The sequence below is a fragment of the Mirounga leonina genome, unplaced genomic scaffold (assembly GCF_011800145.1).
Source record: "Mirounga leonina isolate KUSES-001 unplaced genomic scaffold, KU_Mleo_1.0 Mir_127, whole genome shotgun sequence".
Taxonomy (NCBI): domain Eukaryota; kingdom Metazoa; phylum Chordata; class Mammalia; order Carnivora; family Phocidae; genus Mirounga; species Mirounga leonina.
Genome location: NW_023270316.1, coordinates 48860910 through 48932998, shown reverse-complemented (window position 1 = coordinate 48932998; position 72089 = coordinate 48860910). Strand labels below are relative to the sequence as shown.

Below are 72089 nucleotides of genomic sequence, written 5' to 3'. Positions count from 1 at the left end.
AGTTTGGCTATTGTGGACATTGCTGCTATAAACATTGGGGTGCACAGACCCCTTCAGATCCCTACATTTGTATCTTTGGGGTAAATACCCACTAGTGCAATTGCTGAGTCATACGGTAGCTCTATTTTCAACTTTTTGAGGAACCTCCATACTGTTTTCCAGAGTGGCGGCACCAGCTTGCATTCCCACCAACAGTGTAGGAGTGTTCCCCTTTCTCCACATCCCCGCCAACATCTGTCGTTTCCTGACTTGTTAATTTTAGCCATTCTGATTGGTGTGAGGTGGTATCTCATCGAGGTTTTGATTTGGATTTCCCTGACGCCAAGCAATGTTGAGCACTTTTTCATGTGTCTGTGACCATTTGGATGTCTTCTTTGGAAAAATGTCTGTTCATGTCTTCTGCCCATTTCTTGATTGGATCATTTGTTCTTTGGGTGTTGAGTTTGATAAGTTCTTTATAGATTTTGGATACTATCCCTTTATCTGATATGTCATTTGCAAATATCTTCTCCCATTCTGTCAGTTGTCTTTTGGTTTTATTGACTGTTCCTTTTGCTGTGCAAAAGCTCCTTGCAATATTTCATTGAGCATTTCTATTTAATACAAATATCTGCAAAGGAAATGTATTAATGAGCTTCCTTAAGTTGCTATAAATAAATGAATCAAAAAGGTTTATTCATCTGTTGTACTTACGTTATGAAAAAATATTTTGGAGCTAAACCCAATTAAATTTTTAGTAGCTTATCACAGAAATTATATGAAACAGAGGCCAGTCTATAATGACTTTGCTAAGGGAGTTCTTAGAATATTCCCAAAAGAGTTCTATTACCTGGATTAGTATCACTGTGTTAAACTGTGGACCAAAGAAATTAATGTATTTTTTTTTAATTTGGGTACTTAGTTGTTCATTAACTCAATTATATTAATGTTTTAATTTTTACTCATTTATAACATACTAATTCCAAGAATATATTTTATTCAGAAGATGCTAAGTGACAAAGCAGGAATACTTAATAATTTCTCTTTAGAAAAGAAAAAAAAAAAAGATTGAGATCAGCCTTTTTTTAAACAGATGTTGCTTGCTCCAATATGTTTCTCAGTTTTGTTCATGCTTACTGTTAACAATCAAGTTATTGCTTTTATTTGTTTATAGTTATAGTTGGCATAAAGCACTATATTTAATTTCTTCGTAAATCAAACTGCCAGAAAACAAATGTGTTCCATCACTGAGATTATGACCTGAGCCGAAATCAAGAATTAGATGCTTAACTGACTGAGCCACCCAGGCGCCCTTATTCTCTTTAATTTTTAACTGTACAATACAGTATTTTTAACTATAGGCATTATGGTGTATAAAAGATCTCTAGAACATATTCATCTTACATAACTGAAACTTTCTACCCATAGAACACATGCTTCCTTCCAAACTGAGGAAGAGCATTCTTCTCTCAGGCATGCTGGGAAGTGATGTTGTTTGGGGAATAGCTAGTTCTTCATAAGAATTGCTGTGAACTCCAGTGAATAAGAATGAGTATCAAAGGAAAATCTGAGGGGCGCCTGGGTGGCTCAGTCCTTCAGTGTCTGCCTTCAGCTCAGGTCATGATCCCAGGGTCCTGGGATCGAGACCTGCATTGGGTTCCCTGCTCTGCTGGAGGCCTGCTTCTCCCTCTCCCACTCCCCTTGCTTGTGTTCCTGCTCTCGCCATCTCTCTCTCTGTCAAATAAATAAATAAAATCTTAAAAAAAAAGGAAAATCTGAATAATTCTAGAAAAGTTTGACATGCATATATCTAGACCATTGTTTCGTAAAGTGAAGAAACAGAGAATAAGGGAAAACCACTGGATAACATGACTTACATTCCCACACAGTAACACATAGACATGATCTGAGTTACTTCTATTTGTTTTCCTGGCATTGTTATTGAATTTTCTATATTTTACCTCTATGTACACATTGCTAGGAAGACACTATTTATTCGGTGCATTGATATAAGAAAAAAAAATGTTACTCTCACTTTTCCCTTTATAATGTTACATAAGTCTGTGGTATATTGGAGTAATAACATAAAAAATTAGTAGAAATGTATCTGATGCTGTGGATAAATTTACAAATGTTCATGTGTTAAAGCAAAATATATTAATATGTGGTCATATTTCACATTTCTAAAGCTGAAAAGGCTGACTCTGCTACCAACCCAAATAACCTCTGTCCTTCACCTTTTCTTTCTTTTTTTCGCCCCCTTTTTTTTTTACGTGGTAATAACACTAAACATGAGATCTTAAAAAAATTTTTTTTTAATTTTATTTTTTTATTTTGACAGAGAGAGAGAGAGACAGTGAGAAAGAGAACACAAGCAGGGGGAGTAGGAGAGGGAGAAGTAGGCTTCCCGCTGAGCAGAGAGCCCAATATTGGGCTCAATCCCAGGACCCTGGGATCATGACCCGAGCCGAAGGCAGACGTTTAGTGACTGAGCCACCCAGGCGCCCCAAGATCTTAACATTTTTTAAAGATTTTATTTATTGGGGTACTTGGGTGGCTCAGTCTGTTAAGCGTCTGCCTTTGGCTCAGGTCATGATCCCCCACATCAGGCTCTCTGTTCAGCGCAGAGCCTGCTTCTCTCTCTCCCTCTCCCTCTGCCTGCCACTCTGACTACTTATGCACTCTCTCTCTCTGAATAAAATAAATTAATTTTATTTTTTTATTTGAGAGAGAGTATGTGCAAGCAGCAGAGGTAGGGAGGGAGGGGCAGGGGAGAGAGAGAGAATCTCAAGCAGATTCTGGCCTGAGCATGGAGACTGATGCGGGGCTCAATCTCATCACTGAGATTATGACCTGAGCCGAAATCAAGAATTAGATGCTTAACTGACTGAGCCACCCAGGCGCCCTTATTCTCTTAAATTTTTAAGTGTACAATACAATATTTTTAACTATAGGCATTATGGTGTATAAAAGATCTCTAGAACATATTCATCTTACATAACTGAAACTTTATACCCATAGAACAATTCTCCATTTCCCCCCTCTCAGCCTCTGAAAACCACCATTTTACGGTCCACTTTTATGAGTTTGACTATTTTACATTATCTCATATAAGTGGAATCATGTAATATTTGTTCTTCTGTGACTGACTTATTTCATTTAGCATTATGTCCTCCAGGTTCATCCATGCTGTTGCATATGGCAGGATTTCTTTCTTTCTTAAGGTGAAATAATATTCTATTATATGTATACACCACATTTTCTCTATACATTCATCTGTTAATATATATTTATTATCCCCATATTTCTACTATGGCTGACAGGTATATGAGAAATACTCAACATCAGTAATCATCAGGGAAATGCAAATCAAAATCACAATGAGATATCACTTCACATCTGTTAATATGTTTACTATCAAAAACAAAAAAAAAGTGTTAATAAAGATGTAGAGAAATTAGAATCCTCGTACATATTGGTGGAAATGTAAAATGGTGCGAACACTATAGACAGAGGCTCCTCAAAAAAATAAAAAAGGAACTAAACATGATCCGGTGATCTCAATTCTGGGTATATATTCCAAAGATTTGAAATTAGTATCTTAAAGAGATATCAGCACTCCTATATTTATTACAAAATTTTATGTTTTTAATGAAATAAAGAGATTAAGAAATTTACCATTGTGGTAGTACTTCACATTAGTGAGTGTGTTTACTCAAAGTCCATACTGACTTGCTTATAATTTAATAATAGACTCTTAAAATTATGGAATTTAAATGGGTACAGCTGCCTTAAATTAGTTAATTTATTTCTACAGTTTTAGTAATGGGTATGTGTCTGTATGGGGGGTGGTATTAAATTAAATTCACATGGTCAGGGATTTGTTTTGAGCATTATTGAGTTTGTTAGATTCAAAGACTTTAATACGTTTATATTTTATGTCATACATGTATCATGAAATGTTATATATTTATGAAATTTCAATTATATATGTATAAAACTTATCCATAAAATATAAATTTAATCAACCTCTTAAACATATTAAATTAAATAATTTTTTTATTTTTTTTATTAACATAATGTATTATTTGTTTCAGGGGTACTAGTCTGTGATTTATCAGTCTTACACAATTCACAGCGCTCACCATAGCACATTACCTCCCCAGTGTCTATCACCCAGCCACCCCATCCCTCCCACCCCCTCCACTCCAGCAACCCTCAGTTTATGTTCTTGAGATTTGTCCCCCCCTCAGATTTGATCTTGTTTCATTTTTACCTCCCTTCCCCTATAATCCTCTGTCTTGTTTCTCAAATTCCTCATATCAGTGAGATCATATGATAATTGTCTTTCTCTGATTGACTTATTTCGCTTAGCATAATACCTTCTAGTTCCATCCACATTGTTGCAATCATCAAGACAGTATGGTACTGGCACAAAAACAGACACATAGATCAATGGAACAGAATAGAGAGCACAGAAATGGACCCTCAACTCTATGGTCAACTAATCTTCGACAAAGCAGGAAAGAATGTCCAATAGAAAAAAGACAGTCTCTTCAACAAATGGTGTTGGGAAAATTGGACAGCCACATGCAGAAGAATGAAACTGGACCATTTCCTATACATTACAATCTTAAAAAAAAAAAAGAAAAGAATTATTTTGAACTTCTAGCTGCACGTTTTTAAGGTGAAGTTCTGAGAATTGCATTAAATCTGTCAATCTAGTTTCACACCAACATTTAACAAGATATTTTTTGCTATATTTATTTAAAATATCAAGTTACTTGGATATTGGTGATTGTGTAGTGAATTTAAGAACTGTGGGACATATAAAAGGAAAATATTTCTTTACGCGATAAATCTATTAAGGCTTTTGAGATTTTCTAATCAGAATAATCACTAAATAATTCCATATGAATGAGAACATCTATTTCAATGAAAAGCAAGAGTAAAATAAAAAATGTAATATAAATATATAAAAATATAAATATGTATTTATAATCTCCCTTGACATATATATGTACCATATATATGTATATATACCATACACCATGTATATATAACATACATAATATTTATGCATACATAAATGTAATACTTATATACCAACTGCTATGTTCTGGATTGTGCTCCTTCAAAATTCATATGTTGAAGTTTTAACCTCCAAAATGACTGTATTCAGAGATAGGGACTTTTGGTAATTAAGATTTAATGAGATCATATGGGTAGGCCCAAATCCAATGCAACTGATATCCTTTTAAGAAAAGGAATAAATCCCAAGGATATGTGCACATGGAGAAAAACCATGTGAGGACATTGTGAGAAGGCAGGTATCTGCAAGCCAAAGAAAGGGGCTTCATGAGAAGTCAAACCTGTCAACACCTTGATCTTAGCCACCCCAATCTGAGGAATTTTGTTGTGGCACACCTACAAACTAATACAAAGACTGTAACAATAATTTCATAAACCACAGTTCATAGTCATAATTTCTTATTCGTTATCAAGTAATAATTATATAATACCTCTCTTGAATATTAACTTGACATAAACTATTAGCCAACATCATTAGTGAAAGATTTCATTTCTGGTTGTAAAAAACTCAATCCAGGGTTATGTCAGAATTTCTCTAATAGAAGCAGCCTCATTTGGTCATATTATGGCCATACTCTGGAGCACATTACCTACATTCAAATACCAGTGTTATTCCTTATTTACCAGATGAGCTTCAACAAGTCACTTAATCTCCCTGTTTCTCAATGAGTGGTTAAATGGTGACCGTAATAATACCTAAGTCATAGGTTATTATAAATACTTATAAGAAGATTCATATAAAGAGCTTAGAACACACTTCCTGGCACTTGAAAATTTCTCACTCAATCTTAACTTGCTCTCCCTCCTCTCACTTTCCACCAACCCACCTTGCTTTGTTTTTTTTTTTTCTGTGTGTGTGTGTGTGTGTGTGTTGGCTTTTTCTACAGCATTTTCCATCATTAAATCCCCAGGCTAAGAAAATGATCATTATTCTTTGAAATATAAAGGTGCATTCTTTTATTTTCCTATCCCCATAAATTTCCATAAAGTTTCTTCCATAGAAATAAAAGCAAGTGGGTTCTTCCAGGGAAGATGGCTGATTAGTAGGACTCTAAGCTCACCTCATCCCACAGATACAACTACATGACACCCACATGAGTGTAAATAACCCGTCCAATGACTTGAACACTGGCAGAACAAACTCTCCACAGCTAAACGTAAAGAGTCCATATCAAAATAGGTAGGAAGGGCAGAGACACAGGAACTAAATGAACCCTTGGGACTATTTGAGGGAGGGAGGGATACTGCAGGGTGAAAAAGGGAGAGGAACAGACTCTCACATTAGGTAGCCCATATAGGGAAGATGAATCCCCATATCATTTGGCTCTGAAAACCAGAGAAGCTGAATTTTGTGAGTTCTTACAGTCAGTAGAGTTTAACATCTGGAAATTTAAAAATCAGCAGTCTCAGGCTCTTGGACAGTTGGGAGGACAAGAAGAAACTGAGTCCTCATACTTAGAGATAGCACAACAAAAAGACAAAGAGACAACCCTGTGGAGATAAGGCATAGAAGCAGCAGTTTGAAAAATGCCTGGGATATACAAAAGAGAGATTTATTTACTAATCTCAGAACACACGCTCAAGGGGCAGGGATCATTGGAAGACTTCTTGAAGAACAAAAGAGCTGGCAGGGGCCATATCCCTTCCCTACCTCTAGCCTAGACACATGGACACCTGTGGGAACAGCATAGTGCCAACACTGGCTATTTAACTTGCTAACAGTGCTCCACCACCATGTTCTCCTATGGACATGCCTGCTCCAGCCAGGCCTCAGCTCCCTCAACAGTCCCTCTCAGACCATGCTAACACAGGTCATCCCACCCTGGGGGTTCTCCTAAATTCCTGCCCACTCCAATACACTCTTGGCTAGAGCCTGTTCAAAGTGGTGCCACAAACCTGGCAGTGTGCAATCAGCCCTGACAGGGAACAACACCACACCAAAGTTATTCATGCCTCAGGGAGAGGAGAAGATAACTACATGTACCAGTCTGACTGTGGCCCCATTCTGGGAGCAGACATCTTGTCTGACTGCAGGCTGTGCCCACTAACAAAAGCTTGTTAGGGAACAACACAAGAGAAGCACCCTGCAGTGCAGTGTTACTGCATCTCTGGCAAATGCCTGCTCCAACTCAACTCAAACCCAAGGTGGCCCTAGGCTGGCCCACTGACAATGCAGGGATCAAACCCTGCCACAATAGGCAAAGCGAGCCATTGCAGATGACTGAACTAAAGGCAAAAGCAGTTCAGCCATAACAGCAGGGCACACCCATGAAGTACCGATTTCTTATGAACAAGGGATATTACACTGCAGGGCACTATAGAATCTCTTCTCCATAAGACCAGTACTTTGAGAGCAGGAGATGTAATTAACTTTCTTAACACATAGAAATGGAAACAAGAGTTAGACAAAATGAGGAGGCAAATAAATATATCCAAATGAAAGAACAAGACAATATTATAGCGAGAAAACTAACCAAAATGGAAGTAAGTAATATGTCTAATAATGGTCATAAAGATATGCAGTGGACTAGGAAAAGAGTGGAGGACCTAAGTGAGACCCTTAACAAAGAGATAGAAAACATAAAAAAGAACCTATTAGAGGTGAACTCAATAACTGAATATAAGAGTACACTAGATGGAATAAATTCTAGACTAGAGGAAGGAAAAGAATGGATCAGTGAACAGGAGAACAGAATAATGGAAAGTAATTGAGCTGAACAAGAGAGAGAGAGAAAAATAATAACAAATAAAAATAGACTTAGGGAACTCAATGACACCATCAAGTATAAAATATTCACATTATAGTGATCCTAGTGGGAGTAGAGAGAGAAAAGGGGGCAGAGAATGTCTTATAAAATAATAGTGGAAAACTTACCGAATCTGGAAAATGAAACAAAAATCCAGATCCAGGAGGCACAGAGAGCCCCCAACAAAATCAACCCAAGGTGGTCTACACCAAGACACATAGTAATTAAAGTGGCAGAAAGTAGCAATAAAGAGAATTTTAAAGCAGCAAAAAAATAAAAAACAAAAATACAAACCACACACATGCAAAAAATACACCAGTTACATACAAGGGAAATCCCTTGAGGCTAGAAGCTTACTTTTTAGCAGAAACTTTGAGGGTCAGAAGGGTATGGCATGATATATTTAAGCTGCTGAAAAGAAAAAGCCTGCCACCAAGAATACTCTATCCAGCAAGGCTATCATTCAGAATAGGGGGAGAGACATTCAGAATAGATTCCCATACAAACAAAAGTTAAAGAAATTCATGACCACTAAACCAGCCCCATAAGAAATGTTACTGGGGACTCTGAGTGGAAAGAAAAGACCATAAGTAGAAATAAGTAAATTAGGAAGCACAAAAGCAGTAACAATAAGTATATCTATAAAAGTCAGTCAGGGGATTCACAAAATAAAAGTATATAAATTATGACACCATATACCTAAAATGTGGGAGGGTAGTAGAGTAAGAATGGGTTCAAAAGTAAGTGACCATCAACTTAATATAGACTGTCATGTGCAGAAGATGTTATATACAAACCTACTGGTAACCACAAATCAAAAACCAGTAATACATAAGTAATACATAAAAAAAAATACAAAAAAAATAGATATGCAAAAGCATCCAAGTATATTACTAAAGAAAGCCAAAAAACCATGAGAAAGAGAGCAAGAAAAGAAAGGAACAGAGAACTACAAAAACAACCATAAAACAAGTAACAAATCAATAATTATTTCGAATGTAAAGGGACTAAATGGTCCAATCAAAAGACATAAGGTTGGGGAGCCTGGGCGGCTCAGTCAGTTAAGCATCTGCCTTCAGCTTAGGTCATGATCCTGGAGTCCCAGGATTGAGCCCCATGTTGGGCTCCCTGCTCAGCGGGGAGTTTGCTTCTCCCTCTGCCCCTCACCCTGCTCGTGCTCTCTCTCTCTCTCTCTCAAATAAATATATAAAATCTTAAAAAAAATTTAAAAAGACATAGGGTGACAGAATGGATAAAAAAGCAAGACCCATCCATATGCTGCCTACAAGACTCATTTCAGATCTAAAAACACATGTATATTGAAAGTGAAGAGATGGGGAAAAATTAGCATGCAAATGGAAAAGAAAAGAAAGTCAGGGTAGCAATATTTATATCAGACAAAATAGACTTTAAAACAAAGACTGTAACAAGAGACAAAGACACTATATAATCATAAAGGAAGGGAACACTCTAACAAGAAGATATAATAATTGTAAATATTTATGCACCTAACATGGGAGCACCCAAATACATAAAGCAGCTATTAACAAACATAAAAGAAGTAATCAATATTAATACAATAATAGTAAGGGACTTTAATATCCACTTACATCAATGGACAGATCATCCAAAGAGAAAATCAACAAGGAAACAGTAGCTTTGAATGACACATTGGAAAAGAAGGATCTAACGGATATAGTCACAACATTCCATCCTAAGTCAGCAGGATACAAATTCTTTTCAAGTGCACATAGAACATTTTCCAGAATAGATCACATGTTAGACCACAAAGCCAGTTTCAAAAAATTCAAAAAGATCAAAGTGATACCTTGTATCTTTCCTGACCACAACACTATGAAATCAACCATAAGAAAAAATCTGGGAAGAACACAAATATATGGAAGTTAAATAACATGCTTCTAAACAATGAATGGATCAACCATGAAATCAAAAGGGAAAGAAAGAAAATACATGGAGAATAATGAAAATGAAAACACAGGGGTCTAAAATCTTTGGGATGCAATAAAAGTTTTTCTAAGAGGGAAGTTTATAGAAATACAGGCTTACCTCAAGAAGCAAGAAAAATCTCAAATAAACAACCATACTTTATACCTAAAGGAACTAGAGAAAGAAGAAAAAACAAAAGCTCAAATTAATATATAGAAGGAAATAATAAAGATTATAGCAGAAATAAATGAAATATAAACTTAAATAAAAAATAGATAAAATAGATCAATGATATCAGTAGGTAGTTCTTTGAAAAGATAAACAAAATTGATAAACCTTTAGGCAGACTTATCAAAGAAAGAAATAGGAGTCAAATAAACAAAATCAGAAATGAAAGAGGAGAAATAACAACCAACACCACAGAAATACATTAGATTATAAGAAAATATTATGAAAAATTATATGCCAACAAATTGGACAACCTAGAAGATACAGATAAATTCCTAGAAATATATAACCTCCCAAACTGAATCAGAAAGAAATAGAAAATTTGAACAGTCAATTATCAGAAAGGAAATTGAATCAGTAATCAAAAAATTCCCAACAGGGGCACCTGGGTGGCTCAGTCAGTTAAACATCTGACTTTAGCTCAAGTCATGATCTCAGGGTCCTGGGATCAAGCCCTGAGTCAGGCTCCACACTCAGTGGGAAGTCTGCTTGTCCCTCTTCTTTTGTCCCTCCCCCCACTTGGGTGTGTGTTCTCTCCCTTTCTCGTGTTCTCTCCCAAATAAATAAATAAAATATTTTTAAAAAATTCCGAACAAACAAAAGTCCAGGACCAGATGGCTTCACAGGCAAATTCTACCAAGCATTTAGAGTTAATGCCTATTCTTTTCAAACTATTCCAGAAAACAGAAGAGGAAGGAAAACTTCCAAATTCATTCTATAAGGTCACAATTGGCCCAATACCAAAGCCAGATACAGACACCACAAAAAAAAAAGTGAACTACAGGCCAATATCTCTGATGAAAATAGATGCAAAAGTCCTCAACAAGATATTGGCAAACGAAATCCAACAATACATTTAAAAAGTCATTCACGACGATCAAGTGGGATTTATTCCTGGGATGCAATGGTGGTTCAATATTCACAAATCAATCAACATGTTACCTCATATCAATAAGAGAAAGGATAAAAACCAGATGATCATTTCGATAGATGTAGAAAAAGCACTTATAAATGTATGGCATCCATTCTGATAAAAAATTCTCAACAAAGTAGGTTTAAAGGGAACGTACCTCAATGTAATAAAGGCCATATATGAAAAACCCACAGCTAATATCACACTCAATGGTGAAAAACTGAGAGCTATTTCCCTAAGATCAGGAACAAGTCAAGAATATCCACTCTTAAACCACTTTTATTCAACATAGTTCCAGAAGTGCTAGTCACAGCAATCAGACAATTAAAAAGAAATAAAAGGTATTCAAATTGGTAAGGAAAAAGTAAAACTTTCACTATTTGCAGATTATATGATACTATATATAGAAAATCCTAAAGACTCCACCAAAAAACTTACAACTCATACATGATTTCAGTAAGGTTGTAAGATAAAAGTCAACATACAGAAATCTGTTGCAGTTCTATACACTAATAATGAAGTATCAGAAAGAGAAATTAAGAAGACAATCCCATTTGTTATTGTACCAAAAATAATAAAATACCTAGGAATTAAATTAACCAAATAGGTGAAATAGCTGTACTTTGAAAACTGTAAAACACTGATGAAGGAATTTGGAAAACAACAACAACAACAAAGAAATGGGAACGTATTCCATGCTCATGGGTTGGAAGAATAAATATTGTTAAAATGTCCATACTCCCAAAAGCAATCTACAGATTTAATGCAATCCCTATCAAAATACCAAAAACATTTTTCACAGAACTAGAATAAATAATCCTAAAATTTATATGGAACCACAAAAGACCTCAAATAGCCAAAGCAATCTTGAAAAAGAAAAACAAAACTGGAAGTATCACAATCCTAGATTTCAAGATACACAACAAAACTGAAGTAATCAAAACATTATGGTACTGGCACAAAAATAGACAAATCAATGGAACAGAATAGAGAGCACAGAAATAAACCCACAATTATATGATCAATTAATATTCTACAAAGGAGGCAAAACTATGTAATGGGAGAAAAGACAGTCACTTCAACAAATGGTGTTGGGAAAACAGTATCATTACATGAAAAAGAATGAAAGTAGACCACTTACTTAAACTATTCACAAAAATAAGGTCAAAATGGATTAAGGACCTAAATGTGAGACTTGAAACCATAAAAATGCTATAAGAGAGAACAGACAGTAATTTCTTTGACATCGGTCATAGCAGCATTTTTCTAGGTATGTCTCCTGAGGCAAGGAAAACAAAAGCAAAGATAAACTATTAGGACAATATCAAAATAAAAAGATTCTGCATAGCAAAGGAAACAACCAACAAAACTAAAAGGCAACTGAACTGATGAATCATTGAACATTATATTAAAAAACGATGTACTACACCTTGGCTAATTGAATTTAAATAAAAAACAAACAAACAAAATTTAAAAAAATAAATAAAAGGCAACCTACAGAATAGGAGAAGATATTTGCAAATGACATATCTGATAAAGGGTTGCATATCTAAAATATATAAAGCATTTACACAACTCAACTCTAAAAAAACAAATAATCCAATTTAAAAATAGGCAGAAGACATGAACAGACATTTCTCCAAAGAAGACATCCAGGTGGCCAACAGACACATGAAAAGATGCTTAATATCACTCATCATCAGGGAAATGCAAGTCAAAACCACAATGAATCACCTCACACCTGTCAGAAGTGCTAGAATCAAAAAGATAAGAAATAACAGTGTTGGTGAGGATGTGGAGAAAAAGTAACCCTCATGCACTGTTGGTGGGAATGCAAACTGGTGCAACTATTGTGGAAAACAGTATGGCCATTCCTCAAAAAATTAAAAATAGAACTACCATATGATCCAGTGATTTCACTACTAAGTATTTACCTAAAGGATATAAAAACACTAATTCAAAAAGATATATGCACCCCTGTTTATTGCAGCATTGTTTATAATACTCAAGATATTTGTTTCCATATCTTGGCTATTGTAAATAGTGTATATATATATATATATATACACACACACATATGTATATACATATATATATATATATATATATATATATATATATATAAAAACATTACTCAGCCATGAAAAAGACATGTTTCCATATCTTGGCTACAGTAATTAATTCTATAATATATAATTACATTACTCAGCAATAAAAAAGAATGAAAACTTGTAACAAATAGATCTAGAGAGTATTATGCTAAGCAAAATAAGTCAGGGAAAGACAAATACCTTATTATTTCACTCATATGTGGAATCTAAGAAACAAAATAAGTAAACAAAAAAATACATAAACCACAAAGCAGACTATTAACTGTAGAGAACAAACTGGTGGTTACCAAAGGGGAGGTGGGTGAAGGGATAGATAACAGGTGAAGGTTTTTTTTTTTTTTTAAAGATTTTATTTATTTATTTGAGACAGAGAGAATGAGAGAGACAGAGAGCACATGAGAGGGGGAAGGGTCAGAGGGAGAAGCAGGCTCCCTGCTGAGCAGGGAGCCCGATGTGGGACTCGATCCTGGGACTCCAGGATCATGACCTGAGCCGAAGGCAGTCGCTTAACCAACTGAGCCACCCAGGCACCCCAGGTGAAGGGTTTTATAAGTACACTTATCTTCATGAGCACTGTGTAATGTATAGAATCACTATATTGTACATGTGAAACTAATATAAGACTGTACATTAATTATACTGGAATTAAAATTGAAACAAAAAAGAAAAAAATAAAAGCAGATGGGAAAATCATTAATAATGTTCTCCCTAATGTTGTACACCTAAACCTACACAAACATTTTTGTCAATTATATCTCAATAAAACTGGAAGAAAAAAAACTAAAAAGCAAACAAACAAAACAAATAATTCAACCTACTATGAATCATTAAAGACATACTGTTTTTGGTGAGGATTGGAAAAAATGATGATGATGATGATGTTGTTTTCTCTAGCCCATTAGTAAGTGAGAAGCAAAGGTTTAAATTTGCCTGTGTTTTTTCTATGATGTAACACAAAACAAATATAAGTAAAGATTCAGTATTTGTCATTTAATATACTTCTTATCTTCTGGAAATACTGCCTCCTCAACCCTTCATTGTAAGACTTAAGCATTATCATTATAAAAATTGCTATTATCTACAAATATTTTCCCCAGAATCACACCCAAGTAGGTATACGTAATATCTTGAGTCATTTTTAACAGTCAATCTAGTGCTATGGATTAATATCCTAAAGAAAACAAAGGTCATGTACTAAATTACAACAGATGAAAACTACATGCACTCAAAAATGATTTTGGCAACACCTATCTGAAAGTTGTTACTGAATTTTGCTACTTAGCAGGATGCTGTCAAATAATTTATTAACAAACAAAAATCAGAGAAGTGAATCAAAAAATCTCAGCATGTCCTTTGGATGGCCAACAATCTGACATCCATGTTAAATTATACTCCAGACAAAGCTGAAGAAGGATGGTGCCATTCACCCCTATATGCGTGAAACTCAGATTTGCTATAGCAGCCTTATCCTATAAGTGTTTTCTCAGTATGCTATAGATAATATTAAGTGGTAAAGCAGTATCAGCTATAAAGACATCATAAATTAGAATTTAGCATTAGTGTTTCTAAGTTTTCAGGTCTATAGAAATTATTTTAAAAAGAAAGTAAAAATTAGGAATTAATGATAAATTCTGTGGTAAACTCTGAAGAGCAAAAGGAAAAGAATGTATGTTCAGTAGACACACTAAAATGCCTTTGGAACAAAGTAACTCATTTTTGTTGTCCCCTAAAAACTTGGATGTAAGCTATTATTATGAAACTTGTACAAATGGCCTTATTTCCTTTTTATAAACAAACAAAAAAAGGTAGACCAAACCAAACTAACAAAACTAAACTAAACTAAAAATGTTATGAAGCACAGCTAGAAGCCAAAATGAATTCAATTAGTGTCTAATGTTAAACACAATATAGCTTTCAATCACATGTAAAGTAGCTTCAGTCCAATAAAATTCAAAGAAAAACTGCTTGATAGAAATAGCACGTTTCAATACTAATATAACACTAGATAGGTACATAGACAATTGTAATTAAATTTTAAAGCTGATAAAAAGTCTTTTTATGTAACTTAAATGTTTTGTTTAGATATGCTTTTGTTTTTTACTATTACCAAGTAGACAATAATGGTTCTTGATTTTTTTTTACCATAAATATGGCAGCTGAAACTAATATCTGTCTTCATATTAAATACAATCATATTCAAATATTCTGAAGGAATTTGCAGACTCCATTTTGTGACTGATTTTCTCTGGCTTTTTTTTTTTTTTTTTTTTTGCTTTTGTATTTGCAGTGATGTAAAGATCTTGATAGCAAAGCATATGGAATTTGAATAAATCAGAATCCCATAGATTGTTAAAACAAAAGAATTTAAAGAAAATAAAACCTCAGCCTAGACAATTAAAACCCTGTCAATTTGTAAAATGATGCTAATGAAATAATAGGGAGGACTACAACATATTTCAAGGCTTGTTTCCCTGTTCTCAATCAGAAATATAGTGAAGGTCCTGTATCCCTCCTTTATCTTACTTTTTTAAAAGATTTTTTTCCACTTTATTCTCATTCTACCATAAATTCATATTAAATGTCCAAATTTGGATAAGTCTACTTTCCAAAGTATTAAGATTTGCGTTTAAACATCATGGAATTTGAAATTATAAATGTGTTTTTCCACCTGGTTTCTCTCTTTATTAGCTTGTATTCTAGGAAAATAAACAAGCATACAAACCTCTGACTCTCAGTTCTGTACTTCTAAGAAAGGATCCAACAAAAAGTGGCAGAGTTGTAAAAAAATGAAACAAAACAACAAGCCAACACAAAACTGGCATTCCATGTTTTTTTTTTTTTTTTCTCCTTCTGGTGCTATTTTGTGATTTAAATTTATATATATATTACTTTATTCCAAAACAGTATTAAAATTAAAACTGGAATGCAAATATTGAAGATAGAAGTTGTCTACAATTCCATTTGCTAATAAAATAAATGCTAACTTTGTCCTTATATTTGGTTATTACCTATTGGCAGTGACTTGAATAAAATTTTATATTTCATATCTTTACCTACCTATATAGGCTGTATAATTCTTTATCTGGGCATAATCCATTAGGAAGAAAAACAAATCCTTAAGTTTTGCTTCTTAAGAAATTGGGTGGGTGTAGTTTCAAACCTTATCCCACATACACTAGGTTTATCCCTATATACTAGGTTTGTTTTGTTGTTGTGTTGTTTTTACACAGATTTTTTAAAAATATGTCTACCTTATATGATTTTCTCTGTAATTACCATGATGTAGTTAATTATTTTTTCCCTGAATTTACTTCTCTTCTTAATCATTCAGAAATAATAAAACTAAAACTCTTCTCCTTGACTTGTGAATTTCCTGATTCTTTGGCCATTGACTGGTTACTTTTCAGAAAGCAGAAGTTATGATCTATCATAACAAATAAAATTGTTACTGCAATTTTAATGGTATGTCTCAATAATCACTTTTGCATACACATGCATATCATTCAAGCTCCATGAGAAAAAAAATTAATACTGAATTTTAATATGAACTAAGATAAACATCTCTATTTTTTAAAATACCAGTTGCAGTGATTTATTTAAAGCTAGAGCACTTTTATATGGGATTTTATTCTTGGTGGTATATTTTATAACAAAGAACTAATCAATGAATAATTAAAACACTATTTTAGGTAGCTGTCAGATAAAGAACAAAGTAGATACAAGGGAGTGTAATTAATTAATATCCTTCAGGCTCCATTATGCTTTATTTTTTATTTGATATGATAAAAACTTAGAACTGTTTTGATTTCAGATAAAGAAAACCAACTTCAGCCCAAGGAGAAAGGCATAATTTATTATGAGGCTATGGAGGAATCTCATTAAAAGAGGGGGAACAAAATATGACATTAGCAAGAACTAGAGTAAAGAAACCGGATGTTCTTCATCCTTTCTCTTTGCCTTTTCTAGGCTTATTTTTTTATGGGTTCAGTCACTGTCTTTGTTAAGTGGATTCATCTTTTCTTAGATCAACATGGAGAAAGCATAACTTTTAACATGATACTTGTGTAGTTTGCTGGGCTTTGATTAACCTCCAGTTCTTGGAGACCCAGCTTCTGAATGGCCAGCAAACATCAAGCACTCTCTCATGGTCTATTTTCCAAACTTGCCTTTGGAAGCTTTTAAAATGGCAGGTCATTGAAAAATTTAGAGATAGGGCTCAGAAATGTAGAATTGGACCTATAATCTTATAAATATCTGGCACACAATAGAGGAAGGAAAATCCATAATTTGAACTTAATACATTATTTACTTTACAGGAACCCAAAATTGTCACTTTAACATAATTTTATGATTACTACATATCATTATTTTATTTATTTAATTTTTTAAATACTTTATTTATTTATTTGACAGAGAGAGACACAGCGAGAGACGGAAGACAAGCAGGGGGAGCAGGAGAGGGAGAAGCAGGCTCCCCGTGGAGCAGGGAGCCTGAGGCAGGGCTCGATCCCAGGACCCTGGGTTTGTGACCTGAGCTGAAGGCAGACGCCTAATGACTGGGCCACCCAGGCACCCCTCATTATTTTAATACATAACCCAACCCATTGATAACATATGTACCAAATGTTAAAAGAGATAACATTTTCACAATTTCATATGATTTAACCAATATTTTGGACAACATTACAATATACATTATCATGTTAGTACATAAATCAATATTAAAATGACTAATATTGCCAGACATTGATAAATAATCAACTCATTCAATGTAAGTTAATTGTGTAAATACAATATGCCAGGCACTAATCTGGGAACTGAGGATACACTATTGAGCAAACAGAACTCTGATAATATTGTCACAATATGTTAATATGCATAACCTCATTTGATCTAAACTTTCTTATTTCTATATTTACAAAAAAAACCTAGTTGGATTTTCTTTTTTTTTTTAAGATTTTATTTATTTATTTGACAGAGAGAGACGGCAAGAGAGGAAACACAAGCAGGGGGAGTGGGAGAGGGAGAAGCAGGGTTCCTGCTGAGCATCGAGCCTGATGTGGGGCTTGATCTCAGGACCCCAGGATCATGACCTGAGCTGAAGGCAGACACTTAACGACTGAGCCACCCAGGTGCCCCTGGATTTTCACTTATTAATATGCCCATGTTCTTTTCTTGATCATTAAACATATTGTTCTGTTGGAGCAAAATCATTAAAATTCTTAGAATAAGTTCACAAATATAACAATGAGAAAGAGAATCAGTATTCTTAAGAGTTGATAGGGTAGATTTTTTCATGAGGTACGATAAAAAAATTAAAGGTCATGGGCTCTCATAACAAATTCATATCAACATTCTAAAATTTAAAAAAGTTATGTATCATATAAATATAAGATCTTGAGCATTCAGCTTGAAATGTCAATGTTGTTTAAAATTTGTTTTTTCAATGAAGCATGTTTCTATTGATAGCTTTTAAGGCTTTATTTTGGCAAAAGCCAAATATGATGTATTTTGTCAAATGAACAAAAGAACAGAAGAGTGAATTTGCTCTCTTTGCTTTAGCTAGGACATCCATCTTTTCCTGCCCTCAGACATTGGTGCTTCTTGTTCTCTAGCCTTCGTACTTGAACCAAGACTTACACCATTTCTCCCTGCCCCTTTTCCAGGCTTTGTAGTCCAAGTGAATTAAACCACTGACTTTTTTGGTTCTCCAGTTTGCAGATGGCAGACTGTGGGATTTCTCAGCTCCATAATTGCATGAGCCAATTTCTATAATAAACCTTCTCTCCCATGTATGTCTTTCTATTTTCTATTGTATCTGTTTCTCTGGAGAAGATTGACAAATATAAAACTGTTCAATTCTACTATATCCTTATGGTTTTCTGCCTACTGGATCCATCAATTTCTGATAGAAGTGTGTTGAAATATCCAACTCTAATGGTAGATTTCCTGCAGTTTTACCAGTTCTTACCTGATGTATTTTGACACTACCTCATTAGGTGTATTCACATTAAGAATTGTTATGTCTTCTTGAGGATTGACATTTTATAAATATGTAATGCCCCTCTTTAAAACCTGAAACTTTTCCTTGCTCTGAAGTCAGCTTTGTCTGAAATTAATATTGCTACTCCAGCTTTCTTTTGATTAGCATTGGCATGCTATGTATTTCTCTATCCCTTTACTTTAAATCCATCTGTGTCTTTATATTTAAAATGGGTTTCTTTTAGACAACATATTGTTGAGTTGTTGGGATTTTTGTTTGTTTGTTTTTAGCCGACTCTGTCAGTCTCTGTTTCTTAATAGGTCTATTTAGACCGTTCAATTGAAAATGGTTATTGATACAGCTGGATTTACGTTTACTCTTTTTAACTGTTTTCTATTCATTGTACTTGTTCATTTTTTAATCTTTCCCTCCTTTTCTGCCTTCTCTGGTTTTAACTGAGTACTTTATGATTCCATTTTCACTCTTTTTTTATTAACTGTATTTCTTTTTTTCTTTTAGTGATTGTCCTAGATTTTGCCATATATATTTACAACTAATCTACATCTATTTTCCAATAACACTCAACTGCTTCACAGTACCTCAAACAGCATTCTCAATTCCCCCCTGACATCTTTTATAACTGCTCTCATTTATTTCACTTATCTATAAACTATAACTACCCAATACTTTATTACTATTAAATTGAACAATTAATCTATTAGATCAATTAAGAAAAATATAGTTTTCATTTTCATTCCGTGTTCTTAAAAATCTAAAATTGTAGATGTTTCTTTCCTGTAATTAATTTTTAAATTATAATAACTTTTTCTTCTGGAAAAAATAACCCTTGACAATTGTTTAAAAATTTAGAAACACAAAGTGAAAAAATTGCCCTAACCCTACCATCAAAATGATATTATTGTTAAATCATGCATTTTTCCCTCAATCTACCAGTAGTAGTTTGGTTTCCTTAAATTCTCAATGTTACAAAGAGAGAAGGATTATTCTAGATTATAGAATCTTAGAAACTACTAAATTTAAGAAGACTACTGGCTTCATGGTTGCAAAAAGATTTGCATCTTGCACCCAGTTTCAAAGAATGCATTGTAATAAAAGTTGATTTTTTAAAAAAATTATATCAAGAACATGTTTCCCTAACCTAATATTAGAATAGGCAGATATCAATTACATTACTCCTCATAATCAGCAAGGGAGAAGGGTAAAAAGTTTTAAGTTAAAAGCTAGTGGCATGTATTGCATGCAGCACTGGGTGTTATACGAAAACAATGAATCATGGAACACTACATCAAAAACTAATGATGTAATGTATGGTGATTAACATAACATAATAAAAAAACTAATGATGTAATGTATGGTGATTAACATAACATAATAAAATAAAATTTAAAAAAAGAAAAGCTAGTGCCAGTTGTAGATATATAGATAAAAATATATCTAGGGTGTAAAGAGATTCTTAACAGTAGAGCCACAGATAATTCTATTTCAAGGAAAGATAGGCAATTATACAGAGGCTTCAATCTATATTGGACTTCTGTGATAAGAAGAGGCAATAATCATCCCATACATGTTTGACTGTTTTCAAAATAAAATCTAATTTTCCTAGGGGGTGAAATAATAAATGTTTCTCTTGATTTAAGCTATGAGGGTCAGTTATTCCTTAAAAGGTAAAGTTAAGGCCTTTACCCTTTATCTTGTATCTATGAACAGCTCCATAGAAAAAAAGAAAATGAACAGCAAGTTCATTGAGTGTCCTGTTTAGGTTATTCCAATTATAATTTATTTTTTTATTTTTTAGGAATTACTTTACATACATATATTTATTTTAAATGTTGAAAGAGTATTAATTATTTTTTATAAACATACAAACTTTTAAACATAATTGAATATCTTTAGACTATTGTGAATGTATTATATTATCGATGGGGATGATCTGTAATTAATTACCCATCGTTTTATAATTAAGTTTTTTCTTAGTTTGGATTTCATTATGGCATTTAATAAATATGTAGTTATTTATATTTTTGTATTTTTAATTTAAATCAACTCTTAGAAGTGAAATTACTGAGAAGACAAGGCACTATTTGAGTTAAGAACATTTGCTGAAGTGGTTGCCCTGTACTAAGGGGAAAGAAGACTAAGCCTAGAGTATGCCAAAGTAGGGAGTCCCTATGATCCCACTTGCCTGAAATCCCAAAGACCCGTGTGCTTAGTGTAAGGGTAAAACTAGAAATAAATCTGTACCCCCATATTCACCTTAGGTATCCACATTCAGTCTCAAAAATGCTTGTTTGGAACTTCAGGGTTCTTTGAAGAGGGAAAACAAATTAATTTTGTTACCATAGAAGATGCCTTACATAGGTTTGCAGACAAAAATTACATATTTAGGTGGCCCAAATAATAGTTAATAATTTAAGTAAAAATGTAGCTGTAGAAGCTTAATAGAAGTAAATTCAGATTACTCTCTGGAATAACACACCTTCATTCTGTGCCTTAAAATATTAACCACCAGCTGTAGAGTTTCAAGGGAAATATGAAGCACAAAATATTCAAGAAAATGACAATGTACAATATATGAAACAACACAGAATAAGACTGAAAAAAAATCCCATTAGAGTTTTTAAGCCCATATCATAAAAGAAACATCCTTTTTTTAAAAGAAGCATCTTTCATACTTTTAAACAAATAAAAGTTGAAAATATGATTATTAATGATCTGTTATAATTTTTGATAGCCATTGCCTTTAAAACTTTGAGTTCTTAGTATTTTGGTGTGTCTACTTTAAACTACGTATAATTGCTATCTCTCTTTGTCCAACTTGAATATATTTATCTTCATAAGAATATTTGCTCCATTTGGATTTATTGTAACCACAGATGTTTAGATTTATTTCCAACATCTTATTTTATTCTTATTTTTTCCTACATCTTTTTTTATGTGTACATTTCTCTTTTCTTAGTTTTTTTCAAATTTTTTCTTATTGTACAAATTTTCTCTAGTATTTGGGAACTTAATATACTCATTATAATTGTTGTATATATGATATAAAAGTTAATACCCATTCTGAATTCATTCTGATATAATTTAACATTTTTATTGCCCACCTAAATTCTAGATAGTTCTTAAAACACTTTAAGATCTGTCATCCATTCCAATTAAACATTACTTTGGTCATGTATTTTTAGACCATTTTACATCATTGATTTCATCATGCTTTTTTTTAAATAAAGCTAATGTTATTTTAAATTTAAACATTTTTATTAATTTGTTGGTTCCCTTATTTTTTCAATCACAGAACTGCCATTTAGTATCATTTTCTCCTTTTTCTTCTAATACAACATTTTGAATTTCCATTATTGAAGGTTTGTTGGTGGCCAACCCTGCTTTGATTTTGAAACTGCATTTTTATTATCCTTAATTCTTAAAGGTTATCGTTAGGTTTAACATTCTAGATACACAGCATAGTCTTACTTTTCCACAATTTCATTATATACTCCACTAACTTCAATGTCATTCTTAAAATTGTGTATCAGTTTTATTTTTGCACATATGAAGTTAATCTGCCATTGACTTTTGCTATTTGTAAGGTCTTCTATTAATCTTTAGTGTTTTGAATCATTACCTTGCTGTGTCTAGGTCTAGATTCTTTTTTATTAATATTACCTTGATTCACTGGGCTCTTTGAATATATAAATTATTTTACTCCATCAATTGTGGAAAACTCTTGGCTTGTATATTTTCCAGTGATATCTGTGCCTTAATAACTTTTTTTGTCTTTCCGTAACTCCTGTCATCGATGTCTCTTAAGTCTTTGTTCATGTTTTCCTTTTTTTTTTTTTTTAATTTCTCTGATGCATTCTGCATAATTTCTATATATTTATCTTCTGGTTTACTATTCTGTCCTGAAATGTCAATTTGTGGTTAAACTCTTACACTGGATTTTTTAAAAATATTTATTTATTTATTTGAGAGTGAGACAGGGGGAGGGAAAGGCAGATGGAGAGGGAGAGAATCTCAAGCAGGCTCCCCTCTGAGTATAGGGTCTGACACAGGGTGGGCTCCATCTCACAACCCAGAGATCATGACCTAAGCCTAAACCAAGAGTCAGACGCTTAACTGACTGAGCCACCCAGGCACCCCTCATACCCTGGATTTTATATTTCAATTATTTTGTTTCATTTTATTTAATTTATAGAACTCTTTGGTTCATTAGTAAATTGCTTAATGTTTTTATGTTCAAGCTCCTATTATTCCTGAGCTATTTTAATTATGTGTCTAATAATTCCTTTATCTGAAGTCTTTATCAGGTCTTATTCTACTATTTGTTTTTGTGTATTCTGTAATTTGTATTTGTGTGTATATTGTAATGTGTGTGAGGTATGTCTGTGTATGTATGAGAGAGAGTTACTCATTTTTCCTCAAGCTTTATCTACAGATAATTTGTGAGGCCTGAGAAAATCTGTGCTTGCTTCTGTCAGACCCATCAAGACACTAAAGGTCTGGGACCATTTTTAATAAAATCATCAGCTCAGTGTTTCTTGGAACATGTGAAGTAGAATTTATTTCTAGTTCCCACTGCACTGATGGTATATCCATATGGAGGAATCAGCTTAAAGTAGTTGATTTCTTATTAAATTAAATTACTTAGGTAGACCTTGGGCCTTGTGAGATCATGAAAATCAGAGGCTACCATTCACCTGGGTTGGGAAACACCTTCAAAGCAAAAGCAGTTTTAGGGATGAATAAAGCAAGGCTCTAAGAGTTGACAGCACTTAGAGTTTGAGCAAAATAAACCATGTGTTGTTAATGCTGAAAAGAGAAACAGTAAACTATAATCATTGCTGGTGTTAGCACTTATTTATAAAGGCGCAAGAATATATATTTATAAAGGGAGTGTCATTGTCTTAATATTTATTTTAACAATTATTTTCTCAGTTTATATTAAATGTGCAAATTATTATTTTTTATGGCAAGTGAAGAGTAATAAAACAACCCTTTCACAGGCAGAACACAAAGGCAGTAGGCCTGAACATAGAATACTTAAATTACTAGGAATTTTTAAAAAAATGGCATCTATCTCTTTGAAGAAATAAGGAAGTAATTACCTCAGAGTAATAGATTTACTGGAAGCCATTTTTTTTCTTATAGTAGAGGGAAGGAAAACTAAACAAAACACTTGATAGGTATTTTGTGTTGTTAAATTGTGTAGAATCAACTGAACATTTTTAAAAGAATGTTAATGTTTCAAATTCAGAAAGCATCACCAAATGGGTCATCAGTGATATGAAAAACTTATACATCATCAGAACCTGGGAAGTACATGGAAAAGTTCAAGACTGATGGAATCAGGATAAATATAGTCTATGGACCACACTTTACAAACAGTTTTTATAAGGTTCTTTGTAGGGAAAAATTAGAAATTAATAATACATTTACATTTGCTATTATACATAAATTAACTCTAGTTTAAAGTATATTTAGATTGTTTTCAATAGTTTTGATTCAATCATTCTTATATTTTTTACTTCATAAAATTTCAGGATAAAGATTCTTCCACATCAGGGATACTTAAATTTTCAGAAGCTATGAACTTATTTAATAATCTATTAAAATGTATATCTTCTTTGCATTAAATGTATGTATGTGTGCATGTATATTTAAATAGATTAATTTAAGAAACCTCACTCTTGTGTATTAGGGCGATATGATTTCCACCAGATAGTTGTAGTCAAAGCAATAATAAATACTACCTCTCCCTCGCAGAATGTGGCCTCAGTGAGGACAATTTACATCTGGGTGTTATATCTGCAATGCATCATCTAGCTAATGAGCGACAGAGCTTTCATTAGATTTTATGTATTCTGTGGCCTGGTCCAGTAATCATTATACTATATCACAATGTTTTGTTTTGTTTTTTTTTTTTAAAGATTTTATTTATTTATTTGAGACAGAGAGAATGAGAGAGAGAGAGCACATGAGAGGGAGGAGGGTCAGAGGGAGAAGCAGGCACCCTGCCGAGCAGGGAGCCTGATGCGGGACTCGATTCAGGGACTCCAGGATCATGACCTGAGCCGAAGGCAGTCGCTTAACCAACTGAGCCACCCAGGCACCCACTATATCACAATGTTTTATAAGATGTAAAGATTTGTTTGATCGTAGGGTGCAATGCAGTGACACTCAGATAGTTGAAAGGCAGAATTTTTCGTTATTTACAGCCCCAAAAGAGAGAAAGCTGCCAGCCAAGGTCACAGATGGGATTGTACCAGGGGACAGGGTAACAGTAAGCTGGAGCTGTAGGGAACAGTGTATGTATTGCAAGCAGGGTGTGGCTTGGCTACTTGAATAATTTCCCAGGCTCTGGGACATAGGTTGGCTATGCCTAAGTGTTTGGTACCTGGCTTGGGCTGATTAAGGTGTGTATAGATTGAAAGCCTGATCAGAGATAGGTTGGGTGTAGGTTTAATAGGCCACTCAAGAAAGGGAACTAACCAGCCACTAGCCAGGGCTTCAAAACTAGGTCAAGACAGTATTTTTTAAAACTGTATTATACACAATGTATTTTTTTTACAACTTAATACAATAAGGATTTTTATTTTGTTATATTTTCTCCTATTAATAAAAAGGTTCTTACAGGTTATCGTTAGGTATAACATTCTAGATAAACAGCATAGTCTTACTTTTCCACAATTTCATTATATACTCCACTAACTTCAGTGGAGTTAAAATTGTGTATCAGTTTTATTTTAGTTCTCCTGTTGTTATCTTTCTAACTGGAAGATATTTTTTTTTCTTGTGCTTTCAATATCAAACTCAAGTACAGATTCAGTAAGTTATATAATGAACACTGTCCAAGACATCTGTGGAAAAATATTTCACCTTTGACAGAAGACCCTGAAGCTACCTCCCTGAGCCTGTCTTGATGGGAGGGAGAATCATGAGTGACAGGCCATGGGCTTTGTTCATTGTTCATTGATATACTGGCTTGTCTCATGATTTTTCTATGATTTTGTTTGGTGTTTCTTTTCTGAAATTTCTTTTCTATATCAGGTGTTTAAGTAGGAAATTGTGTTTCATAGTTTAAAGTCTGTGAAAGTTCACCCTGGTAAAAATCTGATTCACTCTTACAAGGCTACCTAAGAAGGATCTAAAATATCATTCTGAGGCAAACTGAGCTTTGAGCTGCCTATGTAGAAATAACTGGAACTTGTTGTTTGCTTACACCCCTAGCTTCTAATTACGTAACAAATAGACCCATCCAGTAGGAGAAACTGGATCCAATGGGAAATTAGATAACAAATTTCCACTTTTTTTGAATTTGGATGTACCTGCAATTCTTCTAAAACTCTAAAATAAAAATATGAGTATTAGTCTACTGTTGTAAGCAGAATAATACATGACAGAAACAATAGAAAACAAAAAACTTCTCCTTTATCAAAAGATACTACATTTTTATACTGTGTACAGATATAAATTGAGTTTTTTCCTTCTTTTTAGGAAATATCTGTTCTAGGATAAGGTCTTTATGACCAAAGGTTTCACAATGTGTTTGGGTCAATTAAAGAATTGAACGGGAGGATATGCCATTCATAGGTGAGCAAATCATTCCTGGACATTCTCCGAAGATATTCTATTTTCATAATGGTGAATCCAGTTCAAAAACTGGACCTATTCAACATAAGACCTCTTGAGTGACTTCCCAAATGCTGAAAATGCCTAAGGAAATCATTCTCCTATCATCTTTATTCCTAACAAATCAGAATAATGTGAATTTTGATAAAGTTAACCAGAGAGTACAAAAATCTTGATAGATATGATAAATGGACCATATAGCAAGGGTTTCACCTGAAGCATTGTGAATGTGTTCATCTTCAGTTGCAGCATAGACTACTGAAGGCAGAAGCGGAGTTCTGATTCCAGGGTCATTACGGATTTCACCTACTTGAGTTATTTGAACTCTAGTTTCCTCACCTAAAAAATGAAAATATTAATAGATTCTCTATTGACCTAGAAAGGGTCTTATGACTTAATGAGATACTGTCATGAAATGATTTCTGAATACATTAAAAGATTTTATAAAGGCAAATGATTTATATGAATGAAATGACTTTAGATTACCATTTATATCTGACTTGGATAATCTAAGAATTGACTTTTCTTTTATTCCCAAATCGCTTTAAAATATAAATATATAATCATATCACAAAATTACATATATAATTGATATTTCAACATATCATTTGATGATATTATTGGGAATAAAGAGATTCTCAAATATGATTATAAGCTTGGCCCTGTTTTAAATTCTGAATGCATTTTAACTTACTGAGTCCTCATAACAATCCTATGAAGTAGGTATTCGGGAATGAATGTGAGGATAATTATTTTATTGGCATTGTAACTGGTAAGGGACTCTTGATCTTGCTTTCCTGAATGATTCCTTGTATTGCATGTTGCAAATGCACACTACTCTTTAATACAAGAATACAGATTTTCATGCTTAATAAATGATAAAGAACTTTCAGATTATTTAGTGAATAAATTTTAAGGTTATTGACATTGTCTCTCAGTTATATATTTAGTTACATACTTTATGTCTTGTAAATTTTACTCAGGTTACTAAATAGATTTATTCCCATTAATTTAATTTTTAAATATCATTTCTTATGTTATTTGGAAACCCTTTTCTTCCATTTATATTTACTGGAAGGAGTTAATGCAAGCATCCTCTGCTTTTTCAGATGTTCTGATTCCTATGAAAAGCAAATCAAAGTTGTGTATTATAGAGAATACAGAGGCATAAATCTTTAGTCACTTTGCTTGAAAACTAAAGGGTTTGAACTCAATTATCTTAACAGTTCCATGCTGCTGAAAAATTCTATGAGGTTGTGACTATACGGTTTCTTCACAGGTACGGGATGATCTTTGCAGGAATCATCACTTGCTTATTCTCTGGAGCTGAAACCTTCCCTTGCAGAGTTTTCCTAAAGCATTGTCCAGTTTCATTTAAGAAACCAAGGGGATGAACATTCCAGTCATCATTTTTGTTACTATATTTTTATGAACTGAAACTGCACACAAACTTATTTTCTTTTCTCCTACCATGTATTAAAAATATACTTGGATTTTTTTCATGGTCATAAAGAGGCAATTTGCCCCAGTCACTTCTCATTATATTACACTGAACATACTTCACTCTTTGATATAACTTACTGCATCTGTGTAGCCATCTGTGTTTGAAATCATTTGCACAATGAAGGAACAAAAATTGAGAGGGAACCCATTTACTCCCCATGAGAAATCACTAAGTATGATCAGTGGACAGAATTTTCGTGAGGCACAATACCATTTTATTTTGTCATGATTAACACACATAATCCTTTTGAATCTAACCTCCCAATCTAATATAATAGCATTTGATGTCAAAACTGGGCCCCCAGATCAGCTGTGTCCCTAGTTATTGAGTGACTATTAACTATTTGGGGAATTTAGTTTTATATGGAAGTTAATCATACAATTGGTCTTCAATAGTTCAAAAATTATATGAGTCTAGAAAAGAATTTGTAATGAGAAATTTCTGGGCCATTCTCTATATAAATGTTATTTAATATTTTTATTTATTTATTTGAGAGACAGAGAGAGAGAGAGAGGGAGCGGGCATGCACGGTGGGTGGGGGGGCAGAGGGAGAGGGAGAGAGAGAATCTCAAGCAGACTCCACACTGAGCATGGAGCCCAGTGAGGGGCTGAATCTCATGACCCTGAGATCATGACCTGAGCCAAAATCAAGAGTCGGAAGCTTAACCGACTAAGCCACCCACACCATAACAGGTGCCCTGTTATGTAATATTTTTAAAATGTAAGACTGATTTTGTTCTTTCTCTTGTTTATACATTCCTCTGCCTGTTTTATTTAATACATGATGAAATCAAAACCCTTTACCATGTCCTAAGAAGTCCTAAGTGAGCTGGACCAGTAGTCTCCTCCTTTGATCTCCTTGCCATTCTTTGCTTTGATCAGTATATTTCAGTGACAGTGGCCTTGCTCTTCTTCATACCTGGTAAATTTGTTCCCAACTGAGACTTTATTTGCTTGGTATTCATTCCCTTTTAAGAAATGATTCTTTCAAGATATAGGGAAGTTGGATTACTGAACAGGAGTCCATATTTCATATCCTTCTCACTAAGATCCTTTCCAGAAGGTAGATAGTGGAGGGAAAGTAGTGATGGGTCACTCAGGGAACTTGGGGAAGTGGTTGTTTATCAAAATTGTTGAGGAATTATCTCAATATTTTGTAAACTCACCATACAATTGGAGGAGGTCACCAATAAGACGTGACCACAGGTTTGACCCATGAGGTAGATGTGGGTACTTAAAGGCTCCTCAACCCCTTCCCATCCTTGGAATGTGTGTTCTGCTTGCCTGCCCAGAAGCTGTCCCAAGGATAAAACCTTGAGATAGAAGTGTGGTGATGGTACTATCTCAAGCATGTACATTGAACCTAGTTAAGGCCTCTATGTGAACTTTAAAGATTCTTGTGAATAAGTGTAGGGAGATCTACTTATTTTGTGGCTGCCTAAGTCAAGTCTCACAACTAAGTTCCCTTGCTTACTAAACCTGCCACCTACCAATGTGGAGTGGTCTGCCTCTTTCTTTGGTCTTTCCCTGTCCTCCATGAGTAACAGGCTTATTTTTGTTCAACCTGGGAGGCTCCCAAGGTTGCAACCGAGCAATTACAGAATATTATATGCAGTCACTTGGATACAAAGATCTCAATAACTAGAATACAAGATCATTGAAAGGATGAACCAAATTTCACCAATTGTTTTATTTTTTTTAATTTTTTAATTTTTTTGTAGTTTTATGATTTTATTAACACAAATATGACGTGCAAAACAAGCTGTCTATTCATTTTCTTTGCTGCGCAGCCTGGCATTGGGATTGGTGACTCTGATTGCCAGCTGGGCTGCTCTTTCCACAGTAGCTTTGTGGTTCTTGGAGGAGACATTGTGAGCAATCTCTGCACAGTAAGATTTGCTGCACATCAGCAGCACTTCAAGCTCCTTGACATCGTGGACTAGGAACTTCCAGAAGCCACTGGGCAACATGTGTTTTGTTTTCTTGTTGCTCTCATAACCAGTGTTGGGCATCAAGATCTGGCCCTTGAATCTTCTGCACACCCTATTGTCAATGCCTCTGGGTTTCCGCCAGTTGCACTTAATTTTGACATAGCAGTCTGACTGGTGCCGGATGAACTTCCATGGTCCTCTTTTTAATGATCTTGGGCTTCACCAGAGGTCTGAGGGCAGCCATGATGCCCAGTAACAGATGGCTGCCACCTCCACAGGCAGCGCCAAGGAAGAGCTTTTAATCTTTTTTTTTTTTTAATATTAACATATAATGTATTATTTGTTTCAGAGGTACAGGTCTGTGATTCACCAGTCTTACTCAATACACAGTGCTCACAACAACACATACCCTCCCCAATGTCCATCACCCAGCTACCCCAGCCCCTCCACTCCTCTCCACTCCAGCAATCCTGTTTGTTTCCTGAGATTAAGAGTCTCATGGTTTATCTCCCCCTCTGGTTTCCTCTTGTTTCATTTTTTCCTCTCTTCCCCTATGATCTTCTTCCTTGTCTCTCAAATTCCACATATCACTGAGATTATATGATAATTGTCTTTCTCTGATTGACTTATTTCACTTAGGATAATGCCCTCTAGTTCCATCCACGTCATTACAAATGGCAAGATTTCATTTTTAAAATTTTTTTTTAAGATTTTATTTATTTATTTGACAGAGAGAGAGAGACAGTGAGAGAGGGAACACAGGCAGGGGGAGTGGGAAAGGGAGAAGCAGCCTGCCTGCCAAGCAGGGAGCCCAATGCGGGGCTTGATTTCAGGATCTTGGTATCATGACCTGAGCCGAAGGCAGACGCTTAACGACTGAGCCACCCAGGTGCCCCAAGATTTCATTTTTTTTGATGTCTGCATAATATTCCATTGTATATATACACCACATCTTCTTTATCCATTCATCTGTTGATGGACATCTGGACTCTTTCCATAGTTTGACTATTTTGGACATTGCTGCTATAAACATTGGGGTGCATGTGCCCCTTCGGATCACTACATTTGCATCTTTGGGGTAAATACCCAGTAGCACAATTGTCCACCAATTGTTTTATACTCTGTAGCCAGCATAATATTTACCATTTATTGAATGCAAAATACACATATAGTAGCCCCCCCTCATCCTTGGTTTCACTTTCCACATTTTCTGTTACCTGTGATCAACCATGATCCAGAAACAGATGATTCTCCTGCTGAGGTATCACTAGACCGTCAATAGTGCCGAATGTTAGGTCCTGATGCCGACATTATTCACCTCATTTCATCTCATCACATAGGCATTTATCATCTTATATAATCCCAACAAGAAGAAGGGTGAGTACACACAATAAGATATTTTGTTCACATTCACATAACTTTTAGTACAATATTTTGTTATAACTGTTCTATTTTATTATTAGTTTTTATTGTTAATCACCTACTGTGACTAATTTATAAACTAGAGTTTACCATAGGTATGTGCATACAGTATAGGAAAAAACCTAGTATATATAGTGTTCAGTACTATCTGCAGTTTCAGGCATCCACAGGGGTCTTGGAACGTATCTCCCACAGATAAGGAGGGACTACACACATACTTAATGTTCCAAATTACTCTTGCTTTTTATCTCTTGAGCAAATTAAAAGTGAACCTTCATCAGATATTTTTATCACCTAATGCTTTAGATGAAACATAAAGAAATACAAATGACCATGATTTATTTGATTCTTTAATTCCTTGCCATTACCTACTTCTATTAATATCAATCAGTATAACTTAATATAGGGAAATAAAAACAAGTAACACTTAATGGTATCTACTTTGTTGTTTGTATCCATGTGGTGTCAGTTTCCCTTAACATTAATTTTTAAGAAAAAAGATACAGCTTTTGAAATTCTGTACATAATTTACATATACAAGTGTATTTATTCAGTTATCTGTTACTTCTCATAACACCTTTTGCAAACATCCATCTTTCAAATATTCATTTTCAGCATTCCCTCTTTAGTAGCTCCAAGTAAACCTGATGGCATCTCCTAAAAAAGATAAAACACACATATATATATATATATGAAAGAAAAAATCTATATATATATGAAAGAAAGTCTTCCATATGGGAAAAAAAAAGTTATATGTTGTATTTCCTAATTAAGAAAATCAAATCAGTTAAGCATAAATAGAAACTTTTAAAAATTAGGAAATGACTTTGTTCTCTTACGTATCTGCAGTTTTGATACTCTACCCATAATATATGCATAAGCATGGGGGTGTATGTATATATATATGTTATGCATGCATATCTGTTATATATATAAACATATGTATAACATTTAAATCAAAGTTATAATTTTAGGGAATTTTCTATAGCTCCTTTTACTGCTTTTATACTAAGAGAAGTAAAAATTTGATCAACTACAAAAAATGTAATGAAAAGTGTTAAATAATGTGTATCATTTTAAAATTAGTATTATAATAAATAAGAAATTTTGGTGATTTGACTTTTCCACATTCTTAACTCAGCTCTTTATACCACGTTGTGTGAAATCCATCCATTTCTCTCAAGCCCCTGTAACATTACTCCAGATCGCAGATACTTTCAGCCTGTCTCTGAACCAATGCAGTGTTCTCACTGACCTTCCTGCTTTCAATCTCCTTTCCATTAATATACCGTCCACCGCACTGTCATCATGTTCTTTTACAACTCAGTTTTGTTCTCGCATTTGTTCTCCTGCTTAAAAACTTCCATTGTCTCCTTTCTCATTGCCACCAAAATAAACACCAACCTCCTTATCCTGCCTTTTGGTACCTTTCACAGCCTGGCCCACCATCTCTACAATACACCATATGGTCTAACTGCAGTAGAATCACATGCTGCTCCCCAAAACAAACTAGGCACTTTCCTGGTTCCAAACCTCATTCTTGCTATTTTTACTATCCCATTGCTTCTTTTAAAATCTTTCTCTAATCCTGAAAGGACTTTGCTTAGGAATAGCATTTCAACTCAGTAACCAATTTACTTGAAACAGAGCAAATATATTGTAGAATATTGGAAAACAGGCATACAAAATTTAGTGTTCTTTCAAACTGAATTCATTTTCACTAACCTGCCAGTTCCCCCATTTTCTTTCAGATTTTGTATTTTCATGTAACTCTTAATTGAATTTAAAGGTTTTTCTTCAAGGTATAATAACTTAAAAAGATGTTAAGGGCCACAGAAGTAGAATAATGACATTAAGACCTTCCTAATAAGAAAATCTTGTACCCATTCTAGATGGCAAAATACCATATTTCATAGACCTATAAATTTTGTAATTTTGAAGACTATATTAGAGTCCTAAACCACTTGAACATGGACATTATCCATTTTGGTAAGTGATCTTTAGACATGATTGTAGGTTCTGCTCAAATTGTCTTCTGTATGGTTACTAATTTTAATTTTTAAAAGTTCTTTTTTCTGGGGCACCCGGCTGGCTCAGTCTGTAGAGCATGCAACTCTTGATCTTGGGGTTGTAAGTTCAAGCCCCACGTTGGGTGTAAAGATTATTTAAAAAAAAATCTTTAAAAGTTATTTTTTTCTATCACCTGGATGTGCTCTTTTGTATTTTAGCAAATGTGATAGCTTGTACAATCAGTGACTTTCTTTGAGCATTTATAGACATGTATTTGCAAATGTCTACAAAGATCACTCTTTTCAAATACATATATGTAGGGTAAATAGTATATGTTAAATAAATAAAACTTGATGATTTGCGAATAATATAGTGAAGTGATTTTGCATTGAAGTAAAATAACATTATTATTTGGGTTCATTTAGAGAATGTAAATTATTTTTCTATCACTCCCTTATGCCAAATAAAAAACATACTGAAGTTTTTATTAGAAGTCTGAAAATTGCCATTTTTGATTCATAGTCAGAAGGTACAGATAAAATCCTTAAACACTAGAAATACGTCTAAAGGGAAAAATGCAAAATATGTGCTGAAAAATTCATGAAGCTTATCAATCTGCGTCACTGAAATTCAAAGCAAAGATTTGTTTTTCAGAGAAATTCCTTGAATACAGTGATTGTAACATTCCACAGGGAATGTTACATCTTACTGAATGTTTTACTTAGTCATTTTTTTGTATTTACACTTCTAACATGTTTCATCTTAGAGGAGGTAAAAAAAATGTTCAAATATGTTACCTGTTAATTGTATTAATTTGGAAAATTTGATTTGTAATGAAATGATTCATTTTCATCTATAAAAAAAGTCAGTGTGTAAACATTTGGAAATAATTTGTTTTAAAACTACTTTACATCTTTACAAAAAAAATAATGAAAGGAATGAGTTACCTCACTTATTAATAAAACCTAAGTGACACATTGGTTATTGCTTCCCCTTAGGTATAGTTTTATATAGATTAGAAAGAAAATAGGGATCAGGCACCTGGGTGGCTCAGTCCATTAAGCATCTGCCTTGATCCTGGGATCAAGCCCTGCAGCATAGGCAACAGGCTCTCTGCTCAGCGGGGAGTCTGCTTTTCCCTCTCACTCTCCCCCTGTGTGTGTGCTCTCTCTCTCTTTCTCTCTCTCAAATAAGTAAATAAAATCTTTAAAAAAAGAGAGAATAGGGAGCTACTCAAATAAAATAATATAAGAAAATCTATCATCTATCTACCTATCTACCTCTTTCCATAATTCCATCCAACCATCTATCATATATTATCATGTTTAATATATCTGTTTTACCATGGAAAATAAAACAACTCCTATTCAGAACATATAAGACTCAAAATTCACCTTTCAAAATGCATCTTCAGTGGTTATATTTCTTGAAAAGTGACTTAAAATTTCTACGCTGGAAACGATGCACTTCTTTTGTATTCTCTTAGCTCTGTTATGTCTAAGGGTCATGTTCTGTTGGCTAAAATTTATGTGAAACAGAAATATGACCCTGAATATTCAATAAATGTATAACCATAACACTTTAAAATGCTAAGTGCTTTTGGTATCACACAGAGTGAATGATTTTTGCAAAGTTCAAACATAAAGAAAGAAACAACAGGGAAAATACCTTCAAACACAAGTTGAGAAATGGCATTAATCAGCTATTAAAATACTTTCATCATTTTGTACTAAGAAAGTTACTCCAAGGTTAAAGAATATTTATGGGAGGTGATAGTGTTAGGCAGTTTTTCTCTATAATCATGTCAGTGTTTGGTCAGTATTCTCTCAACAAAAGAAAATAAAACCTCCTTGCCAGGTGAACATTTCAATATAACAAATATTTGTTAAGTCACTGATTTGGTATACTTATTACTTTAAATAATGTTACAGGTTGATAAAAAATCAGATGTTATTTTGTTTGTTGCCTCAGCATATCCCATTAGGTCATAGAAAGTTTAGTTCTAAGGTTCTCAGAATTTAAGATATAGAGTTCAGAAATATCACTATGCCAAAATATAATGATACGTTGATTTCACAAAGGTGACTTTATTCACCTATTTTCAAAAGATTAGTTTCCAGTAGTATTAATGGATTCGGTTAAAGATATTTATACTCACAAATTCCAGAATACATTATAATTGACTACATAAAAGAATCAGTAATTAGAAGTAGCTAAATAAATAAAAATTATCGGGTGCCTGGGTGGCTCAGTTGGTTAAGCAACTGCTTTCGGCTCAGCTCATGATCCTGGAGTCCCTGGATCGAGTCCCGCATTGGGCTCCCTGCTCGGCAGGGAGCCTGCTTCTCCCTCTGACCCTCCCCCCTCTCATGTGCTCTCTCTCTCTCATTCTCTCTGTCTCAAATAAATAAATAAATAATCTTAAAAAATAAAAAAATAAAAATTATCATTTTTTCCACAAGTATTGTTTCTCTACAATAGTTTGTGCTAGTAAAGAACATTAATTTACCATTAGATCTAAAGTTCCTCAAATTTAAATAAAGATGATCTATCAATATTAGTTCACACCTTTTTAAAAAAAATCTGAGAGTGACCTTGAAATCTTTACCATCTAGGTCTATTTCACCTATGTTGAATCACCAGAGAAAACAAGGTCAAAACAAAGTCATTGAAGTCTCACACCCTAGCATGCTATTCTTTGGGATTGATGAATAGCTTCAATTTTCTCAGTTCCATGACAAAGAGAATTGGAACAGTTCTGTGGAGATCCATAAGAAGCTGGCTGTAGCCAGATGAAAAATGACATTTCTTGTAATGTAATTGGCAAGGTTAAAGCTTTTACAAGTAAAAAGCTTAAGTTTTTCTCAGAATTCAGTTTAGAGTCTGAGTCGTATTGTCTAGGTGAATTGGCCATTTGGGGAAACTTTATGAAGTGTTAACTACATTTGGAGATATCTGAAAATAAACCCTAAATTACTTTAGAGCGAAAAATATACTGCACCTTTCTGAGATTTAGTTTCTGTGTTGACCTAGTAGAGGTACAAAATAACGTTTTTCTCATGTAACAGGTTGTTATGACAATCATGTTAGACACCATGATATGTATTAAAACAATTAAATGGCAAAGAAATTGAGGCAAATGTAAAAAGATCCAATGAAAAAGAGAAAAAAATAAGAAACCTAGGATTTGATCTGACAGCTTACTTTACATAAGCAACCCATTTATGAGAACCTAAGGTCCTGCTCCACACATACACAGTCTTTGAATAAATTATTTGTAAGTTTCTTTTAGAACATTTCTCTAAATGTTACTGAATTAAAAAGGAGTTTTACTGTGGCAGTTTTAGGACCTTGCCAAAAAGAGGGTGGCTTTCTACTCTTGCTTATGTAGTATCTAGCAAATGAAAGTTTGAGGATACCAAGTCACAGAAGCCAGTCAAGGAATGTCCTCTTCTTCACATTTTTTCTCTACCCATGACATTTTGAACATTTCAGCTCTTATCCATTCCTCTGCTGATGAGGTGAATTTTATTTCAAGGATATGAATAGTTCTGAAACCTAACTTCTCAATGCTATTCTTGCTCTATAGTTAAAAGGGTTGATTTTTTTTTAAATCTCTTTAATACCTTTCTCACGGGCAGAAATATTGTGTTACAATGATAATACATCCAATCACAACTAATTTAACTTACCAGGCATGATGTATAGGCAATTTCACCCTGCAATTAAAGAATGAAGCAGGAAGGGTGTCTGTTGGATGGGAGAATCCCCACGGAGTGTTGCAGAACATTACGAGCATCCTTCCCTCGTTGAATGTTTAGGGCCACCTTGTACCATATTTTTAAAACAATAATCATAACTTCTTTATTCAGAAAAATAAAAAACATTCATTTTGCTAATGTTAAAAATAGTTCCAAAAAAAAAAAAAATAACTCCAACCAAGATAAATGTTCCTTAGATTCTCAGGCAGAATGAGTCAAAGACATAATTCATTTGTGTGTATGTTGTTGTGCACCGATTGTGAAGATTTTTTTAGCACATTTGAATTTTTTTTTGGTTTGGTTTCCATTTTAAAAATAGTTTTTACTGAATAAAGAATCACTTCAACTACTTTTAAAACTTCAAAATAATGTGCTGTGCTTTACATTTATTTTGGACACTACCAAACATCTTAAAAAGCATTCAAGTTAGGTTTCAGAGACTATATTTTCTCTTTGCTATTTAATATTCATAGCAAATGCAACCTTTTAAATTAATTTGCTTCTTATTTAACATAATTTTTAATATATAATTTTACATCGGGTTGATCATGCTGACTACCTAGTAATACTCAAATAATAAATACTTGCTGTTATTTAAACATCAATCATAGCTGTCATATACTAACATTATCTTTTAATGTTTAGAGGATTAATAACCTGAGATATTTTATTAAGTGTATATAGACTGGTTTTCAAAATTGTGTGACCTTTGATATCATTCCCTATAAATAAAATTTCAGATCAAACAGACATTCCAATAATGTAAAGCTTATGAAACATCTATTCAGAATTAGGACTAGTGTTCAATACTTCACATGCTAATTAGTATTCAGAAAAGTTAACCTGAAGATTCATAAAACCTTGCCTTTTCCATACTAATTTTGATTAAGTGCACTGTCTTTAATTAGGTACATAGTATCACACTAACAAGTTGCTTCCTATCACTGAAACTACAGGGAAACCTGGAGATGGAGTCAGTGATTATTTCTTAATATTAGATATTAAACAATTGAGGAGAGGACCAGACATAGGAATATGGAAAGTTCCATTAAAATGAAAATTAATTGTACTATATTTGATTATTAATATTATTATAATGCAAATTATTTATTTAAAATGTAGCATATTTGAGAACTACATTTGTATTTAACCTCATAATGAATGCTTACATTACAGACTGCAACTTTTCTACCTGTGTTCCTCATCAGGTAAAACAGATCTACAACAAAAGGTTATTAATTTACCTAAATATTAATTTATGTTTTACATAGAAGCATTTAGTTTGCATTTTTAACTTAAAATTATCTGAATTGCAATTTACAATCATATATGTTACCTCTGAATTGAAAACTGTAAGGAAAGAACTAATTGAATTTGATGATAATTTTTTCTTTCACTATTGTTTTTCTTTAGTAATCTCATGGTACCAAATTTTTATACTGGTTATATTTTAGGGACTACTAAAGAATTACTGTTGTTCTTATTAGTGAGGTTTTATTTTTCTTTTTAAATTCGATTGTGATTATGCTCCTGCCTCCAGATCCCTTTCCGTTGACCAGGAAAAGTTCTTAACTATTTACTATTCAGCAAGAATAAAGACCAAGTGTATTGTGGAATATGATTAGGAGCTTTCTTTTAATGTTTTTTGGGTTCTTCTTTCTGTATGTTTGTTTGCTTTTTCTAATGGTTATTTAGATCTGGTACTGATTTCTTTATTTTCATAACTAATATGAGCACATATTTTCTAAATTTCTTCTGTAAATGGGGCGCCTAGGTGGCTCAGTCGGTTGGGCGACTGCCTTCGGCTCAGGTCATGATCCTGGAGTCCCGGGATCGAGTCCCACATTCGGGCTCCCTGCTCGGCAGGAGTCTGCTTCTCCCTCTGACCCTCCTCCCTCTCATTCTCTCTGTCTCAAATAAATAAATAAAATCTTTAAAAATAAATAAATAAAAAATAAAAAATAAATTTCTTCTGCAAAAACTTAAATTCACTTTTTTTTTTTTTTTAAAGATGAAAGATATTACCAAGAAAGCAAAGGTGTATTTTTAAAATGTTTAATCAAAAGTATCGGTGTTTGCTCTGGCTAAGAAAAACATTTTTTAAGAGGCAGGTTTTGCTTCAGCATGATTTTCCTGTGGAAGAACCAGAGTTTAGAGTACCAGTTAGCACATCATAATTTTAAAAATGCTATTAATATCTAATACTTTAAATTTATCTCCCACTTGAAAACAAAATTGTATATCCAGAGTGTAATTCAAAGTATGAAATCCAAATTAAAACTTTGTTAGCAAGATGTTACTATTCTGATAATTTTACCATTGATAGTATAGGCATTGCCAAATGGGTTTCCTGAAAGTTTCAATGAACCAGAGAGGGTTAGGGGTGATGGACACAAAAGGCACTAATCAAATCCTTCCATTCATCTATGGTACCTGAGCAACTGTACCACTGAGAAGTGCTTTGTAGTAATTATTCTACACCTACTGCTACCCATGGGCCTTTATAAACCATGTTACTGACTTAGTTCATTGAAAGATAACAAATCTTGGTCTGCAAAGTGGTCTTGTGGACAGATAAATGGAACTGTATATTTCATTTCAATATTTGTCATCATTTTCAAAATCATTACTTTTGTTATTGTCACCAGACACCTCTCATCTGTTGACGTGGCATAACTTTCTTCTTTTGTTTATGTGTGGTGAGGGTAGGAATGGAAGTGGCTTTTTCCTGACTCAAAACTATTATATGTTGCAACCATAGTCTCTTTCTTATAAGTATATGTGACCAAGAAACCACTTTATTATATAATCAATATCTAGACTGTGCCAGGAAACTCCCTTCACTCCTTATCCCACATTCAATAAAGGTAAACATGTCTTCTCTCCTTCGCAGACGCAAAGGTCTTTTTTAACAGTAAGTGTGCATGAGGGCATTTGTCATTCTTAGAAAAGGGACCCCTGTGAGTGACAAATATTAATGTGCTTAGGAGAGGAGGTCCCATAAAACCACAACTGTTTCTCCATCTGTAGAACACCTGTTCTCCGTGCCAAAAAGGAAAATTACCGAGATGCAATATAATTTTGCAATGAAAGAAATCCAAAGCTATTAAACTAGAGGTCTGTGTCCAAATCATTTAGACAGTGAAAACTTCTCTTCTGTTTCTCAAATATCACAATTTATTTATCGTGTCACTAGAATTTCCTGTGTTTAATTCCAAATAAATTGCTTAATAGATGATCAAATTGGTGGTACAACACATTAGGGTTACAAAATTCGATTTTCAGAATGCTTCTATGCCTACATTCTGATCTTTTAAGACAAATTAGTATTTTCATGTCTTGAATGCTTGGAACTCATGGAATACAGTGAAGAAAATAATGGAATCTTTTCAGACCTACACTTCTATAAAGATAAATATTTATGAGTTGAAAATTGTTTTACTATTTAAAAAATGCATTCGTGCAGTCCATTATTTTTTTTAACTTAAATATTGAATTAAAACATAGAGAATTACTATATTTAATATAACCTCAAATATCTAAAATGAAGGTGAGTTCAAGCATGAAACCATGTTAGATGAAGCAAGAAAAGGCAGAGTGATTTTGAAGTAACTTTATAATAGTCAAGTCCAAACTTTCCATTTTAGAATTAGTGGTACTAAAGTATAAAAAGATTAAATAACTTGTCTTAAGTAACACAGCTGGATCTAAACCACCAATACCAGAACCAGAACTCGGAAGTATTTTTGGCATCATTTCTTTTATTTATTTATTTAAATTTATTTATTTTTTAAATTTTGTTTTATTTTGTTAATCACCATACATTACATCATTAGTTCTTTTTTTTTAAGATTTTATTTATTTGTTTGACAGAGAGAGAGACAGCTAGAGAGGGAACACAAGCAGGGGGAGTGGGAGAGGGAGAAGTAGGCTTCCCGACAGGCAGGGAGCCCGATGCAGGGCTCGATCCCAGGACTCTGGGATCATGACCTGAGCCGAAGGCAGACGCTGAACGACTGAGCCACCAGGCGCCCCAGTTTTTTTTTTAGATTTTATTTATTTATTTGACAGAGAGAAATAGCGAGAGCAGGAACACAAGCAGTGGGAGTGGGGGAGGGAGAAGCAGGCTTCCCACCGAGCAGGGAGCCCGATGGGGGGTTTGATCCCAGGACCCTGGGATCATGACCTGAGCGGAAGGTGTATGCTTAAGGACTGAGCCACCCAGGCACCCACATCATTAGTTTTTGATGTAGTGTTCCATGATTCATTGTTTGTGTATAACACCCAGTGCTCCATGGAGAACGTGCCCTTTTTAATACCCATCACCAGGCTAACTCATCCCCCTCCCTCGCTCCCCTCTAGAACCCTCAGTTTGTTTCTCAGAGTCCATAGTCTTTCATGGTTCATCTCCCCATCCGATTTCCCCCCCTTCTAATCAAAAAAATACTATACACTATAAGCCCCCGGGAAAAATGAAAAATGGAGAATTATATCTAAAAATAACAACTGTTGTCAAATCAATATAACTGATCTGTGGTCCAGACATATCTGCATTTTTTCTTGCTTTAGAGTTTAGAGATGGCATTCGACATCAGGAAGTGACCCAGATAAGCAAAAAGACTGTTCAGTAGACTTTCTATGCCTTACAAGCACATCATTGGTAAAGTATTTAATTCATAAAATGAAATAGGACCAGCAGTCACATCACCCTATTTTCACCACAATCTTCTTCCAAACTAAATCATTTCAGATTCTTTTTCTCTTTTTGGGGAAATATTTCTATGGACAATATTTTATCATATATGTTAGTAGAAAAGAAGGATCTCTATTACCAAAAGGTGATTCAGAGAAGATTGAATATAGCAAAAATTCATCACAAATTAGCAAGTGGTGAGTATAGAAATGACTCTGAAGAGAAACACAAAAAAACTGGGATCAGAGGAAGCAGAGGCAATCAGAATTATGTATCTTCCCTGCACTTGTAAATTCCCACCTTTCTTCCATGTCAATGTTTACTGTGCACACTCACCTCTATTCCCCACCCTATCTATTTTTTTTTTTTTTTAATCTCCAGGTTTGGTAAGTGTCTGCTTCTGAGTTGTCAAAAGGATTACAAGGTAAAAATGGAGGAAAAAGGTAAACCTTCTCCTGTTACTCCTCATCCTTGGCCCTTAGTTTCATCTGTCTTCACACCCTAGACACCAATAAAATGAACCCAAGCATGGAAAAGGGAAGGAGAATATAATCATCCATGAGGATTTTCTAGGAAAGTGAGAATTGAGGTTGACAGAGAGTAAACTCCATTATATTCTGTATTTCTCTAACCCCTCCTTCTACACACCACAGACTTAAAATGTGAGCAGTACTCATTCTGTCTCTCTGGTTTCATGATGCTCCTTTGTTTTGTCTAGCTAATTTTTTTAAAAAATAAAATAAGAAGGTGGACTCAGCCTTACTAATAGGAAAATATGGGTGCAAGACTACCCTTAGTGTGTTAGTGAATGTCCAGAGAAATATGGAAGATATACACTTAAGTGAAGCATTTTTCTGGTTTAGAGACATGAGTGGGCACATAAGGAAAGAGAAATAGTCACTTCCAATTGCAGCCACATACTTTAGACTGGTGTCCTACAAAATTTATATATAAATATGGCAAAAAATTTTGGAGAAAGGGTGGTGTATTACAAATAGGATTAGCGGGATCCTTATTCAGTTCTTCTGTGGTTGAAAGTTGTTACCAGAAGAACGGAGGTACTCCAAAATATATCATAATCTATTCATTCTGATTTGATGGTCATTTACATTATATACACTTTTTTCTAAAGAAGCAATGCCAAAATAAATATATTCCATACCTTTTTCATGTGCATATATGTTAACATTTTGCTAGGATGTTATTTTTAAAGAGGAATTTCTGGATTATTTGGTATGAACATCTATGAATTTTCTACAAAATATCAAATTGCCTCTAAAAGTTTTCTTTCAGTTTATATACCTATGGCCAGTGTAAGGGAATTCTTTCTCAAAAATTTACCACTATTTAATGTCTGACATTTGCCTATCTATAGAAAGAAAATAGTGTCCTGGAGTTTTAATTTAAATTTTTGCAAGTACTAAGGAAACTTACTCTTTTTTATATGTTTATTCTACTGTGACTTACATATTTATTCTCTTTGATTTTTTTTTTTTACAATTTACTTTTCTCATTTTGGATATGTCTTTTGGTATTAATTGCATGGCAAAAATCATTTTCCTACCTTTGGCTTGCTTTTTTATCTTGTCAGTAGTGCCTTTTGACATGTAGCATTTTTTAATTTAATGTTTCATGTTTCATCAGGTACACTTTTTTGAAGCGTAAAATGATTACCAAGAAACTTAGAAAATGGTGATATTTGGTAGAAAATTTGAAAATGTATTTTAAAATTATAGAACTGGGTAATGCAATGACTAAAATATAGAACTCAAAAATTGAGTGTAGGAGCTGATTGCTCAAGCTGAAATGGATTGAATGTGAATTGGAATATAGGTAAAAAGAATATACTCATTCAGTCCTAAAGAATAGAGGAAAAAAAGAAAGAAAACAAAGGGAAAAAGAGAGACAATGGGAAATAATGAAAGGAATACATACATTTTTGTAGTTTCAGAGAGAAAAACTAACTGAGGTAAAAACAATATTAGAAGACATAATGGCTTAGAATTTTCAAGAGTTTTCAAGAATTTATCAAGATTTATCAACTGCATAAGTACAAAGAAAACTACTGCTAGACATATCTGAGAAATAAGCTTAAAAAAACAAACAAAAAAACCCTTAGCAACAGCCAAAGAAAAAGATGTATTATCTTCAACTGTCTCATCATAAATAAAGCCAGAAAATAATGGATGATAGGTTGAAAGGGTTTTCAGTCTAGAATTCTACACCTTAAACCCAATAAAATATGTCAGAGGTAAAATTAATGCATTTTTAGGAAACAAAACAAAAGATTAAAAAAAAAAAACCTGGAAGTGTTTGGAGCAAAAAAAAAAAAAAAAAGCTAAAGAAAATAATTAAAAATATTGTCTCTATAGATAAAAAATAATCCAAGGTTGAAGCATGAATACGTAAGAAAAAAATGATGAACAAGAGAAAACATAAATATCTGGATTAAATGAATACTGAATAAAAACAAACTATAATAATGTGTTCAGGAAATCTGCAATGTATCTCAAATTAAAATATACAGCAACAATAACATATGGGTTGGTAGATGATAAAAGATTTTAAGTTATTTGCAAGGAAGTGGTAAAATACTAATTTATATTGACTCTGATAAATCAAAATCATGTTAACAATCTCTAGGGTAACTAATAGTAGAAAGCAAAGTGTGTATAACAACCTTATTGAAGTAGATAATAAAATAATTTTTATTCAATTCATAAAACTGAGAATATATAGAAATAGGGAGAAAAGGAGGGATAAATACCAAAGGGTACCATGCCAGATTTAAGCATAAATATATAAATAATAACAGTAACTGTAAATGAACTAAATATTCCAATTAAAATATTATCATGCTGGAAAGAAACAGAATCAAATATATATTGCTTACTAAAGACATGCTTAGATTAGAAGAAGAAAAAAAGATTGAAATATAAAGAAATAAAAGGTAGCAGGCAAACACAAATGAAACAAAAATATTGCATAGGTATACCAATGAATTGGTATGCAATATTATACTAATATAAGTATTTTTACTATACTTGGATCAATTCACCTAGTCATCATTTGACTATTTTGTAGGTTTTATCAAAAAAATAAAACATTTTAGGGCGCCTGGGTGGCTCAGTTGGTTAAGCGACTGCCTTCGGCTCAGGTCATGGTCCCAGAGTCCTGGGATCGAGTCCCACATTGGGCTCCCGGCTCAGTGGGGAGTCTGCTTCTCCCTCTGACCCTCTCCCCTCTCATGCTGTTTCTCTCTCTCTCTCAAATAAATAAATAAATAAAATCTTTAAAAAAAATAAAAATAAATAAAACAATTTACAAATCAGAGTAATAATACCTTTATTATTAATTACATTACATTTTTATTTTTTTATTTTTATTTATTTATTTTTTTAAAGATTTTATTTATTTAACAGAAAGAGACACAGTGAGAGAGGGAACACAGCAGGAGGAAAGGGAGAGGGAGAAGCAGGCTTCCCGCCGAGCAGGGAGTCCGATGTGGGGCTCCATCCCAGGACCCTGGGACCATGACCTGAGCCAAAGGCAGACGCTTAATGACTGAGCCACCCAGGCGCCCCTACATTACATTTTTAATGAATATGTTTATGTATTATTTTTTAAAGGCTTTTTAAAAGTTTTTTTGTAACTGCTTTCTAATAGTGAACAACTTTAGTGTTGTGTATAATTTTGCCTTCATCGTGACATTGTTTCATATTCCAAAGTAAAAATATTCATTTTTACAGTTGATAGTTGGGTGTGTTGATATATGTAATATAGTGTATTTGCCATTTTTTCCCTAATTGATGTGTTTTCCTGGATTTATTTTTTCTGAAAAGCCTATATTTATTAGACTAAATGTGGAGAAAATTACTTTGTCTCTGAATTTGAAAAAGTCTTCATTTTACTCAGTATCTAAAAAACAATTTGTTTCTATAAAATTCTAGGGAAAAAAATTCATCATATTAAAAACAATATTCAACTTCTAATTTCTACTGTTTTGGGGATTAGATGTCAGTCAAATTTGGTCCTTCTGTTATCATTGGTATTTTTGATGATTTTTTCTTTTTCTTTTTAATGTTTATACTTTATTAGAAAAATTCCCCCAGTTCAGGGATTTGAAAGGACTCATGAGAATCCATAGAGCATACAAAGCTAAAGTCTTTGATTAAAGACAAATGGTAAGACAGAGAAAGAGAGAGTGCAGACAACCATCACGGGTCTTAGAAACATCCAGATGCAAGCTTAATAGGGTGCTTATTCACACGTGGACACACTGCTCCAGTTTGAATCACCAAAATCTGTGCAATGAATCTTGGCTTCAGGAAAGCTCAGGGCAGAGGTTCCCGGTGGAGTCTTTTATGCCTCTCTGGTCAAGCCAGGTTGTCTAACCGATTATGCTGGTGAAAATAATCAGAAAACAAACTGGCCCTGGAGGTTGCCAGGGGAGTTTCAGACTTTAAACAGCATGTCATAAACCCTACTTCTCTTATCTTGGCCAAGAGTCTAAGTCAGAAATCCTGAGGTCCCCAGAGATAAAGACAGAGCATTCCCAGTCCAGCCATAAAATAACTCTATCCCATACAACTAGTATATTCTGGATATGAATTTATTTTTCTTTATCCAGCTCAGTTCTCAGAATATGCTTCTTATCTGAGGACTCGCATCTTTATTCTTAAATTCTGGACTTCATATAACTAATTTTTAATGGGCAGTATATGAACATATGACAAAAAATAAGTGCATATACTAGATATATTTAGGTAAATAAAAACACAGATGTTAGGTGGGCAAATATATCACCCCTGTGGTTGCTTTTGTGCCAAATACTCTCTTCATCTCTAAGACTTCAGTTACTTGTTCATTAGACATTTTTACTATCTCAAAGTCTCTTATTCTCTATTTTATACTTTGTATTTTTTTTTAGCTCTCAGCGTTCCGAATTGAACATTTTCCAGCTTACTAATGTTCTTTCTCCTCTGTTCCATATGTGCTTAAATTAATCTATTGAGTCTTTAATTTTAATTTTTCAATTTGTACTTCTATAATTTCCATTTGATGTTTATTTAAATTCTCTGGTTAAATTCTGCACCTTCTTATCTATTTCCTTGACTATATCAATCACAATTACTTTAGAGCCCCTGTCTGAAAATGCAGATAACCCTATCATTTCTCTGTGCTTGTCTGTTTGTGTAACTCTTTTTATAATATATTCTTGGTCCTCTTTCTTCATACACTTGGTAATATTTTATTGGATTCTGTACATTGTGTAAGAAACATCGTAGAGTCTCTGGGTGATGCTATCTTCTCCCAGAGAAGATTTACTCTTTGCTCTGGAAAGTAGATATAGTGGGACAAATCGAAATAACCAACTAGATGAGCTGACCCACTCCTGGGCTGCATTTTTAATAAGACCTTTTCTACATCTGGGTTGGTTGCCTCGTTCCTAGCATTATAGCCCCTGAGGGACTTCCAACTTGGAGCATGGATCATTTACCAGGACCCTTTTTCACGAGTGAATACTGAACTACTATTTCGTTTTATTTTGTTTTGTGCCTTCGTAGAGCCCCAAGATGGCTGAACATTGTTTTGCTTTAAGAAATTATTCTACTTAACTTCTTAGACTTTTGCCCTGGGCAGTTTAAGAATTCAGAAAGTGCTTAAAGGGAACAAACACCACGTGGACATCTGCTTCCAGGGAGATCTTCTAGTAACAGGGGTCAAATTTAGGGTCCCCATTCAAACAACAGCAAAGTAGACAGGTAAATGAAAAAAAAGAGAAACCTTGAGAAGTAGTCAAGTTCCAGACCTTGGAAGACTGAATAAATGTTTAAGAAGGGTAATTTTATAACCTATAGTTTAAATGGAGGATACTGAAGTCCTTCACAGAAAAAAAAACCTGATAAGGTATATTGCAGAAAGGTCACTTGCAATCCTGTGGATAATAATGCAATTAGATAGAAATCTTTAGAAATCAGTTAGAAAGCTAGTGTAACATTCCTTCAAAAGACTGGATGCTGGAACTAAGACAGTAAGACTTGGATAAGATATAAGTTACAGTGGTGATAATCAATGGAACCGGGTCACTGTTAAACATGATGTAAGGAGAAAAGGGTTTCTAGTTGGGTGACATGGAGGTAGTTCATGTAAATCATCATAGTATTACTATTAAATGAGAAACAGATTTGGCATAGGGAATTAAGGTCTTACTTTTGGATAGGTTGAGTTTGAGTTATGGAACATCCAGGTAAAAATGTCAGGTGGACAGTTGGATTTAAACATCTGGAAATCAGGACTGAAGTCTGTACCAGTGATACTCTTCCTCCAAATATATAACCCTGTTTGATTAATAAAACTCTTCCAAATATTTGAACATGATTTCAAATGTTAGTAAACATATTTCAGACAAATATATAGTAATCACATATATAAAGTTAAAATGTTTAATATATGTCAAAATTCTCTGGCAATAGTATTATTAGCATGAATATGGTATAAAGTAAGTAAAGGGACACATTTTTTTTTTTTAATTTGTGGGGTATATTCCTGCATACCTCACCAATACACAATTCCATGAATTATGAATAAAGGCAATATTCAACAAACTGTACTTGATATACTAACAATAGTTATAAAAATAGAAAAAAATTTGAATTATAGCAATTGACATTTAAAATTGGTTTCATGTAATCTACTAATTAAAAAAGTAATTATTCCCCCTCAAAATAATAAGAACTACATAGCAAAGTGTAAATAGTTCATCTGCCTCCTGAAATAGACAAAGTGTTAAGGAACTGTCTTCTGCATCATTAATTGGGCAAATAAATAACAACCCTGCCTAGCTTATAGCAACTGATGATATGCAAGAGATCAGGGGCTAAAATAATCCCTGTAAATCAGCAGCAGTGTGATAGGAAATAAAGACAGATAACACATTATCATAAAGAAAGTTTGATGTGACACCACCTTTTATAATCAGATTTAGATGGCATTCCTCATTAGATGACAGACAGCAACTATTGCTGTCTATAAATGAGTTTGAAAGGAAATAAAATAACTTTGAGTTACCCACACACCAAAATTTTTAAATTTTAAATGAAAATAAATGAAAATAAAATCCCTTCCTTTACCCATCTCCACCTTCTCTTCTTTCTATCAATAACATTCATTTGTCCTTTACCTCAAAAATCACTTTCTCAGAGAAAGTTTCCCTCAAATCCTAATCTAAACTAAGACCTAATCATAAGTATTTTTACCAGAATGTTTCCTACACAGTGAAAATATTCCACTGTTTGTTTGCTACATCAATGGAAAATAATGAATGGGAAAAGGAAGCCACTGCACCAGAAGAGTGTGGAGTTATCTAAATTAATAATTTGCCTTTTTCCTAATAAAATAACTTTAACCAAATAAGGTGACTTGAAGATAAATGACAAAATAAAGAGTAATAACTTTTTAATTTTACTTTTAAAATTTAATAAAATACTACAGATAAGATAATTAACAGGAGTATAACAACAATAATTTCATACTTGAATAATTCATAGCTGAGGATGGCGAACCCCAATGCAATGATATTTTCCCTCTTGGGGTAACTGATGGCATTAAATTACTTTGACCAATATTAGTAAGCAGTTATCATATTGCTAATGTTTATTGAGTACTTTCAATTTGGCAGAGATTGTCTTTAATGTTATACATAGATTATTTCATTTAAACCTGAAACCAACCTTATGAGGTAGATACTATTAGCCCCATTTTCAAGAAGAAAAAACTGAGAAAGAATGTAGCTACTAGCCCACTAAGTGGCAGAGCCAGGATTTGAAAACAGTCATTTTAGCTCCGGAACCTACACTCTTAAATACTGACCTATCACAGTGCATGTCCTTTGGAGTGAGACGCTGCATGTCTGCATTATACAAGGACACATTGTAGTATCTGCACAAACCTCACTTCAGAAATTATGACTCCTTGCTTGTTTGTTAAATAGTTCTCTGCATAATTTGAGTAGAAATGTAAAAATGCATCTATCAACATACAAATGGTGTAAAGAAATGTTTTTATTCGATGTCAATCTCTGTCAATCTTTTTTGGGTAATAAAATTTGAGGAACATGTCTTCTCTGGAATAGTTACCTGTTCATGCTTAGCTGTAACCTGATAAAACCCTCCTGTCGGGGTGCCTGGGTGGCCCAGTCATTAGGCGTCTGCCTTCGGCTCAGGTCATGATCCCAGGGTCCTGGGATTGAGCGCCACATCTGGCTCTCTGCTCTGCGGAAAGCCTGCTTCTCCCTCCCCCACTCCCCCTGCTTGTGTTCCCTCTCTCGCTGTGTCTTTCTCTGTCAAATAAATAAATAAAATCTTAAAAAAAAAAAAAACCTCCTGTCTTTTGCTGCCACAACTGAGTGAACTATATTAAGACTCTGAGATTGTTCAGATAGTTGAAGGAATCCACCTCTATGCAGACAGCATAAAGCAGCTGGTATATGAAATTGCAGATCATAAAGCAGAAAGACAGAAACAGTTTGATCTTTCTACCTCAACAAACTGAGGTCTCCAGTTTGATGTAATGAAAGAGAAGAAGGAAGGAAGAGAGGGAGGGACGGAGGAAGGAAGTGACTTGCTGAAAAAGAGAATCCTCAATTTTCAGAGACCCTGTAACTATTTTATCCTTAGGAACAAATAAAGTGTCTAAAATTTCTGGTATTACTAGAAGGTTATGTACATTGTGGAAAAGAGGAAGCTACATGTACTTATAGATATGAAACCAAGATATAATCTTAATCCTGAGAACTAGATATTATCAATGTGAATATTTCAAAAGATGTCCTTATAGTCTTTTGTATGTGTATATAGGCATGAATTAATTGCTTAATGTGAATAATATGTAAGATTAGTTATCCTGTTACTGTGTGAGATACTTTTTTCTAATTATGAGTATATCCATATGCAGTATTGAAAACAGGCACAATGGATACAATTATAATGAAATGTATATTTAAATTAATTAACTGCTGAATTCTATTTCTCAGTTAAGCAACATTAATGTTTCCAATTAATGTTTGGGCTAGTTTGACTTATGTATTAATTTTTGCATTTTTATTATTTCATGATATATGACATATCAAATAATTATATTAAGTTTCATTGAAATCGTAATTATTAATTGTAGAAGTTTTCTATCACTGCATAGCAAATTACCACAAATTAACAGCTTAAAACAGCACCCATTTATTAGCTCACGGTTTTATAGATTAGAAGTCTGGGCAGATTCAACTGCATTGTCCACTGAAGGTTTCACAAGACTGAAATCAAAGTATTTGTCTGGCGAGTCTCTGATCTGGGACATTATGTAAGAATCCACTTACCAAGTCATTCCAGTGTTAATAGAATTCACTCCTTACAGATGTAGGATTAGAGTACCTGTTTTCTTGCTGACTGTTAGTCTGGGTTTGTTCTCAGCTTCTAGAGAGCATTCTTTTGTCTTTGCTCTTGCCCATCTCCACATTCAAAGCCAGCAATGGCACAACAGATCCTTGTCTTGCTTTGTACCTCTCTAATTTCCCATGGACGACCAGCTAAAAAAAACTCTGCTTTACAGATCTCCTGTGATTACATCAAGCCTACATAATCTCCCATTTAATTAACTAGAGGTCAAATGATTAATGGTCTTAATAATAGGTGTAGCATTCCTTCATTTCACAATTCTGCCTACCACAATAATATCTGGGTACTTGACCATTCTACTAATACATCATCATTTATTTAGGCATTATCTTATTATTGAACATTTATTAAGTATCCCAAATTTCAATATTATTAATAAGTGTAATTAAAAATGTGTAAATATCTTAGGAGTCTACTATTATTATTACTTTAGTATAAACTGTAGAAAGGAAATTACTCGATCAAAAGGTACAAGCATTAAAAGATCATGATATACATTACTAAATCAATCCTTTTATACTACAGTGAAAAAAAACTTTTTCAATTTGTTGTTTCTGGTATACTCCAAGTTCTACCCATTACGTTATGGACCATTTATTTATGTAAAAAAAAAAAAACAGAAAAAAAATTGTTCACTTTAATTAATAGTGAAAATAAATCTATAGGAAGTAGTGTACACATTAGTAAGAAAGGACACTGAGACCCAAATGATAGGGATTGTAACCCATTTCCTCCACAAATTAGTTCTGTGAGTCTGTTAACTTCTGTATACCTTAGTTTGATCAGTTTCCTCAACTGTTAAAAGTAGATAATATTAACTAACTCATGAGGTTGCGGAGATAAATAAATGTATGAAAAGTGAGTAAAAAATAAATGAAATGAATGTATGAAAAATGAGTAAATATGAATGAACTGAGTCTAGTTTATATTTGATTAAATGGTCACTTATATTTATTCTCTTATGAATTATTTAATGTTCTTTTTTTGTATTTTCTTATAATAAGCAAAAAGTTGAGCCTTGGGAGTTGTATGTAAGTGATGAATCACTAGATTCTACACCTGTACCTAATGTTACACTGTATGTTAACTAACTGGAATTTAAATAAAAACTTGAGAAAAAAAATAAGTGATGCTTAGGGCTAAAAAAAGAAAAGATAGCTGATTTTTAATGCATTTTGAGTTCTCAAATATTTAAATAAATATTAACTCATTATAAGTATAAACTCACTATTGTGTAGTCACTGTTTTTTACAATGTCAAATATTTTATTTCATTTCTGTGTATATTTACTTATTTGCTTTGCATTTGTTGTTTGCTGCAGGCAGAAGTTTGCTCACGTAAATGAGCAGTGGGACTTGACTCTCTCTCAGGTTGCTGCTACTTCTGAATTTCTCCCTTGGGAAATTTGTTAGGCCAATCTGGGTATCTGGACTTAGTTAACAATGTCCTAGAAATGGAAAATAAAAAGCCACAACCCTGGTTAAATCCAGAAAAGAAAAGAAAAAAAAAAAAACACCTTTCTTTGCATAAGACATTCAGGATGTATAGAGACATGAGGAATTAAGGAAATAGGTCATTGTTTTGGAGAACTGAAGAGTCCCTTCATGTTATTCAGTCTCAAATACATGGCAACAGCTGAAATCTTTCTGAGCTGTCTACTTCTAATCCTAAAGTGGACTTATAGCCAACTCTTAAAATTTCTTTTCTATCATTAGAAAACCAATTTTTAAATCTTTTTTATATTTTATATTTTATTTATATTTTACTATCTTTTTATAGGAGCCTAAAATCTTTGTTTTGTAGACAAATAATTTACTTATGTCATTTTAATTGTCATATGTTAAAGATAGGTTAGTTCGATGTTCCCAAGTTGTTGAATGATACAGAATAAAACTTTAGATGGGAAGCCATGGGTAATACAGAACTGTGGTTAAAAACCTCTGTCTTCATCACCCCAATTCAGACTCCATCATCACACACACATTATCTACCCACATTTAAACAAAAACTCAATAATCTCTTGTTACTTAATTGAAAAATAGGAATATATAGTATGTTAATTGCCTCCATCTGTAAGTTATAAAAATATGTACACTGGAATATGGTAACTGATCTTTGTAATTTCCTTTCTGAAAATTTATTTTTATAGTCTCTCTTGCTTTCATTCCACCTTTTTCCCACATCTGGAGAATAATTCCTAATCTAAGTTCCTAATTCCTAATCCAAATTAATATTTCTATGCCTTGAAAATAACAGTTCTGCCTCCCAAAAAGATACATTCTCCACCTGTTCCTATTGACTCTATAAGAGGGGATTTGAAATATATGTTTTTAAAGCTGTTTTAAAGCTGTTTTTACTTATTTTATTTTATTTTAATTCCAGTGTAGTTACCATACAGTGTTATACAGTGTTATATTAGTTTCAGGTGTACAATATAATGATTCAACAATCCATACATCACCTGTGCTCATCACAACAAGTACACTCCTTAATCCCCATCACCTATTTCACCCATTCGCCTACATAACTCCCCTCTGGTAACCATTACTTTGTTCTTTATCATTAAAAGTCTGGTTCTTGGTTTCTCTCTCTTTCCTATGCTTCTTTGTTTTACTTCTTAAATTGCACATATGAGTGAAATCATATGGTATTTGTCTTTCTCTGACTGATACATTCTTATTTCACTTAGCGTAATAGTCTCTAGTTCCATCCATGTTATCCATATATATAAAATGGAATACACACACCCACCCCCCCACACACACATATATATATATCTCACTTCTTTATCCATTCATGTATCAATGGACACACGGGTTGCTTCCTTATCTTAGCTATTTCAGTAATGCTACAGTAAACATATGGGTGCATATATCTTTTTGAATTAACGTTTTCATATTCTTTAGGTAAATTCCCAGTAGTGGAATTCCTGGGTCATATAGTAATTCAATTTTTAATTTTTTGAGGAAACGGCATACTGTTTTTCAGAGAGGCTACACCAGTTTGCATTCCCATCAACAGTGCATGAGGGTTCTTTTTTCTCCACATCTTCGCCAACACTTGTTGTTTCCTATGGTTTTGATTTTAGTCATTCTGACAGGTTTGAGGTGGTATCTCATTGCAGTTTTGATTTACATTTCCTTGATGATTACTAAAGTTGAGCATCTTTTCATGTGTCTGTTGGCCATCTGTATGTCTGCTTTGGCAAAATTTCTGTTCATGTCTTCCACCCATTTTTTTTTTTTTAAGATTTTATTTATTTGCGAGAGAGAGAATGAGAGACAGAGAGCATGAGAGGGAGGAGGGTCAGAGGGAGAAGCAGACTCCCTGCTGAGCAGGGAGCCCGATGTGGGACTCGATCCTGGGACTCCAGGATCATGACCTGAGCCGAAGGCAGTCGCTTAACCAACTGAGCCACCCAGGCGCCCCCACCCATTTTTAATTAGGGTTTTTTTTTGGGGGGGATGCTGGTGTTGAGTTGTATAAATTCTTTATATATTTTGGATGCTAACCCTTTATTGGATATGTCATTTGCAAATATCTTCTTTCATTCAGTAGGTTGCCTTTTAGTTGTGTTGATTGTTCCCTTTGCCATACAGAAGCTTTTTATTTTGATGTAGTCCCAATAGTATATTTTTGCTTTTATTTCCCTTTCCTCAGGAGACTTATCTAGAAAAATGTTGCCACAGTCGATGTCAGAGAAATCACTGCCTGTGCTCTCCTATGACATGCAGTATTTAAAATGTGGGATTTTATAGTTTTCCAATGATTTGCTTAGTCACCATGATGCTGTAGTATCACATGTTTTAAAGAAGAGACAATTTCTTGTGTTTCAAAATCATAACCTTCCTTTTTCTAAGGTTCAAAAAAATAGTTCTGATATTTTAAAATTCTTGGAATGTCATAAGACAAATGTGTTACAAATTTTCATCCTTTCTAAGGATCATCTCAGAATAATTCACCTTCCCTCTTGCATTATAATTACTAAAATTGCTAAGCATCACAATCATGTTCACTTTGGATCAGAGAATGTGTGGTAATTGGGATCTCAGACTATGGGGAGAATCTTTGCCTTGATTTTGATTTGTAGCTGATAAAGCGAATAAGGAAAAAGTGACAAGCTGAACTTTAAACAAGAGCTTATTCAGAAGAGATTTATAAAGTCAAACCTTATAAATTCCTAAACAATGGGAAACTTAATAATACAAATACTTTATCTACCTCTTATCTTAAATATATTATTTTGGAGATAAAGTAAATTATTTTAGTTCATGATTGAGGAAGAGATAAAGTTAGTGGTTGTCTAAAAGAAATTCTAGAGTTAAGAATTTCAAAAAACAAAGCTGTGACTTTATAATTTTCCTTGATGTTCACAGTCTTGCCCCAGTTATCAATAGCTATGTCAGCACTTAACAGGATGCACCTCTCTTTCTTATTTCCCCTATTCCAGGTATGCACTATGACCTGGAAGTATAATGCTGCTCATTTGCCCAGTAGATGGTAAGGTAGGTAAATTTAGCCTCCTTGCTTTGTGCCTGTTTTTTTGGATAGTTTCTCTTCCAAACATTTAACAAATGACCACTTTGTCTTATTGACTCAGCATTTGATAAAAACCCCAGAATCCTTCCAAAAGATTGACAGGGTGGAGAACACTGTCACCCATTATAATTCCTTCCTTTTTGCTTCCCTAAGTCTTAGCTGTGATTTTATTATGCATTCAACCATTTTATTCAGTTATCCAAACTTCAACTTGAAGCTCATATCCAGAAATTGTGATAAAACTTCCCACATTGCCTCCTTTAAATAAGACCTTCAACTAGAGTGGACTTGCTCACATCAGCAGTCGTAGCACTGAGCTCATAATTGCCGGGCTAATTCAACAGAGTCATTCACTCACCCCTGGCTTTGTATTTATTCTTTTTTCTCAAAAGTAATTCAAATTTTCTCTTCTTAAACTATATTAAAAAATTATTCTCATGATCAGTACACATGGGTCAAACAAGCTCTGACTTTTCCCGGTGGGTTTAGTTTATCTCTTCTCTATGTACCTAGCTGCATTCTGTGAAGAAGGTTACCCTGAGGTATGACACTTGTTCTGTTTGCTCTCTGACTCCCCACTAGACAGTCAATGTCTGGAGAGACTTGGCCTTATTTACCTTTGTATCCATTGTGCCCTGTGCTTAGCCTGTAAGAAGTGCTCAGTAAAAGAGTCTGAATGAATGAAAGAAAGAATGAATGAATAAATGAATGTTCTTATCCACCATCTCTCTTTTCTCATAGCTTATATGTAAGCAAAATGGGAGATTTGGAAATAAGTGAAAAAGCCAAGACATTGAGTTAATGCTCTAGTTGTGATAAACCAATGTTTATTGACTTCCAGTTAGTAGTCATTCTGCCATACTATTCTATTATAAATATCACCAACTTTTCATCAAGCAGTGTGCTGACTGTAAATTTATAGTATTCTACTAAGTATTCACACATAATGAAGAAGATATTAATACCCCATTATCAGATGAAGCCTCTGAGGCTTGAAAAGGTGGAGTAACTTACGTGAAATAGCTCCCTAGTTAGTGGAAAACCTGTGATTTCAAACATAACCTTTCTGATTCCAAATCTTAATTACTGTTTTATATTGCCACTCCAAAAGTGAATGTATCACTTTTAATGATCTTTTGTTCTTTTGTTTGTCATACTTTCTGTTTTTTACTCACAAATAATGCTGTCAAGGTAGCAAAGGTGACTAAAAACTTATATATGTATGTGTATATGTATGTATGTATTACAATAAGGTTTATTTTACCAACCACATGATAGTTATTACTTGTACTTCCTGGGTGTATCCTGATTTTTACATGCAAAATTTATTGAAAGTGGAAATGTACTTTTCTTTCTTTGAGATAATCTGTCAACTATGAAAAATCAGTTTTGTATCAATTTTATGGCAAGCTTGCTCAAGTGAGAAAGCGTCATGCTTAGGCATTTCAGTGCATAAGTTACTATTTGTGCTGTCATTTTCAATGATATCAATAATTTTTATTGCTAGTGAAGTAGCACACAAGTAGTTTTTGGATAATAATAGTATTTTCAGGCAATATTCCAATATACATCCGTTAAAATTGAGCACTACTGGTACATTGTAACACATCACAATGTCCTCACTGCTTTGGTTCTATGAACTAGTGTGCATACTTCTTTCATTTATTTGCCCTTGCCTTGCTGCTACTATTGCTCATAAGGAAAAGTTTCCAACTCAGTTGCTTTTCTATTTAAAAGCTTCTTTGTTGTGGATTATAGTAAATGATTTAGCTAGTTGGCTATATGCTTGGTGGAGCATCCTCAGGCTTATTTTCACAGCTAAGCAAGATTTTGCTAGATGGTCTTTGAATTCAAAGGCTGCTTTTGGCAACTCCAGGAAGAATAGTGCTGATTATTTAGAAAATTGTAGCTTTATAAATGGCCACTCTCCAGTGGCAGGAAATTAATGGCAGATGAGTGGTAAATAGGTCCATTTCATTTTATTCACAACCTGCATGTATGCTAAGGAAATGGTTATAGCCTGGAAGAAGAAAACAAGGGAAAGTTTTTAAGATGATAGAAAGTTTATTGGGAAGATTGGAAAAAAGTCTCATGTACAAGTGTTTCAAATTATTTTAAGTACTCTAATTGTATTGTTTTCTTTGGGAAACAAAATTGGAGGTAGGTTCCTAGGCAGGCCTCAGTGGGCAGGAAACAAAGGCAAGAAACATGCCTGTGTTTTGTTAAGCCACTGAGGTTTGGGGTTTATTACTTTAGCATAATAAGGACGTTTTTAAAAAGTTATTGGATGTTGCTATTAATAATAAAATTGGGATCTTTTCCCAGCAACATTCTTATTACTGAAATGGGACATTTTCAAACATTAAGCTAGTCAATGGGACTGAGACTTAACCAGAATGAGGAAAATTTGGGGTTAAGTTATATCTTGTTATCATTTATATTCTATTTTGTTTTATCTAAAAGGGCTTGAATAAATTTCCTCAGATTTGTTTGAGTTTTATGTCGTTTCTACATTTATATCTAAACATTTCTGGTTCAGTTTGTTTAATCAGTACATAGCTGTTCTACATAAAAAAGACTAAAATCTGTGTCTTACTGATCTCAGATATGGACTGTCCATAGTTGAGATGGCTTGCCAAAAGTCTGCATAAATGTGTGATTCTGATTTGATGCAGAACTTACACCAATATAGAAACCTCAAAGAGAAATGTAAAACCACATTGGTCTAGATCTATAGCTTTGAATACTGGCCAGCATGGAAACGATGTCCATTGTATTCTATGAATAAGTCTTTTTTACGAAGGTTGAGTGAATTGTATTGAATTGGGACAATGAAATTAGTTATAAGGTCTGTGTAAAGTTATTACCTTAAGCCTTTGGGGTCTGAATCAATAGTCCTTTGCTCAATCATAACTGAAGTCAATGAAATGAATTCCCCAAAAAAGGCTACAGAATTGAGAGTAAGACATTAACACATTGGGACCACTTTAGCTGCTAGCTAACAAGGTAATGTTTTAGAAAGAGAAGGATGATTTATCACAACAGCATGAAAATTTCTGAGTCAGTTAGGTGACATTACACGGCCTTTGTTCCCTGGCTGGTGCATTGATTAAGATAACTTAAAGCTGTGGGTTGTTGCGTTGGAGGCACAATCCAGTATTATCTTAATTATCCCTCGTTACGAATGTTGCTAAGCTAAGGCTAGAATGTGCCAGAGTTGTGAGGATGGCGTGAAATAATCCATCACTACTATAATCAGGCAAAGAATAAGTTTCAACAGAGCAGGTAAGACAAGAGCTTTGTTTTTTATTTAAATTGAGTAAAAGCAAAATGCTTTCTGAGTATGTACAGCACACATGAACAGACCTTTTATACATTCATTTCTTCGGTTATGAATGTAGTTTTCTGAGGCATAGTTTATGTAATTTTTTCCTTGTGTACCTTTATTGGAAAAAACTGAGTTTACTTTAAGATTAGTAAATACACTATTGTTTTACAGAATAGAGCCTTGATTCCATTTAATTCACTATTCACATAAATTTTACTACAGACATCTGCACTACAAAATTTAATTCACTATAACATCAATTTTATTTAATTCATCAATGAATGGCTATTCAGACAAGAGGGATAATGGATTAGCTAGTGAAATTTCTCTGTCACCAACAAATATATCATTCAAAATACACACTGCTTTGTTTCAGTATTAAAACTTATGTTTATACAGTTAACCATTTTTCTTTTTTGAAGGACTAGCTTTTAGAAATATTTTTTTTCTAAATTTCTTTCTATAGAACACAAGGTACTATATAAATATCTATTTTTTAAGTCTTTCTTTACTAAAACAAACACTTTGGATCAGATGTTCTATCTTTTCTGTATTATTTTTTGAGACCTATAAACCTTGTAGTAAAATTTTATAGAACTTACTGAGAACTTACTCCAAAACAAACTCATGGTCATTTCAAATGAAACCTCACTACTTTTGAAAATCATTTTAATCATCATATGATTTTTTCCTAACATATTTGGAAATTGTATTATTTCAAAGTTTATTTATTTTCCTATTGCCTCTCAGAAGGTTTGCTTCCACAGATTTAATAAAAGTTATCAGGCATTAATCCTTTTCCCCTCTTTATATATACATAAAATCATGTTTCCTTCCTCTCTCAGAAGATAAGGTAACGCTCTTCCTTACCCAAACATCTTATTCTTACTTTACTATCACTCTTGTTCTATGTTCTCCCATGTTCTTCAAGAGTCTTCAGTTACTGCCAATCCTCAAACTAGCTGTTGAGCCTTCTTCAAGTATGCATAGACACCTTCATTTTGAAATGAATAAAATGAAAACAATAAAATAAAACACTTAACCAACTCTAAGTTTACTTACCATATTATTTGTTTTCATTTTTTATGTCAAAACTCTTTAAATGGGGTTCCATACTTGCTTCTTACTATTGATTCATTATTTTGTGTTTTAGATTCTATTGAAATTATGAGGATCACCATGGGTTTCTTAATTCTCAACTATATTTTCCTCAGTTCTCATAATTAAAGATATCAGCAACTCATTACTCTTAGTCACCTTTCTTCAAAAAAAAAAAAAAATTCTCTCCCTTTGGCTTCTGTAGCTTTGTTTTATACTTTGTCGTAATTCTGTAATCAATATCATGGCTTTATTTTTTGTCTCTTTGTATCACTATTTTATGAAAAAGTTTGTTTGCTTTTCCTCTCATTGTTATGGTTTTAATGAGCAATTTAATTTATTCATCCAACACACATTTAGTGAATGTCTAACAAATATATAGATACACCATGAACGAATGTTGAATTTTCAAATGCTTTTTCTGCATTTATTGAGATGATCATGTGCTTTTTCTTTAGGCTGTTGGTATGATAGATTGTATTGACTGCTTTTAATTGTTGAACCAGTCATACAGTCCTAGGATAAACCCCACTGCTCATGATACAGTTTCATTTCTGTGTACTCCTGAATATATTTTGCTAATATTTGGCCAATGATTTTGTGTTCATACTCATGAGGATTATTGGAATTTACCTGTAGTTTACCTCTCTTATAATGTCTTTACTCATCTGGATATTCCAATAATGCTGGACTCATACAATGAATTGGGATGTGTTCCCTCCTCTTCTTTTTCAGAAAGAGGTGTATTGCTTTGTTGTTTTTTCTTTCTTAAATATTTGATAGAATTTTTCCAGGAAACCACTTGGGTCTAATGTTTTATTTGTTGAAAGGTTATAATTACAAACTTACTTTCTTTAATGAGATTGTCTTTTTTCCTCAACTTTATTGAAGCATAATTGATAAAAATTGTAAATTCTTAAGATGCATGATATGTTTTTTATATACATATATATTGTGAAATGTTTACCACAATCAAGCTAATTAAAATATCCATTACCTCACATAGTTGCCTTTTTTTATGTGAGAACAACTAAGATCTATTCTCTTAGCAAATTTCAAGTGTACAATACAGTATTTTAACTATAGTCCCCATGCTATACATTAGATCTCTCAAACTTCTTTATCATGCATATCTGAAGCTTTGTACCCTTTGATCAACATTTCCCATTTCTCCCACCCCCAGCCTCTGGTAACAACCATTCTACTCTCTGCTTCTAAGAAATGGATTCTTTTAGATTGCACATTTAAGTGAGATCATGCAGTATTTGTCTCTCTGTGTCTGGTTTATTTCACTTGGCATAATGGCCTCCAGTGTTATCCATTTTGTTTCAATATCCAATAGAATATTATTCAGCCTTAAAAAGTCTTATTTTATATATATCACATTTTCTTTATCCATTCATATGTTGACAGATAAAGGTTGTTTCTATATCTTGGTTATTGATCATATATGAGCATATTTTTGGCTTTGAATATAATATACATTTATAACACACACACACACACACACACACATGCTGGCACACACACACATTTACCCTGAACTTTAAAAAAATAGTCTCAGGAATATTATCAAATAGAAAAATACTACTGCTTATGAAGTGGCTATAACAGACTTTTTTTCTGAGCAATGAACATGTACTAATTTAATCAATTCTCACAAGTCCACATGGTATATGTTACTATTATTCCCATACTATTGCACTCATTATATAATCTTTGAGATTAAAAAAAAAAAAACAACAACACAGTAGGAAAGTTGTCCAAAGTCACAAAACATCCCATTTATTTATAGTAATGAAGTGGCTATAACAGTTCCTAAATAGATAAATATATGGTATTATTATTAATAGCAGAAGTGTCTATACCTCTATATATTAAAATATGATAAAGAATTAAGGGCATATAGAAGTAATGGCAGTTATCACACATTTAGATAAAATAAGGGATAATGAATGAGTAAGTAGGAGTAGAAAGCAACTGTTACGCTTTTTTACTGTCCCTACTCTCAGTACTCTATTCCATTTTCTTCATGATACAATCACTGATATCTTATATTTCCCACTTTTATTGGTTATTTTTACCATTTTGATGTTTCTATTTTTTTCTCTTTTTCCCTGTTATTTATACTTGGAGTATTTTAGACATTTGGTATTATGTTTATTAGCAAAATATTATTCAGCTATTTGTTTAACTTTTTTTATTATTATGTTATGTTAATCACCATCAGCTATTTTTATAGATGTTTTTAATTATTTAAAATATGGTTTCATCTTGAACAACAAACTTGTCTATTGACCATTTAGAGTAGTAAACTAGGCAAAACTGTTCTACATTTAGAGCAGTACCTGATAGACAGGAGGTCCTAATAAATGTTTCTCAAATTATTAACTACATATTTTCCATGTCACAACCTAAGGAGGAGGTTTTGTCATTTGTCACTTAGTGCAGTCATTCTAGTGGTAGACTATTTCTGACATGACGATGACTTGAAGTGACAAAGCTATCTGATACTCTGATGTCAATCAGCATCATTATGGGATCTGTCTAGATCTGAAATTTATACAGCACTTCGAGTAAGTTTTTTTTTTTTTTTTCATAATGTGATGGAAACTAGTCTAGCATGGCTGGAAGGGATATTGCTAAGCAAAATGATTGCCACTCTGTTTGCAGGTTTCAACTGGTTTTCCCTTGCTATAATAGAGTGAATATCAATTCCCTTTGTTGTGGTCATATTCTGACTAGTAAAAAACACCACACCTCTGAGCACTCTGATTCCTTCATTTATGTTTTAATTGTTCACAAATATTAATTTTAAGAAAGTTAAAAATTATGAAAAACTTAAAAGAAAATTTAGAGACATTGTTAACATGTTACAGTTCCACTCATTATCCATGTGTATTTGTGTAATAGAATTTGTCTAGGTCAGAAATGGGACTCACTTAAGCCGACTTGTGGAAAGTGGCTACAGTCTTCCAGGTACTTAGGACAGACTGATGTGTCAAAATTTTTTACTGTCACATAGAATTTGGGGGCAATGAAGCTGCGTATAAAGCACAGGAACATTGGTTTGGGACAGATTTGAGTCCCAGATCTGTCACCAACTACAACTGTGACCTGGGGCAAATTATTTAAAATGTCTTAATTTCTGTTTTTTTCATAGGGCAAAATGGGCTTAATAAAGTCCTAACACATAGATTTGTCATGATTACATAAAAACATCAATATAAAATGGTCCGTGAATATGAATTAATATTATTTTTTTTATTCCATGGTTTGATTTTTTTCTCTGGAGGAAAAAAACAGCTTAACATGCAAAACCTGCACAAAATAATCTTACTGTTGCTCACTCTGATGAGCTATGTTATTTTCAATTTGATACTTTTTTATTTCAATTAAAATTTTCTAATGATGACCCACAAAATTTATTCCACACATATTAATGTCTCATAACCCATGATTTGTAAAGCAGTGCTCTGGGGAAAAGATGTGTTTTGTACTAGAGGATAAAATATGGGAACCTGTCTGAGAAATAACGCATCAAGAGAGAGAAGAGCAGTTAACTCCAGGTATTTAGAGGTAGATGATAATGGCACGGGCAGTGACCACAGGTCATTGTAATGGGTACTGTTACAAAAAGTGGCTGGTTCCTGCAAAAATGACAACCCATATGCATCAGGACAAGCATCAGCAAGGAAGGACATGAAGAGTAATGAACATGGAAATTCTACACCACTGTAAAAGCAGTTCTAATAATAAGTGAAAATCTAAGAATCATTCCCTGATTTTTCAGGCACTCCTATAGAGTGTAATGAGTGAAGAGGCTACTGTGCAAACTCTAGACTATTTCCCACTCAAGTTGATGGAAGCTTGTGCTATTGGAATTTAGAATATAAATTTAGGGCGCCTGGGTGGCTCAGTTGGTTAAGCGACTGCCTTCGGCTCAGGTCATGATCCTGGAGTCCCAGGATCGAGTCCTGCATCGGGCTCCCTGCTCGGCAGGGAGGCTGCTTCTCCCTCTGACCCTCCCCCCTCTCATGTGCTCTCTCTCTCTCATTCTCTCTGTCCCAAATAAATAAATAAAATCTTTAAAAAAAAAAGAATATAAATTTAAAATCTCTACTATGTATGATTTGTATTATATTAAGAATTTAATGTATTTAACATACCAATGGAGAAGTTTGGTTGAACAAATGTGCTCACATGCATGCGTGCATCTGGACCTATTTTTTTTCTTTATTTTGCATTTACCAAAAAATGTAAAAGTTTCACATATAATCAGATATTATTCTATATTTTAGTAACATATTTATGTAAATATATCATAATGTATTTACTCAAATACTATTGTTTCTTTTTTCTATTTTTTATTCTAATAAAATGAAAGTGATAACATGCCTTTTTCTGGAGATAAAATTTTGTGCAAAATAAAGATGATTTTATTCTAAGAAGAATTTCCTAAAAATAATTGCAGAGTCAATTGAAAATAAGATTTTCATAATTTTTGAAGTGTCTTTTCCCTCCAAATTTTATGTCCTCATTTAAATAAGATGTTTTCTTTACTCATTCATATAATTAAGGCAAGTGTGAGCAGCACTGAGAGCAAATTCCATATACATATAGGGCATCATATGCATATATAAGGAAAAAAGGAAGGAAAGGCAGGAAGGAGGGAAGGAGAAAAGGAGGGCAGGGAGAAAGCAGTGAGGATTATGCCCCATGGATAATTACTAAAGTACATATATCTCTTGAGCCCTAGTTGCAATCTCAGTGCAGCTGTTAATTATTTGAGTATGACAGTGGCCTGATTACATTGTCATTATATTAACTGATACTTGAGCATGTGCTCACAACATCATGTGACTATTACTTGTAATAGAGAAGAAACATAAGGTAAATCTCAAATAGGACATAATTTTTCAACCAGGTATTATTGAAATAATTATGAAGGAAAGATAACTGTTGATGCTATTAGTTAATTCTAAAATGAAAGTTACAATGGTTAATAAGTTTTCTTAAATAAAAAGTGAGAAGAGTTCTAAAGCTTCTTCCATTGTTTCTTATCCCAGTTCAGACCTAAAAAAAAAAGAAAAAAGAAAAAAAAAAGGAATGAAAAGCAAACAAAGTATAAGCTTTGATGAATAATCTTGACTTGGCAATTTAAATTGAATGTATTACCTTGTATAGAGGTATCAGTTTGTAAGGAAGAACAAGATACTTCGCAATGATCATCTGAAAATACTATTTTAGATAACTGCTCACATTTTAACATTGAAATATTTAATGGGATGTTTGAAATAAACTTTCAACACCATATATTTTACTTTTTTTTTTTTTTTAAGATTTTATTTATTTATTTGACAGAGAGAGACACGGCGAAAGAGGGAACACAAGCACAAGAGGGAGTGGGAGAGGGAGAAGCAAGCTTCCCGCAGAGCAGGGAGCCCGATGCAGGGCTCGATCCCAGGACCCTGGGATCATGACCTGAGCCGAAGGCAGACGCTTAACGACTGAGCCACTCAGGCACCCCCATATATTTTACTTTTATATTGTTATATTATTTTACTTAATGTTCATTGGATGAAAATTGCCACTTACTGGCAATAGTAAGTTTCCAACTTCCTTTTTAGTTATATGGGGCCCCAAATGAATAGCTGTGTTAATTCAGGTGGAAAACCTGATTATGATAGGAATCAGAATGGAAAAAAAAATTGCTTTCAACTATTTTGTGTATCTATATACAGAAGGTAGAGTGTCTGCTTTCTTCCTCACTGCTACCTTCAGATAAAGCTCTCTATTTAAAAAAGAGTTAAGCATCAGGGCGCCTGGGTGGCTCAGTCATTAAGCGTCTGCCTTCGGCTCAGGACATGGTCCCAGGGTCCTGGGATCAAGTCCCACATGGGGCTCCCTGCTCCGCGGGAAGCCTGCTTCTCCCTCTCCCACTCCCCCTGCTTGTGTTCCCTCTCTTGCTGTCTCTTTCTCTGTCAAATAATAAATAAAATCTTATAAAAAAAAAGGTAAGCATCTTGAGAAAAATATATTTTAATCTTCACTAAAATCAAGTTAGTTCTAAGATAATTTTTTACAATTTAGATATAATTATTAGAAAAGTATCCAACCATCAATATATGTATTATATGTCTTATATTCAAATTACTATCTCAGCAGCAAGGAAGGAAAATGACTTGTTTTATTTTGATTATATCAATCAATGAAGTCAAGATTCTGACAAAGAGTTTACTATAAATCTCATAGCACAAAACTTTGGAAAGTTAATACTTCTTTGTAAGCCTCAAACAAGGCAGGCACCTACACCCGTGAAGTTTTATCGGCAGTCACTGCTGAAAACCTTTCCCCCAATAGAGCAAATGTCCAAAATTGCTCCCCACAAAATTTCAAAAATGATCAGTTTCAAATCTTGATACTAGTAGATTAATTCCAGGTTTGTTTCCAGTTCACAACAACTTGCCATTGTTCTAGTATTTTCAATAATATAAAGTAGCCAATAACTTCACAGATGTTTATCAGTTTATTTAGGCAAGTTATGGAGTGAAAGTCTCTTTCTTTCACTACTATTGTGAGCTGCTCAGTGAAGCGGAACAGTAATGAACTAGGAATGTAAAATCAAATACGAATGATTTTTACTGATTAAAAACAAAAATTACTGAGACATTGGAAACAAAATGTAAGCTAATTAAACAATATTACAAATTTGAATATGTAAAACCATGTCACCAAGAGACTAGCGTCCCAGGAAAGAAAATTCCTGTCTGTGATGTTGGGAAGTGACTTTTCAGCCCTTAGAATATTGCTGCGTCTGGGCAGATGTGTCACTCTTCTCTACAATCTGTAATTTGAAATTACTTACTTATTTTCTCTCTCTTTGTTTATCTTATGCTATCGTGGCTCTTTGCTGTGGTAAAACAGGTCATTAAAACAAAGCTTCAAATTACTGACCTAGCAGTAATTTGATGTTTCATCTAAAACTTTTCTCATACCCTATTTTTTGGTGTATAATATGTATGTGATTCATTAAAAAGTGTAAGATACCCATATGAACATTGTGAAATGTGGTAAAATGAACTCTTGTGAATCACCACGACATCTTGATATCTCCATGACCTTGCTTGTGTGTTTCTCTCTCATCTCATCATCCTGCCTCTTTCATAAGTTTCGTCTTTAACAGGTCCTTACTTATATTTTGAAATTTTCAATTTGATCTAATTTTAAACTTACAGAATATTTCACAGAGGTTTACAGGAATTCTCATATACTCCTGAACCAGATTCATCCGTTATTTATATTTTCTCCTTTTTGCTCTATGGGTCTATCTATCCATAGATATTTACATATGTGCACATATCATTCTAAATAAATCATTTAAGAGTAAGATAAAGATATTATGTATGCCCTGTAACCCTAAGTACTCAGTGTGTCTTATTTGAGAAAAAGGCCCTTTTCTTTCATCCTGAGCAGTTATCAAAATCACAAAACAATATTGAAACAATACTATTATTAATTTGTTATTCACATTCAAATGCCATCATATATCCAAATGATGACCTTTATTGGGATTAATAATTATTATTATTAAAAAATAACCTTTCCCTCCAGTCATGGATTGAATTCAGGATCACTTTTTATAAGGCACAGCATAAAAAATATAGTCAGTAATATTATAAGAGCATTGTACACTTCTGATGAGCATAGCATAATGTTTAAACTTGTCAAATCACTATGTTGTACACCTGTAATTAATGTACCACTGTGTGTCAACTACACTCAGATAAAAAAAATTTTTCTTGAAGATCACTTTTTATATTTAGTTGCTTGGTTAGCTTTAATCTGGAACAGTTCTTTATAAAGCCTTGCATTGTGACAGTTTTGGAGTATAGGCCAGCTATTTTGTATGATGTCTCTCAATCTAAGTTTCACCTTGATAGAACCAGGTAATATGCATTTTTATTAGGAATATCATGAAAAGGATGTGTGCTTCTAGGTGCTTCATATCAAGAGGCATACAGTAGGAGTTTACTTCAGTGATGCATTTTAATATTTAAGATTGTGTCCATCAGGGTTTTTGCCTGTATGGTTACTTTTATCCCCTTTTAGTTAATAAAATATTTAGGGGGGAGGTATTTTGAGAATCTTAAATATCGTGTTTCTCACTATAATTTCACAGCATCTATTGATGTTTTTATAACTCCTTTAAACCTCCTATGTTTAGTGTTTAGTGTTTTACTACAAGGTAGAACATCCTTTTTTTCTCCACTTATTTATTCCTTTATTTATTTATATAAGTGACCTTATATGTTCTTACTTAATTCAATGATAATCAACAAATATCATTATTTATTTTGATGCTCAAATTCTCCCAAAATTGGCAACTGGGAGTCACTTTAAACTAGCACCTGTATTCTACCGTTGTGTTACCATCATTCTTTGAGAACTGTCTTGCTTTCTCAAACAGGATGTTTTAGGCTCATTTTCTACATTTTCTGACTCAGCCTTAGAATCAGTGATTCTTCCAAGGACCTTTGGATGCTTTCAGTGGAGGTTGATATTTAGAAACTGAAATCTGAGTCCTGGGTTTGCTCATTGTAACTGATGTGACATTACTCTTCCTCCTTCTTAAGAGACAAAACTGAGATCTCTTTCTCCCTCTCTCTCTTCCCCGGTCTACCCCCCCAACACACAGCTTTTTACTGATACTTCCATATCCAATCCAACAGCACAGAGTGTATTCTAGGTTTCCCCATTGAACATTTACAACTTCCTTCCCTGACAGCAAGTAACCAGGAATTCTGTGTTCTCAATATATTTACTCATTTGCTCAAGACTAGGATGCACAGAGGTAGCTGCAGAATGTCTAACCCATATAAATGTGTAAAATGAATCCACAAGTTAATGTTCAATATTTGTCTCCAAATCTTTGTTAGATAACCTCTGCACCAATAGCGATGAAAAGTATTAATTGCACACTCAATGAATTTTCACAAATGCATATAAAAATATAATCCACACCTCTTTTAAGATATTAGAATGTTTTTTAAAGTTTTTCCCAGTCAGTTTCCATATAAAGGGAACCACTTTTTTTTAACCAAGATTAGTTGTGTTTCAGATTTTTATATAAATAGAAACATACAACAGGTACTCTTTTATGTCTGAATTTTTTACGGTGAGATTTATCCAAGTTGTTACATTTATTAGTAGATTAGTCCATCGCACTGCTGAATATGAATATACTGTGATTGCTCTACCAAATCTTCTGTTGATTGCTTTTGGTTGATTCCCATTTGAGGCTCTTATAAAAATACAGCTTTTATGTTCTTTCGAGTGCTGGCCTTTGTGTGGACAATGAAGAATCTCTGTGAGTGAAACTGTTTGGTCATAAGGTAGGTGTTTTCTTTTAACTTAAAGAAACTGACAGGGACGCCTGGGTGGCTCAGTCTGGTAAGCGTCTGCCTTTGGCTCAGGTCATGATCCTAGGGTCCTGCGATTGCATCCCGCACCAGGCTCTTTGCTGCGGTGGGGGAAGGCCTGCTTCTCCCTCTGCCTGTGCTACCCCTGCTTGTGCTCGCTCTTTATTTCTCTCTCTCTCTCTGACAAATAAATAAAATCTTAAAAACAAGAGTAACTGACAAATTTTCCAACATGCCATTTTACCTTATGAGCAATGTTTAATATCATTGGTATTTCATAACCTCACCATACTTGCTGCAGTCAGTCTTTTAAATTTTAGCCATTCGAGTAGAAAAATAGTGATACCTCACAGAAGGTTAACTTTCATTCCCCAGATGATGATAATAATGCTAAGCACTTTTTTGTGTGCATTGCTGAATTTTTGCGTATCTTCCACGTGTTAATCGATACAAATATTATGCCCATTTGAAAATGTTTACTATTGAGTTGTAGAAATTCAAAATACATATTCTAGATACATGATGGTTTTCATATATATTATAATATACACATTTTTCCAAAGTATTTTATCCTGGTCTGTGGATTACCTATAGTTTTTAGATAGTATGCTTGATAAGGAAAAGGTTTTTTTAAAACTCTTCATTGAGGTATGATTGACATAACAAAAACTTTAGATATTTATGTATACAACTTGATATATTTGGATGTAAGTATACACCAAGAAACCATCACTGCAATCAATGTCATAAATTTATTCATTATTTTGAAAAGTTTTATCCTGCCCCTTTGTTTTTGTTTTTTTTTTTTGTATTGTTTTATTTTGCTTTCATTTGTAGTAAGGCCATTTAATGTAAGATCTATCCTCTTAGCAAAATTTTAAGTATGCAATACAGTTTTATTAATTATAGGTCTTATGCTTTTCAGCAGATCTCCAGAAATTGTGCATAACTGAAACTTTTTATTATTTGACCAATACCTTCCATTATCCCCTTGCCCCTAGCCCTGGCAACTACCATTCTACTCCTTGTTTTTATATGTTTGACTATTTTAGAGCCCACATGTAAGTGAAATCATGCAATATTTGTCTTTCTGTGTGTGGTTTATTTCATTTAGCGTAATGTCCTCAAGGTTCATTCCTGTTGTCTCAAGTAGCAGGATTCCATCCCTTTTAAAGGCTATATAGTATTCCATTATCTGCATATTCCACATGCTCTTTACCCATTTATTCATCAGTGGATATTTGGATTGTTTCCATATGCTGGATATAGTGAATAATGCTGCAGTGAACATGGAAATGCAGATATATATTTGAGACATAGATTTTTTTCCTTTGAATATATACCCATAAGTGTGATTGCTAGATCATATGGCAATTTTATTTTTAACTTTTTGAGAAACCTCAATACTGTTTTTCATACTGGCTATACTAATTCACATTCTTGCCAAAAGTGTACAGGGTTTTTCTCCATCTCTTTGCCAATATTTGTTCTTTGTTTTTTGATAATAGCCATCCCAACAGGTGAGGTGATACTAATTGGGGTATTGATTTGCATTCCCTTTATGATTATTGATGTTGAGCACTTTTTCATATACCTGTTGGCCATTTCTATGTCTTCTTTAGAGAAATGTCTATTCAGAGCCTTTGCTTATTTTAAACTGGGTTATTTATTTCTTGCTATTGAGTTCTTGAGATGCTTATATATTTTGGATATTAACGCAAATTAGATTTATGGCCTGCAAATGTTTTCTTCTATGACACAGGTTGCCCTCTCACTCTGTTAATTATTCTTTTGCCTTGTAAAAGCTGTTTAGTTGCATGTCATCTCATTAATCTATTTTTGCTTTTGTAAACTGCACTATTGGCATCATATCCAAGAAAACATTGCCCGGTCCAGCACCAGATTTTACATTTACGTCGTTGATCCATATTGAGTTGATTTTTGTATATGTTGTGAGATAAGTGCCTAATTTTATTCTTTTGCATGTAAATATCTATTTCCCTAGCACCATGTATTAAAGAAACTATTGTTTCCCTATTGTGTAATTTTGGCACCCCTGTTGAAGATCAGTTGACCAATGTATGAGATATTTATGAGCTCTCTATTCTGTTCCATTGATCTCTATGTCTGATTTTATGCCAGCACCATGCTGTTTTGTTTACTGTATCTTTTCAGTATGTTTTGAAGTCAGAGATTGTGATAGCTCCAGCTTTGTTCTTGTTCAAAATTGCTTTGGCCAGTCAGGTTTTTGTTTGTTTGTTTTATGGCTCCAAATGAATTTTAGAA

The 72089-nt window shown here is 33.5% G+C and overlaps 1 pseudogene; it reads right to left on the bottom strand.

Moving 5' to 3' along the window:
• Window positions 1-29616: 29616 nt before the first annotated feature.
• Window positions 29617-30325, bottom strand: LOC118009359 (annotated as a pseudogene).
• Window positions 30326-72089: the final 41764 nt, after the last annotated feature.